We start from the raw sequence: 72,089 nt of genomic DNA on the forward strand, positions 1-72,089 counted from the left end.
TTCTAACTTACAAACGTCCAGGTGACGAGAAAGAACATGAGAGGAATGTTTATGACTTTTGACAGAAGCTGTAGGCAATTCACACTTTTCAATTTGTACTATTCTTCTTTTTGGATAACGATGCTTTAACTTGTAAGCGAAAATACATCACTGGCGTCACGAGCAGCATCAATACTAAAAACTTCTTTTAATATTAACGGCTGCCAAACCCGTGCTCCTGGTTACAAATAAATGCTATGTCCCAATCACCTGTCCTCTGGACTGTTTTTCAAGTAAGTTGTTTTAGTGCCAAATTGTGTACAGCATAATTATTTAGCCTCTTGATCTTAATCCTTCCAACGTAAGTATCTTGTGATAAAATTTGTTGTTTGCCTTACACTGTCACAATGTTTTACCATTTATATATATATATAGTTTTAACATTTGAAAGAAAAAGTTTGGAGGGGAAAAAATCAATTTTTTCTTTTATGAATTAATGAAAGTGATACAAAAAAGAAATATAGTAAATAATTGATAGTAAATTTATCAAAAACATCATCCTTAGAGAGTATGTTCTGGGCATGATCGTTTAGAAGCTTTGCAATACTTCCAACTCTTTCAAACGCGCATCAGCCCGAGATTAGACCCTGTTTACAAAATGGCGACTGGAAGTAGCAAGGCGGATTAAATTGGAACTTCAATTGTGAATATTTCGGCAAGTAAACATTGTTCACAAAGCCCATGTGGTCTGTTCATCTAATTTAGTCAAGATGTACTCAGATCAGTCGTTGTTTAGTCGCTAGGGTCATTCACAAAAAAAATAGTATTATTATATAAACTTATTGTAATTATTGTAATTTAAATATCATAATACATAAAGCTAAACGATGCATGTTTGTACTTATTATACATTCATTGGTAATCACAATTCATCGCTTTTATTTTCATTCGACAATTGCTAAAATACGATTACCGCTAAAATAAGTATGTTTGCAGAATGTTTTGTCGACATTTCAGCCATTGCAATTCAAAAATGATTTTGTTAGTTTTGCCTCGTCTAATATAACATCAGGCTTTTCTTTTAGTTTTGGATTTTACATAAATCATTCGTAGTATGTTTGACTTTTAACATAAACGTACTTAAAAGAAGTTGATTAATATGCAGATCTTCAGAGAACCTTCATATTAAAAAAATTGAATACACTATGACTTAAAAGCAACTGTTGTGTGTGTTTTCTTCCTTAAAGCCATTCCAGCTATAACTTAACGGAAACATACTATTAAAATACCCTTTAGCGATGTATTAACGTATGCCCGTGTTAGCTAGCTGTGTTTTGTGAAAGGTATCAACCAAATTGTGAAAGGACGTTTTAAATTGAATTGTAATGATAATATGATGGATATAATGACCGATTAAGATACAATACAGAATTCGATCATGAAAATGAACACCACATCTTATTGTCCATTTCAATCATAAGTCCCTTGCAAATTGTATATAAAGATGTGAAATGGTCATGTAAATACGTATAATGTAACTACCTAAATGAAAAGTAAACTTTTTTTTCTGCTTAAATTCAATGCTTTCCCACACCTTTCAGTGCATATGTGTGTATTCATCGAGCCGTGTTAAGGACGTGATTAATTGCTTGCCGTATATTGACAACGTTGATATACATTTCACATTAACTTTGTTTTCAGGTAATGTTTGGTATATTTACGTGGTTCCCTGTTAAGATTTTGGAATACATGTATAAAGTCAAAAGAAATTACAAGGAATACATGTTTAGTCGCATTTTTCAGTCGGAAGACCTGTTTGTGTGGATCGTTGATATGATGTCATTCAAAACAAGTTGATGACTTTTATTGTATTCGTAGAGGTGCTATGGACACGGAATATTTACATTTAATTGTGATACTCAGCAAGACATCTTCAAAACAAATCCGTGTGTTAAGATACTTTGATTTCTGCATGTGTACATTTCGACAATTCTTTTGACTAAAATTTCAGCATGCATGATTATAAGATATGACAAAAATCAGTGCAGTTTTATTTGTTTCGCTTTGTTTTTATCAACAATAACAATCAGAATTTAAAGGAGCTTTAACAATATTTATGATTTTATCACATGAAAAACAAATGAACACTTATATTTTTACTAAATGCCTACTATAATCTAGTTGCAATCGATACAGTATATCTGTTGCCAGCTATTTTCTGTAATCACAATATTTCTTCAGATTTGATGTCGAAAAACTCACGAATACTCATAATACAGAAATAATTAAAACTGACTTAACGGGTCGTGTCAGTTTGTAGTATGGTTAAGCTTAATATCTATGTACACCATAAAGTCGCTCATTGTGTCGATTCTGGTTGATGAGAAGGGAATCGCACATATGTCGATAATTGTCCAGCTACAAGGTAGAAGACGAAAGTGCAGAAAATATCGCAGAATGTCGTAGCAGGCCAGGGCTTAATCAAAAGTAAGGCTGTGAACCAGGTTAATAAAATAGAAAACTAGTGCGCGTTCATTAATGGAGCGAGTTCGAAAAGTGGATAAACTAATATAGACCAGGTAGCGTTCAAACCGCAGTGGAAAATTCCTCAAAATATGTCAAGTTGACAGTTGTCGAAACAGCCATGCGAATACCAGCCGATGACACGAAACGAGTTTCCACCGTTGTCATTGCAACATTTCGTCGCACAAAGTTAGCAGAGGCCCTCGTAAATACTTGAGAAAGTGTTGCTTGCTTTTCGATCCCCCACATCAATCCAAACTGACATGAGTCCGTAGAGTTATCCGAATTGTTTGCGATAGTACCGACAATATATATAAATATTAACAGGGAGACTACTCTGTTTAATAACAAAATAACGAAGAGGTCAACACCAGTATCTATATAATCAAGCGTGCACGCATAACGCAAGTATACCATCGATCATCACATGTACACGGGCTATCAATATGTTATATTTAGAAGCATGAAGGGGAAACAGCGATGGGTGCTGTATGGAGCTGGACCTTTTAAACCGGGTGTGCCTATACCAGACAAACATCCGTATCTCCCCTCAGTAATCATTATAATACTTTAGGGTTCCTGTCCCACTGCACTCTGGTTCACAGTTATTGATGATTTTCTTAGATTATCCAGGAACATATGTGAATTATAAAAGCTAAAGTCATGCCGAAAAAGAGCGGTTTCCAATGTTCAGTTACAATTTTGGCAGTGGTACAAGGATCCTGAATATGTTAACCCGAAACGCTTTGAAAATAGAAGGATTATGATATATGTATATGTATCTTCATTGACCATATACGTGCTACGATATCATACCTCTGTTATCCTATTTATGCACAGGAAGTGCTTGACGCATGCGCCTTTAAGATATAAAACTAGCTTGCCGGAAGTGTCGTCCAAGCTCTACCATTACCCGAAAGCAACAGACAGATATAAGGTAAGTGTCAATGCTGCAATGATCTGAAACTGTCATTAAATGAACCGTGCCTGGGCTACATCTGGTGAACCACCCGACGGTGGAAATTAGGATTGATGAAGGTTATTGCTGTTATTCTGCTTATTGAGTAGATTCACTGCAGGAAAAACAAAACACAGAGGGAGTACGAAAATAAGGAAATATTTATCGAAAGCCCGGTAATTATACAAGTAAAGGCCGCAATGTACTTTGTTGAAAACATCTCAAAACGGAGGAGGTTAGGACATTGTAGGTTTGCCTGGTATTATGAGTACCAGCTATGTTCATGTCCTTTTTGTTAAAGGATGTTCTCTATCATTAAAGCACACCTACATGGACTACAAGTTGTATAATAATGCTGATCTAGTTCTGCGTTTCTGCTCTCGATATTTACCTGAATGAGGTGGGGACTTTACGTCTAGAAACAAGGTCAACACTATAAACCATAAGCTAACAGTTGTGTACGTGCCATGATCATATCATATGTCATGCTCTATATGTTTTTTACAAATGAAATATGAAGTACGGATTTTGAGGTGTTTAGTTTATTGAATATTTAAAACTAATAGATGACTTTTACTTTTTACTTTTTACTTAATAGACTGTTGAAAATGGACTCAAATAAATTGAACTGTTTTTATACAGCAAACGACACAAGGAGAAAGTATACCTGTCAGCCTCAAGGCTTGTATAATGCAACTAGAACCTCTTTGAAAATAGAAACTACATCTGTTTAAGATAAAACCTAAACCTACTTGCCTTTTATTTACCCACATACCTGCTATTTCTATAGCAAGTCAATCGACATGCAGAAGAAAACACCTTTTATACACTCAGGAAAATGAACACATATTACTTCTAAGTCGTTCCTTCTGTCTGTCCGCTTGTAATGTTTTCATTATTTCTTATAAACTGACCGAGTTTCCGACAATGATCAAAAGATCATGGTCAAGTGGAACTTTGTAACCTCTTTGAAACGAAATACACTGAAACATCTTTTGGTCAATGTGCCAGCCGCTGATCCCAAAGCTTGTGTGGTACGAATTCTTATCACTCGACTGATTCCCGGTATCGATTGTCATTCAGCCCTCCAAATTCAATAGTGTTCACAACCCAAACCAAAGTTACTATGAGTGCCTCTCATAGGGTTCCAGCGATAACCGGAAGAAGGTTATCCGATAAACCGCAAGTACCGTGTATGTTTTTGCAAGGTAATATGAGTATCAAATGTCGTAAATACAATGTAGTTATATTACAGATATATTGATTACCATAAATACCTGGTACTTTCTGAGAAGTGATGACAAGTCAACGCGATCATTTGGGATCAGTGTACAATGGGGAGGAGTGTTACTCGTCTGCGATGGAGAACAGTAGAAAAGTTCTGAGGACATTCACAGAGAACTTGCTTCAGTGTGTTGGTAGGAAACATTTTAATGCACACTACCCCAATACGGTGACTAATGCGATAGCAAAATGGTACTCATGTAATCTATGTGGAAAAAAGGAACATGCCTTCTTGAACATTGCATGTATATATATAAATATAATTTGTTATCAATGTTTACGTGTGGGCTTCTTATGCGTTAATTGTCTTATTAAGCAATGCATAACACATTCCTTAAACAAATACGTTCACCACGAAAGTGGCAATATAATCAAACTGACGACAAACGACACAAACCGAGAAAAGAAAAGGAGAACTATTTTAAAATACACATTTTTTTTTTTTAATTTTGAAGATAATCTGTTAAAACAAGAGGATAAGAATTCCAGGACGAGATGTATAGCTGAGTTTGGAGCTGCTGACGGAGGCGTGTCGTTAGAGCTCATGGACACGGTAATAGGTACGTGTAGCCGGTGTTGGTTAACACAGCGACAAGATCATTTTGTATTCAACATTACATCTGGTATATATTTTATTGTCATCAATATTCCTGTCGACAAATAAGACTTTATGTTATATTACAGAATGCGGCAACGTGTATAATTATTCTCAAACAATCATATATGTATTATGAAGACCATTTCATTTCGACATTACGAAATATGTGTAAGGTTTTAAAATACTCAAACATTTCCAGTAGATTTTAAAAGATATCAAACCAAATTCTACGATATACAATAGAAAAAATGAAATCATTTTCAAATTACACTATTAAGTTATATTAAGGGTTGTACAAAAACGTACAATATATGCAGGTCATCACCGCTAAGTGCCTCAGAGTAAATTCTTCATGATCAAGTACTGCGCTATATAAAAGATAATTCTGTCACACATGCCATCGTTGTGATTATGATATTAATTCTCCATGTAAACGACTTTTGAAAGACTACATAATGATTTGAAGAAGTTTTTTTTAAGTCTTTGCAGTTTCTTTTTACATCTTACATATGTTCATAAATAACGTGTTTATTGTCATCAATGCAATAGCCAATAAAGGTTCTACATCACTAGAAAGATTCCCGTAATAAAAGATGGTATACATCGGGGAAAATGGAAAGCCATGTGACTCTCATGACTAGGATAATGGAAACAGATGGTTAAGGAATTAAGTTGATGGGCCGCTATTCATCTCTTTTACTTAAAAATGTCTATTACGCGTAGAAATAACTGTTTTCATTTGTCTAAATAATTACACTGCCTTACTACATGATGTCACGAATTTGTACGAAGTCTTCTAATGCCGTTTTTCTTCAGATAATTTTGATATTTCAGCAAGAATACTGTAAATGGAATGATTTGAAAATAAAATCTCTTTTGAACAATGACAGGTTTAATACAGAACACATTTTACGCAAAGTGACCATATGTGTTGCATTAATTTAAACACATTTAAACCAAAATCATGTTTTCAATCTCTTTGTTGATGACCAATTTGTTTCGTGAAGTCATTTTTATAAAAACACAATACCTTCTGCTTATATATGTTTCTTGTATCGGCAGCCAAAGATTCGAACATATCTACTAAATTATCCACAAGAGATAAAGTGCACGTTCTGGCAAGTGCGACCACCATGTTCCGGAAATGCCTTCCAACAGGTTTTGTCGATCTGGCTTTCTCGTCAATGGCAAATCACTGGCTCAGTCAAAGGTTAGGGGTCTAAATGGTTAACAAATAACAAGAGAATTAATAATAAAAAATATATTGTATAACACGAAATTATTCCATAAAATGCACTCAAAGTACAGTGTGCAGTTCAGTAATAAAATAGATACATTTAATTACGATCAATGTATCTACCAGCAGTTGTCATACGAGAACGTTTACGTCTGATATGTAATAATAATAACTCGAGGTTCTTATACACCGCTTTATCACAACCTGGGTCGTAGGTCGTCTCAAAGCGATTCACACTTTACTATCCGTAGTTATTGGGTTGTTGCTTCGTTATAAATGATATCTGATTTATAGACCCTGCCCTATCCGGGGCGGATAATTCCAGAGTGACTGTGACATGGAGGAACTTGAAGCATTTCGACACCAGTGGCAGACTGATTGGATACAGTTCCTATCTTGTCGGTCTCAGGAACTCCGACCGGGTAAAACTATTATTCATTTGCTACAGTATGGTCAATATAGGCGATTGTCTATAACTTTGACTTTAATCAGTCAATAAAAACCGTTACAGACCGGGAAAAAATCATTTTATTGTCCCTACCAGACAGGTAGTCTTCGACCTCCTTTCAGTGATATTTAATAACTGTTCGCCTTCTGCACATTCTGTAATTGTTTATTATTATCCAATAATTCACTAAAGTCATTTGCTATGAAACTCTCTGTATAATCAAATTTCAAAACAACGGAATTGGTGCACAAGTGAATTTGAACATCGAACACCTTTGTTACTCGTATACTTAAAAGACAATCAAATGGAAGTTTTGTAAATAATTTTAGGTAAACAGTTATCAACTTGCTTTTCTTTATTCTTTGTTTTGTTTGGGATTCTGTTCCAGTAAAAGAAATACCATCGGCGTGTTTGGTTTACCCGCTGAACATTTCCCTTCGGACATGGCAAATAGTTTATCGGTTGATCCTAAAATGCTTTTCAGGAAAACGCAAGTGCGTCGAAATTGCTGAACTATCCTCTTCCGTGGTATTTAATTCAGTTTATTTCAATATTCGTATCATATCGTTATTATTCCATTTGCAGGAGGGTACATGATGGTGATTTCTTTCGTAATTAATGACAATGGGCAGGAAAAGGCCGTTGAGGAGGACTTGCATGATGTCTACACTAAAACCTGGAAAGAGTTTTGGCAAAATGGAAAAATCACTGAGGTAATTATGTAAAAATATTAAAATAATATCCATGCAATAATAGAAAAACACCCACCGTCACCGTAGTGACGTTGGGTGATATGCAGGTCACGACCTGCAAATTTTAGTCACGTGAAACAATGGTCCCTTAATGTATTATGATTGTTAATTGTGAGTATCTCTTGTAGGTTCATCTCTTGATTGTAAACATTCAAATTTAAAAAACAACTAACACTAACGTGATAGCAAACCACGAATCATTGTAGAACTTTAAATGTCTATATAGTCCCAGTATAGTAACTTAACTGCTGAGTTGTAATGCAAATCTTTATCTTTTCGTCGGACGGTTGACGGATTTTTCCACTTTTGAAAACTTGTTTAAAAAAATCAATTTACAAATAATAGTGCAACCATTGCGGTATTTATTTAGACAATTATCTAGGACAATCACGAATGTATAACAAAACTACAATTAGGTTGTTCCCCTCTTCACACAAGAAATTATAAAAAAATGTAAAAAATAAATACTGTTTATCTAAACCTATCATATGAGAGGCAGAGTGTTTTATCATCATTGAAGGTTTTGTGAAACACTGAAAACAGTTCTAAGTAGCTTATTTTATACCATTGTCACCAGGAAGAGTTTGTGAGCAGCTCGAGTTTTACCTACAAACCAACCATGGCCGAGCTCTTGCAACCATTCAACACTGACATGAAAGGTTCTCTGTCTTTAGTTGAATTTACCGAGAAAGATGTGGAAGTAATACCAGGAGTAGAAAGAGGCACAGGTACTATCACTTAATTTTCACACAGTCGCGGTAAATTCACCTTTAGGTTACAAAGAGGTTATTAAGGTTACTGAGTACTAAAACAGCAAAGTGAGATCAGCCTTAAACTTCCACGACAAGCTCTTTTACAGCGGAATAAAATGGTCTCACGTAGTATTTTATTTTGAGCTCCACAGAGGTTTAACTAAACCCTTAAATCTTTAAATATGTATTCTTTTTCAAAACCTGAAATATACATATACTGAGTGAATTTTTCTTGCAAAATATCTGGCGGTTATCAACTGAAAATTGAAAGATAAATGCGTAACAATTTTTTAACGTCTATATTGTTTTGAATCCACATATTTACAGTGGAACTATATAAATCGGTTTGTCATAAAATCGTTAAACATTTTCCATCCAAATGATTCATTTTATGATTATAAAATCCTGCCACTTCTAGTTAATTGACCTGTCTACGAAGTGTTCTGATCATGTTCTGATTGACCACACAGGGGCCGACGACCTAGACGTATTTGTGGAAAAAAACCTGAGGTATACGAAGCCTTGGCTATATAATATCCTCAAGGCAGGACTGTCCCCAGGGCGAAAGGAGGCTGAAAAATGCAGAATTCTTGATGACTATTTCCAGACACTTCGCGGTATCCTCCTACAGAAGACCACATTTTGTCCCTTAGTTTACAAAATAGCTTGCGTGATAGCCAAACGTACCAGTTTGTAAGAAGTCGCATAGCTGATCATGTAGTGATCAATATAAAACCATTATGGTTTACTTCAACACTAAACAAAATCATCGAATCATTGCTTAATAAGATCAATATCAAGACGATAACCTGTTTAGTCAGACAGGAGCCTCTACCATCATGATTGTATTGGTTTAAAATGTTTAAATAATCATTTTTCTGTTTTAACCGGACAAGAGTTACATTTTCTTCCTTAACAATGACTTTGCGCTAGTTAAATGTTTTTCATACTATTTAAAAATTGAAATTAATATTACTCAGTGCTAACAAAATTGTAAATCTCAAAATATATAACATTATGACTAAATATGAACAAAGAATATTACCTATAAACTTTTGATAACGATACAAAAGTAATTAGACCAGGTACTCCGGAAGGTTAATCGTCTTCTGCTTCACCGACGACACCCGCCAAGTAAATCCAACTTTGATAAAAATCGAATTAGAAATTACAGATTCACCCCCTATTAATAACAATTGTATGACGTCACGTCAACAGTCCATCAACGTCACGTCAACCCTGAATTTAGCCTGTAACGTTAACATAACAGTATGCATATGATACACAATGGGTGAACAAGGTAAGAAAAAACAGAATCAAAGATAGGGGAATATCAACCCTCGGGAAAGATTCTTTAATTGTTAAAAACTCGATACAGCACTGTACATTCATTTTTGAAAGAAGAAATGATTTTATGCCAGAAAAGAAATTATTTTACGCAATAAAAGGAAATATTTTAGAAAGCATTTATTTCCTGCATTCCATGGTAACATTTTCACACAATCATCAGAAATAACAAATAGAAATTACCGGTTCCAACAATGTCAAAAAGTGATCAAAGAAATTCAAATCTGTCGAAATTCAATTTTATAAAGCAAAGATATACTGAAAACAAAATGCCACACATTTACTTATTCAAGTGATTTTGATTAATTAGCATAAATGAAACACGAATTATATCCGTATTCATTTTACATATTTGCTGGTATAATATATACTGTATATCATGTGGCGGTGGTTGAAATTAATTAAAACATCAAGAAATTAAATAGTAGTGGTGTTATAAATGTACAATATGTGTCCACAACCATATAGCTACTTCTTAATTTAGACAGTCCACTTCTTTACCACGTTTAACTGTTGTTTACGTGGCATTGTACAGTGACTTTTTATCACGTTTTACCATTGTTTATGTGACATTATACAGTGACATTTTATCACGTTTTACCTTTGTTAACGTGACATTATACAGTGACATTTTATCACATTTTATATTTCTTAACGTGATATGATGCAGTGACATTTTAGGACGTTTACCATTGTTTACGTGACATTATACAGTGATATTTTCCCCCATTTTACCGTTGTTTACGTGACTTTATACAGGGATATAATATCACGTTTTACCGTTGTTTACGTTATATTATACAGTGACATTTTATCACATTTTACCATTATTTACGTGACATTATACAGTGACATTTTATCACGTTTTACCGTTGTTTACATTATATTATACAGTGACATTTTATCACATTTTACCATTATTTACGTGACATTATGCGATGACATTTTATCACGTTTTATAGTTGTTTACGTGATATCATACAGTGACATTTTATCACGTTTTACCGTTGTTTACGTGATATTATACGGTAACATTTGATAGCAATATACGGTGACATTTTATCACGTTTTACCGTTGCTTACGTGACTTTATACAGTGACATTTTAAAACATTTTACCGTTGTTTACGTGATATTATACAGTGACATTTTATCACGGTTTACCCTTGTTTGCGTGACTTTTTACAGTGACATTTTATCACGTTTTACCGTTGTTTATGTGACATGGTACAATGAGATTTTATCACGTTTTACCGTTGTTTACCTGATATTATACCGTGACATTTTATCACGTTTTACCGTTGTTTACGTGATATTCTACAGTGATATTTGATCACATTTTATTGTTGTTTACGTGTATTATACAGTGTAATTTGATCACGTTTTACCGTTGTTAACGTAAAATTATACAGTAACATTTGATAGCATTTCACCGTTGTTTAATTGGCATTATACAGTGACATTTTATCATGTTTTACCGTTGTTTACTTGACTTTATACAGTGACATTCTATCACGTTTTACCGTTGTTTACGTGACATTATACAGTGACATTTTATCACGTTTTACCGTTGTTTCATTACATTATACAGTGACATTTTATCACGTTTTACCGTTGTTTACGTGACATTATACAGTGACCTTTAACAGACCCTGGACCCAATCTGATTAAAATCATATGTTACATGGCTTCGTTAACGTCGTACTACGCCTGAACATCTGAGTGTGCCGCGGTCAGGGTCACGTTCAGGTGACCTTTATATTTAAAAATACTCATTAAATTTTGACCAATCAAAGACCCTCTTTCAAAAGGGCGCTCGGAGTTGTAACAAATATGGCGGACATTGATGAGAATGATGCAAAAGTTATTTGAGATTGAACAATCTGAAACCCGAACAGAAAAAGACATTCGAAGCTTTATTAAAGAAGAAAGACTGTATGGCGGTGTTGCCTACGCAATTATTACCCAATTGGTAGGTTTTCCTTGGCGTCGTAGAAACGTCAGTTCCCGCCGCCATATTTGTTTTGAAAAACTAATCTGTTCGATACCCCTCGCTATTTATCAATCAACCATGATATTCCGATTCGATGGCAAACTTTTGCCAGCGCGCCTCTGATTGGTTCATATAAAGGTCACTTAAACGTGACCCTGACCGCGACACATTCAGATGTTCAGGCGGAGCCATGTAACAGATGATTTTAATCAGATTGACCCTGGACCGTTTTTCTTGTTCGTTTAAACGCAAACGAAACGCAAACGGAACGGAAACGCAACGGAAACGAAACAAAACCCCAACGCAAACGCACACAAACCGTTTGGTTTTAGCACGCTCCTAAACCGCAGTTCATAGTAGACCAATAACGGACTTTAATTTATAACTAGATGTACACTGTACTTGCTCACGGAAGCGTGTCGGTCTCTGACCCTAACTCTGACCAGTATTTACCTGTAAAGTGCTCGCGTGCTATTTGCACAGCGGCAAATGCAGATGCACTCAATGGCAACATTTTCTCCGTTAGCACCAAAACAAAAAAAATGGAATATTGATTTTTTAAATATTGGTTTCAATAGCGTTAATCCAACGTAGTATCCAAATTTCATTTTGTCACTTGTTAATTCTTTGATACAAATAAAACGCAAAAGTACGACATTTCGCCATTCCCTGTTTATGAACATCTTTCGTAAGTAGACTAGCATGAAATCAGTAAAAAAGAATTTACGATAAAGCTTAGAACTGTAAAGTTTACGGACTGTCAAAACCATGCTATTCATAATAAAAAACAAACTGCATCAATGTTGATCAACAGTAATCTGTACTTACTGCGAGTCGGTTTAACGATTTGTACACCTAAAAAGACGACAGTGCAAACCGGAAAATTGGTCACAAAGCGTGGTCTTGCATAAAAGAGTTCCACAGTTAAAATCACAACCTAGGACAGGAGCCAGTATGGCTTTGAATGTCGATCGAGAGATTTAAGAACAAAACGATAATTGCTGTTGATTACATCGAGTTGAGGAGGTGTCAGGTGTCATATTTGGCTTAATGAATCAATGTGTCACATGTACGATATAATTTTTTTGTGTGCTTTCATTTACAGAAGCAACTATGCATACGTTCCATTACAGTGATTTGTTTTAGACTTGCGCACTTTCATTTCCGCATTGTAAACTACGAGATCAGAGACAGCGGGATAGTTCGGTTTGAAATGTAACACTTCAGAAGTAAAACTTGACGGACTTACAAATACAAATGCAGACCTGGAAAGATTTGCCAAGATCTGTACTAGCCAAAAACAACATTTAATAACGAATTCACAAAATGGTCCAACCGTTTTGATCGCGTTTAAAAACGAAAGTACGTTTTTCTGAAATAACTTACTCTATTTTTGTAAGCGTGTTTATTGTAAAATTACATAGCTGTATTTGTTATATTTATTACGTATATCATTTATCGATTGATTAAAAGCATTAACTATTAATAAAACCAACAACTGCTAGTGCTATGGCCCAACAGCAAATTTCATACCAAATCTATGAACCAGCATAACTCGAATACTCGGATAACTCTAAGTTTTCCCACGACCCCGTGGACTTCAAGATAACGAGGTTCGACTGTTATTCGTTTTCAAATGGAATTAAACTTCTAATGACATGCGTTTAGAACTCAGCAGTACATTTAACATCTAATCAGTAATCTATACGACGCCGAAACACATTCCTTTATATGAATTCATAAGATTTCATACACTCAGGACATTGAACACATATAACTTCAAAGTCGTTCTTCTGTCTGTCCGCTTGTAATGTTTTCATTATTTCTTATAAACTGACCGAATTTCTGACAATGATCAACAGATCATGGTCAAATTGCACTTTGTAACGTCTTTGAAACTTGATGCCGAAATACACTGAAACATATTTTGCTCAATGTGCCAGCCGCTGATCCCAAAACTTGTGTAATACAAATTCTTATCAGACGTCTCATTCCCGGTATCGATTGTCATTCAGCCCTCCAAACTCAATAGTGTATCCAACCCAAACCAAAGTTACTATGAGTACCTCTCTTATGGTTCCAGCGAAAACCGGAAGAAGGTTATGCTATATACCGTAATTACTGTGTACGTGTATAGGAGTATCAAATGTCGTAAATAGTGATATTGCAGATATATTGATTACCATAAATACACGTACTTGGTTCTTTTTGAGAAGTGATGACAATGGTAGAGTCACGTCTAGACACAAGGTTACACCATAAGCCTACACACGTTTACGGTTCGTGTTTGTTTATGCAATAGGTCATGCTATTTAAGTTATTTACAGATATAACATGATTTATGAATTTTGAGGTGTTTTGTTTATTGTATATTTAAAAGCTTTATCATTTATCATGTTACTCGGTAAATATAGGTGATTAACTTAATAAACTGTTGATAATTGACACAAATTCATTGTACTTTTTTTACCGCAAACGACACAAGACTAAATTACATCCGTCAGCCTCAAGGCTTGTATAAGGCAAGTATAAACTTGTTGAAAATTGAAACTGAAGCTGCATCTGTTTAAAATGAAACCTAAACTTACTTGCCTTTTTTAACCGACCTACATGCTCAAATTAATTTCTGTAGGCAATCGTGCACTCATGACATTGAACACATATTATGTCTACGTCGTTCTTCTGTCTGCCCGCTTGTTCTTATAAACTGACGGCATTTCCGACAATGATTGAAGGGTCATGGTTAAGTGGCAATTTTGTAGCCTCTTAAAAACTTGATACTGAAATACATTGAAACATCTTTAACGTACAACCTAAAATACTGAATTGAACAGTTGTGGCAGCCGCTGATTCCAACGCTTGTGTAGTACGATATCTAATAAGACTGATTTCCGGTTTCGATTGTCCTTCAACCCTAACTCTTTGATAGTGTGTGTACAAACCAAAGCAAAGATTCTACGAGTACTTCTATTTGGGTTCCATCGAGAACCGTAAGTACCGTGTATGTGTTTGCGAGCCAAAAGAAATAACAAAGATCCTTAACGTTCATATTACAGATAACCTGATTACCATAAATACCTGGTACTTCTGAGAAATGATGACAAGTCAACGAGACTATTTGGGATCACTTTACAATGGTGAGGAGTGTTACTATTCTGCGATGGAGCACAGTAGAAACGTTCTGAAGACATTCACCGAGAAATGGCTCCAACGTGTCAGTAGGAAACATTGTTAATGCAAACTACCTGAATACGGTGACAAATGCGATAGCAAAATGGTACGCATGTCATCTTTGTGGAAAAAAGTAACATGTCCTTTACTTACAATGCCATTTCCTGAACATTTCATGAATATATATGAATATATCAATCCGCCTGAAGAAGCCCTAGAAGGCAGAAAGGCCTAGCGGACGATCTGAAAAATTTGTTTTTATTCTCTGAATTCTTAGAATTTGATAATAATGTTTACCTGTAGGCTTCTTATACAATATATAATAATTCCTTATATAAATACGTTCGCCAAGTAAGTAGCAATATAATCATACTGATGACAAAGGCCACAAATCGAGAAGAGGAGCACTATTTTAAAATACACATTTTTTTTTTAAATTTTAAAGATAATCTGTTAAAACAAGAGAATGGGAATTCCAGGACGATATATATAGGTGAGTTTGGAGCTGCCGACGGAGGGGTGTCATTGGAGCTCATGGGCACGGTAATAGGTACGTGTAACCGGTGTTTGTCACTATAGCGACAAGATGTTATCGATTACTGTCTTATTATGTGTATGCATTCAACGTAACATATTAAGTCCTTGTTTATCAAATATCTGTTGAATCTTGTAATACAAGCAATTTTCAGACCATGAAATAAACGTTCTGTATTGCACATGTGCAATACGGAATGTTGTATTTACCTTCTAGCCGGAACTACTTTTTATGGGAATCCCCTTGTCATGGGAAACGTCACATATCCATGTATTGCATTGGTTTATGTTTGGAAAGTTTTTAAAGCTTGACATTTATAAATTATGAAGTACAAAAGATATTTTTCAACTTAAATACAAAGTTATGGACGTTAATGCTGTCTAAATAAATTTGAAAAAAGTTGGCAGTAAATAAAAACAAGTTGTCGTCTGCTTACACTAGTTATTGAAGCCTAAGTGGGCTTTGTTTATAATGGAATTTGCTGGCAATTTTGACATCTTGCATGATCTACTGATGGATCCAGAGACAGATGACGAATCCAGTATTCATGAAGCTGAAGGTAATCAAGTGGCAATGTCTGGGAATGAAATTAATTCACATTCCTCAACCACCGCATCGTGCGCTCCCCCTCCCTCTGACCCCATCCCTGAATCCTATGTTTCATCTGAAATAGACGACGCGGACGTGATTCCATCCCGTACTTATACTTCCGGTGTCTCTGATCTGCAAAATTACATTATGTGTAAAAAAAATGAAAATACTGTTAAAAACACTGAGGGATGTTTTAAAAGATTCCAAGAGTGGATTCAGGCTCCTCCTAGGTACGACACCAGGGGCGTTCTTCAGATTCTGCCATTTGAACTAGATACATACATTGGTGGGTTTTTTTGCTGTCTCGTCAGAAGAATGATGGTTCTAATTATGAACCCGACACTCTACCAGCTTTCATAGGGGTATTGACCGCTATCTGAGGGAAAATGGTTATAATTTCAACATTCTAACCTCAGATTTATTCAGCACAAGTCTTCAGGTACTTTAGTCTCGGCGAAAAGAGTTAAAACAGAAAATGGCTTGGGAACCGCCCAAATAAAGCTCAACCTGTCACTGAAAACGAGGAAGAAATGTTGTGGGAATGCGGTCAGCTGGGTCACGAAAACCCACATGCTTATTGCTGAACACAGTCTGGTTCAATAACACAAAACTTTTGGCGTTCAGGTGATGTGATGAGAAAAACAATTGAAATGGGGAGACATAGAATTAAAAAAGGACGAAAATGGATCAGAATACCTAGAGCTTAACGAAAGAACAACAAAAACAAGAGGTGGAAACAGTACTCACGTGAGATCATTTAATCCGAAACAGTTTGATAATCCTGAAAATAAGTCGCGATATCTAATCGAAGCATACAAATTGTACGCCAAGCATCTTCCTCAAGCAATGGTAACGCCAGAATCACCATATTATATTGCCGTCAATCAGAACAGCATTGATGAAAAGTGGTTCAAAAACCAACCAGTTGGAAGAAACAAACTCGATGTAATAATGGAAACAATGGCAAGTAATGCCGATCTTACTGGTAAAAACCCCCCACCAATCCCTGAGAAAAACTCCTCCATTCCGGTGTTGCTTCTACGACAAAAATGCAATTATCTGGTCACAAAAACGTAAATAGTGTAAATAACTATACCGTAGCTTCCTTTAAGCAACAACTTGAAACGTGCGAAAATCTTCAAAATGTAAGAAAGTCCGCTGTATCTTCCAGTGTAACGTCCACAGTATCACGTAGGCCAATGACGGAAACATCAAAGTATCAAAACTTACCAGCTGTCACCACTTCTAATGATGGACCTCGTGAGAAAGACGTACAAAATCTTGCGACGGGAATGTTTCTGGTGTTTTCAAATAGTATTGACGGAACTTTCAATATCTCTTTTTTAAATATCATCTCAGTCACAAAATACGAAATTTCACAGCATTTCACTTCCTCGTAAGTACAGACGCATAGTACAATTGCCTGGAACCGATTCTGATGTCTGAAGTAAGACATTGGGAAAATTTGAGTTTGTGGCCAGTGTCAGTGACGTCAGGCAGCGATATCGCAAGTTGGGAGAATGTACTTCCTTATTGTGAACGGTTCTTATTTTGCAAGTATTTGTTACCAATTATTTAAAAAAGAAATTGTAACCATATAAATATTTGAAATCTGTGTTGTTCTTGTGGAGTATTTGTTTTACCAGTTAAATACCATGGAGAAAGTCTATGACAAAAATCTGCACTTTGTTTTCTCTCTCTCTCTGACGTGCAGGAGAGTACCTGTGGCTGGTGTCGCCGAAACTATTTCAAACCGGTTTCTAAAAGACGAGGTGAACTGAAAAGTTCCCGGTATTTGCAAAAAATACCAAAGTTTATAAAACCTTTGTATCGATCTCTACCAAATACGGAAGGTATGTGATTTTCTAACGAATCAGAAAGCACTCATTTATTGCGAAGACGTATATATTCACTCGTGCGCTCCGTGAATATCTTCGTCTGCGCAAAAAACTCGTGTATGGCCTTGCATATTTATATGTCATTGTCATTAATATTGATGTAATATCAACGTGTTTAGAGTGCTTGATACTGGACATGGTATAATCGAGAATAAAGCAATACATACAAATATTCTCAAATGACCTGGTATTACCATAATTTAAACAGCAAGATGTATGTATTATGGAAACCTGTTTCATTGCGTATTGCTTATACGGCTGTATATGTTAATTGTATTGATTAATAAGTTTACTTAGGAAGGAAGGTTCTGTGACTGGCATAACATCTCTTTGTTTTCCTTCCAGCTAAAGTGAACCAGATGTTCAGTGATCGACGGGAAATTATTATTGTTTATGAAGATCTGTTATTAAACGACTACAATGTTCTATTTAGGACGGTCCATGGTCTGTTAAAAGTTACATTTTTGCGTTGTTAGCTTCGGTTACGTTTTCACATCCGATAGGGGATGTGGCACCGGCTATCTTGATGAAGGACGAGTGCGCCATTTACTGCGTCATCCGGCATTCCGGCATTACAATTTGTTTCTTCTCCTTCTTCTTCTTCTTCTTCTTCTTCTTCTTGGTGCATTATGCCGTAACGAATAGTGCTTTGAATTCCGTAAGCATAATCTAAGACTGCAGGGATAATTTTAATTCTTTCGAACAAAAGTGAAATCATAGAGCAAAGAAAAATGGGACAGAATATCCTTTTAAGAAAAGCAACTTTCTTTGTTTCAACATTTTAAATTCAGTATACCTATTGCCATATATAGCGCTTCGTTTAATTGTGAATGTTGTTTCATGAAATACGTTTGTACCAACTCAACAATTTTCGTACGTGCTGGCCAGTGTCACTTCAATGTACCGGAAGTGCCTTCCCACAGGTTTCGTCGATCTGGCTTTCTTGTCAATGTCAAATCACTGGCTCAGTCAAAGGTCAGATTTTATATTGATTAAGTAACAGAAAACTAACCTAAATCTTATATTGTCTTATATAAACTGATCACATACAGCGTATACACGGTCGGATGGCGCAGTGTGGAGCAAATTCGCCTATTCCCGAGACAGCCAGGTAACGATTCCCATTTAGGACCTAAAAAGGTAATAAATCACTTGCACGACCACTTGGGGTTCACCCGGGTTTTCCGGTATCTTCCATCATCAAACCAATAATGATTAACATAAGTTTGTTTTATCTATTTCATATTTGTTGTATAATAAAAAAAATCATTTTATGTCAAGCGTACAGTTTGGATTATTTATTTCATTCAGTGAATATTACAGCACTTCCCGTTCGACGAACGTTTTCGACTTTCTGTAATGAGTCGTTTTAATTGATTGTATGATTTAAAGACCGTGCCATATCCGGGGCGGGATATTCCAGATGGACAGTGACAAAGAAGAACTGAAAGCATTTCGACATCAATGGCAGACTGACTGGAAACAGTTCCTATCTTGTCGAGCCAAGGAACTCCGACAAGGTAAAATGAAACACTCCCTCTAATAATTGAAATAAATAACACAAAAATAAAAAATAATTACATGACATCAATTCAGCTTATAAACGGATAGCGAATAAAAGTGAGTGAGGTGTATGAAAGCCCTCCTACGAGAGGACACTATTTGTTTAAGAGAATAGATCCCGGGGCCCCACCCAGTGTAGTTTACATTTATCAACATGCTGGAGAAATCAAATAATTAAAAGAAATGATATTCCTTAGCTGCAAGACATAATGGGTTTTTTTGGAAGCGGATATTTAAATACAAAATATGACGTTTGACAGACAAATACTTTGCCAATAACTCTGATGATATATTAAGGAATTCGAATACACAGAATCCATGAAACATTACTGTTTTAAATGCTTTACGTGTATGTGACGGCAAACCAACGCATTTTATCAACATCGCAACTAATTTGATAGGGAACATGCTTTATATTATATAAGTGTCACCAAACCATGTACAGCCAGTTCCAATGATCATGTAAAACGTCAGAAGAATTATTAAATGCTATTAGACATTTTACACTTGTATTAACCATTATAAATATGAACCATTGCTTTCGGCTAACCTGTTGCTTTACATGGCACGTCCATCGTGTATGTTATCAGTCCAGTTTAATTAGCTGCATTCGGCAGATTGTTTGAGGTCGAAGTTGGATTATTGACATGTCCCAATAGGTAACGTCACCAATGCAATAATATTATACAATTGTGGACTTTTGTGCTGGCTTTACCAGCACAAAAGCCCAAAAATGTCTTGTTATATGCTTCAACAATAAAATAAAACAAAAAAACACCTCATGGCTCTGATTTTTGTACGCAAGCCTCCGTGTAAAATTTAGCCATGTTTGAATTCAGCAATTCAGTATCGTAGCTTTCGAAGAAATCGTCTAGGTTCTTTTTCTTAAGATAAGTATGGTTGACATGCACTGCGTGTTCAATGGCCTTTTATACGTTAACAGCATTTTTATCCTCGAATAGTTTTGGTCATTTTCTGATGTAACGGAGGAAAAACGTTCGCCAGAAGCCATCTTCTAATGTCGCTTGCCAGATCGCGTTCCGGTCTAACTGCGCATGCGCTACGACAGGTTCATGGGAATTTGCATATAGGCTATATTTAGAAATCGATATTCACCGGATAACCAGTCTACATGCGTTTTTGAGGACTGGTCACGTGTATATGATCCGACCAACGTGATTGCGAGAAATTTTCATGCATATAATAGACATATATGAACAATGGATAGGGAAAACCAGTATCTGATAAGACATAAGTTCAAGTCACATTAGCAGTTTTCAACAACCTAAAACCGTCTCTTCCTTCAACTTAATGATGTACGTTGTCCAAACGTCCAAATTATATCTTATGTAATATAAGACCAATGTTTCTTTCCATAAATTCTATATGATCGCATATCTGAATCCGATAGAATGGACGCAGAAGATACACGAAGTGCAATAGCAGAGTTTCTCATAATTTACAGACGAAACTTATTGAACTTTTTATTTTGTAGATAGGATTTTTTTTATACAAAACCCAAACATTGTAAATACTGAGTGGAACTCAACTCCCTGAAATCTAGTAGTTATGAACGGAAAAAACCATAAGATAAATTTGAGGTTATGATAAAGTTATTTGAAAATGAAAAAGTTCAGTACACAATTGAGTTTGACTTTAGAATATAGTAAAATATTTTCGTCTAAAGCTGCCATTTCTGAATTTTAAAACTGTGCTTTTCTCAGCTTTACTGACAAGTCTACATTGTTATCACCTAAACTTTTCCGAATGGCCATGCAGGTGCTGAAGACAGAAAAACGTGTGTGGACAAATCTTTGAAGGGTACTAAGGCTTGTCTGAATAATGTCCTCATGTCAGGACTATCTCCAGGACGAACCGAAGCTGAAAAGAGCAAAATACTTGACGATTATTTCCAGACGCTTCACAATCTTCTCATGCAGAAGACCTCGTTCTGTCCTTTATTTTACAAAACTGCTTGCGTGATAGCAAAACGTTTAGAGCGTTAAAATATATGCATTACCCCATCTTCGTCGTGAAATTAGTATAACGACAATCTTTATATTCCGAAAATAGAAATGAAACTTTCTGACACTCATACTAACAGTGGAATATCGCTTGTTTACGAAAGTTCTAATAACGTAATGGTCTTGAATATTTATATAATATCAATAAATATTTAATTTATGTGTTTATAATAAACTATCCGGGTTTTATGCAAATAGTGTGGTTTATTTAAATTATATATTGTAATTAAATAAAAAAAAAAATGAATACCATCTACCTGTGAACCTAATCTGACTTTCACGGAAACCTTTTGAACCACAATATATTGCAACTGGAATATTATCCTAGAACATAGAGATTTATGTATTGTTAATTTCAAATCAAACCTGCCCACTAAATGTTAGGCTTTTAAAACGTGGCATGATTGTTTGTCATTTTTGTTTTCCGATGGTGTCAGTACATTGTATGTTTAAAATGGGAAAATGTGATTTCGAGTATTTTTGAATTATTTGCAGGCTTGCCTAGGTATACGTTTCCTTACCCAGTATAATAATACATAAAGCTATACCATGCATGTCTCTAGTTATTATACATTCATTGGTTATCACATTTCATCGCTTTTGTTTTCATTCAACAATTGCTAAAATACGATTACCGCTAAAATAAGTATGTTTGCAGTATGTTTTGTCGACATTTCATTCAAGGAAACTGAAAAACGATTTTGTTAGTTTTGTCTCGTCTAATATATCATAATGCTTTGCTTACATTTTTGGATTTTACATAAATCATTCATAGTAATGTTTGACACAAACGTACCTTAGAGAAGGAAAAGAAATTAAAACAGTGATAGACGCGGATAAAACACGTTGATATGACGTCATTCAAAACAAGTTGATGACTTTATTCTTAGGTAGCAGTGTACAGTAGCGTACGGTGGCCACATGTGATATTTTTGTACAATGAATAACCCCTGCAATATTACATGTATCAAAATTTAAAAACAAATCACAACTAAAATTTGCATATACATGATGAAATGGAGTATTTGGGCTTCATAATTTATGGGATATACCCCCAAGATATACATATTATGAAGTTGTGTTGTGAATGATGCAGGATGAATCCGCTATCCATGTTTACATGTATCTGAGACATGTCCTTTACTGTTAGGATTAGGTCATTTCTACTGTACTGCGAGATATCTTCTAAACAAACCGTGTGTTTCGCTCCTTTAATTTCAGTATGTGTTAATTTCGAATTTATGCCTATAAAACATAAGTGCTTAAACAATATTTATGATAGTATCAAATGAAAAACATACGAACAGTTATATACTTACTTCTTTCCTACTATTACCTAGCTGCAATTAATACAGTTTACCTGTTGCCAGCCATTTTTTATTGTTGCTCCTTGTGAGCTAACCATATGCTGATAATTGTCCAGCTAAGAGGTAGAGGACAAAAGTGCAGAAAAATAACGCAGAGAGTCGTGGTAAAGCAAAGGCTTAAACCAAAAGTGCGGCTGTAAGCCATGTCATTGAGAACTAGTGATAGTTAATTGAACCAATATAGACCAGGTAGCGTTCGAATCGCAGTCGAAAATTACTCAAACTATAATAAGTTGCCATATGTCGAAACTGCCATGCGAATTCGAACCGATGACCCGAAACGAGTTTCAAACGTTGCCATTTCACTATTTCTCCGCAGGTACGTTGCACTGGGTTAGAGAACTAAATAAGCAAAGAAGACCTCGTAAATACTTAAGACATTGTTTCTTACTCTCAGGTCCCTCAATCCAAACTGACATGAACCAACAGTTTCTTAGGCTTTCTATCCAAATTGTTTGCGATAGTACCGACGATATATATTTCTACACAGGAACATCATTCTGTTACGGTCACAAACAAACAATGATATAAACGCAGGTAGGGCGCCGATCATGGAAAATCAACCTCCATACATCGAGATAAAGTTATCCTTAATGTTGACGAAGACAGATCAACGTTTCATTGTTGCTTATTATCACATGTACATGAGCCATCAGCGGATATATTTAGAAGCATGAAGAAAAACTTCAATGATGACTGGTGTTGTGTGGAATTTTACCTTCAAACCCGGTGAGCCTATACAAACCACACACCCGTATCTCGCATCAGTAAGCATTATGATACTTTAGGATCCCTGTCCCATTCAACTCTGGTTTTTTGTTCATGCTGTAACCCCGCTTTAATTTCGCTTTGGATATAACTGTAGCACAGTTTGGGCAGGATACTTCGTTGATCATATTGCTCAGTCGGTTAGAGCGGCAGTATAAGAATCTGAGCACCAGAAGTCGAATTCCGGCAGGTCCGCTGTTTTCAAGCAGAGCACTGCTGTTGCATTTGTTCTTTTTTCTTGAATTTTCCGGAATTTATGTGATTTATAAGTCAGTCTGGCAAAAATCAGCTTCCATTGTTTACTCACAATTTTTGGCAGTGGTACAAGGACCCTTAACATGTAAACCTGAAACGCTTTGAAAATGGAAGGATTGAGATACACAACAAGCATGTCTTACTTTTATGGACGATACATGTGCTACGGTTTACTACCTCTGCTTTCCCGACTACGCACAGGAAGAGTTTAGCGCATGCGCCTTAAAGTTCTTTGGGATTAACTAGCTTGCCGGTAGTGTCGTCTAGGCTCTTTCACCACATATATGCAACAGACAGGTATAAGGTAAGTGTGATTGCTGCACTGCTCTGCCACTGTCTTTAAATGAACCGTGCTTATGGAGTGGTTCATTGCAGGGAAATGAACCACTGTTGTATAAGATTTTTAGAAGCCATGTGGAAATATGTCTGTATCTCGAAAGCCCGGTAATTATACAGGTAAAGGCCTCAATATACTTAAAAAAAACCTCTCCAAACCGGGAAGTTAATGATATTTTAGGTGTACCTGGCATTATAAGTAGCAGATATGCTCATGTCCATGCTTTTCGATAAAGGATGATCTCTATCCTTCAATCACATCTACATCCTTGTTATCGCATTTGACCTTTCGTGTAAATGATCACCTGAAATTAAAGCTGTTTCATCGTTGGTTCTCAAAACTTAAAACTATTAGGCCGAATTAAAAAGTACAAATTTCACAATAATGCTGATCTAGTTATGCGGTTCTGCTTTCGAGATTTACCTGAAAGATGGGGTGACGTAAAGTCTAGACACAAGGTCAATACTATAAACCATAAGCTTACAGTTGTGTACGTTTCTAGATCATATCATATGTCATGCTCTATATGTATTTACAAATGAAAAATGATGTACGGATTTTGCCTTTTATTTACCCACATACCTGTTATTTCTGTAGGAAGTCAATCGACATGCAGTATAAAACAGTTTTTATACACTCAGGACATTGAACACATATTACTTCTAAGTCGTTCTTCTGTCTGTTCGCTGGTAATGTTTTCATTATTTCTTATAAATTGACCAAGTTTCCGACAATGATCAAACGATCATGGTCAAGTGGCACTTTGTAACCTCTTTGAAACGAAATACACTGAAACATCTTTTGCTCAATGTATCAGCCGCTGATCCCAAAGCTTGTGTGGTACGAATTCTTATCACTCGACTGATTCCCGGTATCGATTGTCATTCAGCCCTCCAAACTCAATAGTGTGTACAACCCAAACCAAAGTTACTATGAGTACCTCTCTTAGGGTTCCAGCGAAAACCGGAAGAAGGTTATCCGATACACAGTAAGTACCGTGTATGTTTTTGCAAGGTAATATGAGTATCAAATGTCGTAAATACAATGTAGTTATATTACAGATATATTGATTACCATAAATACCTGGTACTTTCTGAGAGGTGATGACAAGTCAACGCGATCATTTGGGATCAGTGTACAATGGGGAGGAGTGTTACTCGTCTGCGATGGATAACAGTAGAAAAGTTCTGAGGACATTCACAGAGAACTTGCTTCAGTGTGTTGGTAGGAAACATTTTAATGCACACACTACCCCAATACGGTGACTAATGCGATAGCAAAATGGTACTAATGTCATCTATGTGTAAAAAAGGAACATGTCTTTTATATATATATATCAACGCCTTTTCTTGAACATTGCATGTATATATTTATAAAGAATTTGTTATCAATGTTTACGTGTGGGCTTCTTATGCGTTAATTGTCTTATTAAGCAATACATAACACATTCCTTAAACAGATACGTTCACCACGAAAGTGGCAATACAATCAAACTGGTAACAAAGGACACAAACCGAGAAGAGGAGATATATTTTAAAATACATATTTTGTTTTTAATTTTGAAGATAATCTGTTAAAACAAGAGGATAAGAATTCCAGGACGATATGTATAGCTGAGTTTGGAGCTGCTGACGGAGGCGTGTCATTGGAGCTCATGGACACGGTAATAGGTACGTGTAGCCGGTGTTTGTTAACACAGCGACAAGATCATTTTGTATTCAACATTACGTCTGGTATATATCTTACTGTCATCAATATTCCTGTCAACAAATAACACTTAATATGTTATATGTTATATTACAGAATGCAGAAACGTGTATAATTATTCTCAAACAATCATATGTATTGTGAAGACCATTTCATTTCGACATTATGAAATATGTGTAAGGTTGTAAAATACACAAACATTTCCAGTAGATTTTAAAAGAAAACAAACCAAATTCTACGATATACAATAGAAAACAAAAAATCATTTTCAAATTACACTATTTATTGAGTCTGTTTGTTACAATAATATCTAACTTATAATTCCAATATCGAATACACATGTAAAGAAATTATAAAATGTGAAACGCAACACTAAAAACAACAAGTCTGATATAGACATTCCACCACTGAAAAGAGTCCTGAAGGACATGAGATAAAGATGACTCTCCTACGTGAACACTATAATATACAAGAGTTGCTTGCCCTTTAGTGAATCCAGTCCTGCTTGAATGACAGATGCAGAAAATCTCGCTATGTTGTTAAAATGCTAAGATATTAAGGGTTGTACAAAAACGTATAATATATACATTTCGTCACTGCTCAGTGCCTCAGAGTATTTTCTTCATGATCAAGTAAAAGATAATTCTGTCACAAATGCCATCGTTGTGGTTATGATATTAATTCTCCATGTAAAAGACTTTTGAAAGACTACATAATGAGTTGATGAAGATTTTTTAAGTCTTTGCAGTTTGTTTTTACATCTTACATTTGTTCATAAATGATTCCTTCGCTTGTAATAACAGATGATATAGAGCGGGGAAAATGGAAAGCCATGTGACTCTCATGACAAGGATAACGGAAACAGGTGGTCAAGGAATTAAGTTGATGGGCCGTTATTCATCTTTTTTACTTAAAAATGTCTATTACGCGTAGAAATAACTGTTTTCATTTGTCTAAATAACTGCACTGCCTTACTACATGATGTCACGAATTTGTACGAAGTCTTCTAATGCCGTTTTTCTTCAGATAATATCCACCAGATGTCCAGTGATCAACGGGAAGTTATCCTTGTTTATGAAGATCAGTTGTTAAACGACTACAATGTTCTATTCCAGACGGTCCATGGTAGGTCACTTAAAATCGGTGCTGTGATAGTACGTCGGGTTTCTATTTTAAGGAGACATGTCCTAACAGGTTGCAATCTCTTTTTTTTACTTAATTATGTGCTATTCCAAATATGATCTCATGGATAACATTTTTGATATTTCAGCAAGAATACTCTAAATGGAATGATTTGAAAATAAAATCTCTTTTGAACAATGACAGGTTTAATACAGAACACATTTTACGCAAAGTGACCATATGTGTTGCATTAATTTAAACACAGTTAAACCAAAATCATGTTTTCAATCTCTTTGTTGATGACCAATTTGTTTCACGAAGTCATTTTTATAAAAACACAATACTTTCTGCTTATATATGTTTCTTGTATCGTCAGCCAAGGATTCGAACATATCTACTAAATTATCCACAAGAGATCAAGTGCACGTTCTGGCAAGTGCGACCACCATGTACCGGAAATGCCTTCCAACAGGTTTTGTCGATCTGGCTTTCTCGTCAATGGCAAATCACTGGCTCAGTCAAAGGTTAGGGGTCTAATTGGTTGACAAAGAACAAGAGAATTAATAACAAAAAAATATATATTGTATAACACGAAATTATTCCATAAATTGCACTCAAAGTACAGTGTGCAGGTCAGTAATAAAATAGATAAATTTAATTACGATCAATGTATCTACCAACAGTTTTCATACGAGAACGTTTTCGTCTTATATGTAATAATAACTCGAGGTTCTTATACACCGCTTTATCACAACCTAGGTCGTAGGTCGTCTCAAAGCGGTTCACACTTTACTATCCGTGGTTATTGGGTTGTTGCTTCGTTATAAATGATATCTGATTTATAGACCCTGCCCTATCCGGGGCGGGTTATTCCAGAGTGACTGTGACATGGAGGAACTTGAAGCATTTCGACACCAGTGGCAGACTGATTGGATACAGTTCCTATCCTGTCGGTCTCTGGAACTCCGACCGGGTAAAACTATTATTCATTTGCTACAGTACGGTCAATATAAGGCGATTGTCTGTAACTTTGACTTTAATCAGTCAATTAAAACCGTTACAGACCGGGAAATACTCATTTTATTGTCCCCACCAGACAGGTAGTCTTCGACCTCCTTTCAGTGATATTCAATAACTGTTTACCTTCTGCACATTCTGTAACTCTATATAATCAAATTTCAAAACAACGGAATTGGTGCACAAGTGAATTTGAACATCGAACACCTTTGTTACTCGTATACTTAAAAGACAATCAAATGGAAGTTTTGTAAATAATTTTAATGTAAACAGTTATCAACTTGCTTTTCTTTATTCTTTGTTTTGTTTGGGATTCTGTTCCAGTAAAAGAAATACCATCGGCGTTCTTGGTTTACCCGCTGAACATTTCCCTTCGATAATGGCAAATAGTTTATCGGTTGATCCTAACATGCTTTTCAAGAAAACGCATGAAATTACTGTTTATTATTCCTTAGCTGAACAAGAATGGAATTATTTTGGTGTCTTTTCAAAGTAAAATATCGCATCTAAAAATAACCAAAGGAAGATGATAGTTTCTCCTGCGTCGAAATTGCTGAACTATCCTCTTCCGTGGTATTTAATTCATTTTATTTCAATATTCGTATCATATCGTTATTATTCCATTTGCAGGAGGGTACATGATGGTGATTTCATTCGTATTTAATGACAATGGGCAGAAAAAGGCCGTTGAGGAGGACTTGCATGATGTCTACACTAAAACCTGGAAAGAGTTTTGGCAAAATGGAAAAATCACTGAGGTAACAATGTAAAAATGTGAATTAAAGTAATATCCATGCAACAATAGAAAAAATAACCACCGTCACCACAGTGACGTTTGGTTATGCAGATCACGACCTGACTCTGCAATTTGACCACACAAGAAATGCAACATCACAATGCATTGCAACGTCCAACTAAATGTAGTTATTGAAATATGTTTTTCTCCGACTGCAAATTTTGGTCATGTGAATAAACTTATTATGATTATTAGTTATGGGTATCTGTTGTAGGTTCGTCTCTTGATTGTAAACATTCAAATTAAAAAAAAAAACCCAAAAAAACAACAACAACAAAATACTGTTAATCTAAACCTATCATATGAAGGGCAGTGTGTTTTATCATTATTGAAGGTTTTGTGAAACTCTGAAAACAGTTCTAAGTAGCTTATTTTATACCATTGTCACCAGGAAGAGTTTGTGAGCAGCTCGAGTTTTACCTACAAACCAACCATGGCCGAGCTCTTGCAACCATTCAACACTGACATGAAAGGTTCTCTGTCTTTAGTTGAGTTTACCCAGAAAGATGTGGAAGTAATACCAGGAGTAGAAAGAGGCGCAGGTACTGTCACTTAATTTTTATACAGACGCGGTAAATTAACCTTTAAGTTACATAGAGGCTATTAAGGTCACTGAATATTAAAACAGCAAAGTGAGATCAGCCTTAAACGTCCACGACAAGCTCATTTACAGCGGAATCAAATGGTCTCACGTAGTAATTTGTTCTTGAGCTCCACAGAGGTTTAACTAGACCCTCAAATCTTTTTCGAAACCTGTTATCTACTGAGTGAAATTTTACCTGCGAGATATCTGGCGGTTATTAACTGAAAAGTAAAAGATAAATATGTAACAATTATTTAACGTCTTTATTGTTTTGAATCCACATATTTACAGTGGAACTATATAAATCGGGTTGTCATAAAATGGTTAAACATTGTCCATCCAAAGGGGTCGTTTTATAATTATAAAATCCTGCCACTTGTAGTTATTTGACCTGTCTACCAAGTGATCTGATCATGTTCTGATTGACCACACAGGGTCCGACGACCTAGAAGTATTTGTGGACAAAACCCTGAGGTATGCGAAGCCTTGGCTATATAATATCCTCAAGGCAGGACTGTCCCCAGGGCGAAAGGAGGCTGAAAAATGCAGAATTTTTGATGACTATTTCCAGACACTTCGCGGTATCCTCCTGCAGAGGACCACATTTTGTCCCTTAGTTTACAAAATAGCTTGCGTGATAGCCAAACGTACCTGTTTGTAAGAAGTCGCATAGCCGATCATGTACTGATCACTATAAAACCATTATGGTTTAGTTCATCACTAAACAAAATCATTGAATCATTGCTTAAAAAGATCAATATCAAGAGAATAACTTGTTTAGTCAGACAGGAGCCTCTACCATCATGATTGTATTGGTTTAATATCTTAGAATATCCATGTTTCTTTTTTAACCGGACAAGAGTTGCATTTTCCCCCTTAACAATGACTTTGCGCTAGTTAAATGTTTTTCATACTATTTAAAAATTGAAATTAATATTACTCAGTGCTAACAAAATTGTAAATCTTAAAATATATAAAATTATGGCTAAATATGACAAAGAATATTACCTATCAACTCTTGATAAAGATACAAAGGTAATTAGACCAGGTACTCCGGAAGGTTAATCGTCTTCTGCTTCACCGACGACACCCGCCAAGTAAATCCAAACTTGATAAAAATCTAATTAGAAATTACAGATTCACCCCCTATTAATAACAATTGTATGACGTCACGTCAACAATCCATCAACGTCACGTCAACCCGGAATTTAGCCTGTAACGTTAACATAACAGTATGCATATGATACACATCGGGTGAACATGTTAAGAAAAAGCAGAATCAAAGATAGGGGGATATCAACCCCGGGAAAGATTCTTTAATTGCTAAACACTCGACAAAGCCTCATGTTTGACAAATTAAGCATCTTCCCCCTCGGGTTGAGATTCCCATATCTCATCCCCAAGAGGATGAGAGATTATATCAACATTACATTGTGATGATGGTAATGAAGATGCATGTCATTTTTTTTGTCTGTTCAATTATTTCAAGTCCGCGAATAGGATTATAGAATGCTCTTGTAACCACTGGTATTCAGCCATTCCCTATTTCAATACTATTGTATGTTTGAGGTGCCATTTTTTTTTTTATTCCTTAAAGATATCAATATCGTACCTGCTGTATATTTATTAATAAAATCGACAAAAATGTTTGAAACCAATAAGCGGATAGCCAAAACAACAAAAACAGCTCTCTTTTTCATTTCTTAATTCATCTTCTTTCCTTTCTGTTTGCAGGTTTATATATAACTTACAATGAGTATTTGTTCAAACTATTTGTCAGCACGTGTTGTCAATAGTTATTGTAAATTGTATTGTCGAGAGTGGGCAAAATTGTTTTAGAGAACATCTGCCATGTTCATTTCCCAGTCCTGGTTACACAAAGAAAAGTCTGTAGACCATCTCTTAACTCTTTCCATACCGTTGTCGTGTGTTCACGACAACAATATGTCATCCTGGTCCTCGTTGTCGTGTTCAGACGACAAAATAAAGGGCCGTCTCATCCCCGTTGTCGTGTACACACGACAAGAGACTTGGATGTAACCTGCCTGATGTTTAGGTGGTTATCGGATGAGACTGTCGCGAAAAAACAATTAATTGTCGCTAAAATCAGAACCCATCAGTTTGGAAGAAATAATTTTATTTGTGCAGTGTACACTTTTTATTATTCGACTTAATATTTTCGTAAATTCATCATCAGATATTTGTTGAGACTTATTCTAATATAAGTCTTGATGAAATCTACTTGTATTTAGAAAAAAACTCAACGACTCCACATTCGTAACCATAATCAATCCCCATTGGAAACCTGCATTACAACGCTGTGTTAAATACAAGGAATCGTATCGTTTATTGCCAGACAAATGTCGATTTCTCAGTCATAATCAGCTGCCAGTTTCTCATTATGCTGCGAAAATGAAGAAGTGTTTGTCTATGAACCAGAACATGAAACAATAACATGGTTACCTGTTTAATTCTTGCGGCAGTTACACCTAGTCTAAAAAGTACATCAAAAATCCGCCATTTTGTTATATGCGCAGGGGCGAGTCTAAGTACATCCGCTACGGAATCCGGACCGGAGTAGCGGTACGGAAAGAGTTAAATCTGTTTATTTTAATTGATAATATAAAGAATTTTAATTCGATATAAATATATTATATAAATACATAAAAGGTGATTTTGTAAGTAGTTTCTTATTCCATTTATTTGTACATGTACATTCATTTTTGATATAAAAACTTACCAATGTATACAAAACCATTAGTAATATTATAACTTCATAAAAAGAAGGAGAAATGATTTTATGCCAGAAAAGAAATTATTTTACGCAAAAAAAGAAATATTTTAGAATGCATTTATTTCCTGCATTCCATGGTAACATTCTCACACAATCATCGGAAATAACAAATAGAAGTTACCGGTTCCATTAATGTCAAAAAAGTTATTCTGAAAACAAAATGCCACACATTTACTTATCCAAGTGATTTTGATTAATTAGCATAAATAAAACACGAATTATATACGTATTCATTTTACATATTTGCTGGTATAATATATACTGTATATCATGTGGCGGTGGTTGAAATTAATTACAAATTAAAAAAAAAATAGTAGTGGTGTTATAAATGTACAACATGTGTCTACAACCATATAGCTATTTCTTAATTTAGACAGTCCACTTCTTTACCACGTTTAACCGTTGTTTGCGTGGCATTATACAGTGATATTTTATCACGTTTTACCATTGTTTATGTGACATTATACAGTGACATTTTATCACGTTTTATATTTCTTAACGTGATATTATAGCTACTACTTAGTTTAGACAGTCCACTTCTTTACCACGTTTTACCGTTGTTTACGTGACATTATACAGTGACATTTGATAACATTTTACCGTTGTTTATGTGAAATTATACAGTGACATTTTATCACGTTTCACCGTTGTTTATGTGACATTATACATTGACATTTTACGACGTTTACCGTTGTTTACGTGATATTATACAGTCACTTTTTATCACGTTTTACCGTTGTTTACGTGATATTATACAGTGACATTTTATCACGTTTTACCGTTGTTTAAGTGACATTATACAGTGACATTTATAACATTTTACGGTTGTTTAAGTGACATTATATAGTGACATTTTATCGTGTTTTACCGTTGTTTACGTGACTTTATACAGTGACATTTGATAACATTTTACCGTTGTTTACGTAACATTATACAGTGACATTTTATCACGTTGTACCGTTGTTTAAGGATGTACACCTCTGAGAAGTCAAAAAATTCCTGTATTAAACTTTTTTTCTTATATCGATTTTTGGAAAAAGGAGATAATGGCATAGTAGAAAATGCAAAAAAGAATATATATGTCCGTGTCTTGTACACCTCTGAGAAGTCAAAAAATTCCTGTATTAAACTTTTTTTCTTATATCGAGGTGAATTTTCGGGTTTTGACTATTTGCAGAACAAATTCATACAATTTCTTCCAAGTGTGTTATCAGATATGTATGAATGTTTGTAGAATTGATAAAAATATTATTTTCTTTTAAATTATAGAAATATTTTTTTTTAATCTTATTCATTTTACTCAGAAATGCGATTTTAGTTACCCCTACCCCTTATTTTTTAATGAAAAATGCACATTTTTTCAGCATTTTTTGCAGATTAAACGCTTGATATAAAAAAAATCCTGTATTAAACTTTTTTTGGTATTCAATGAATCAAAAGAAAAAGTGTTTCTCTTTCTAAAACAGCCACAAAAATGGGGGGTCGGTGTGCTTCTTTTTTTATCCCATTATTATTTGTGTTATTTTTCACCTTTTTCGGAGTCAAAAATCAAAAGTGCTTCAGTTACCCTACTATGTAAAAAAAAAAATACCAATAATATATAACTTTCCACTTTTTTGCATATTATTTTAATCATATTGAACATTATAAAGTTGTACAGCAAAATTGAACCTGCTACATTTAAAAATGGCGACACAATGACAATTTAAGTGATTAATCTAGTGTCAAAAAAGGTGAAATTTTGCCCTTTGTGAAGCGCAAGATATTCACATAAATACACTTTTTCAAAATGACCGCCAAATTGGTCATTTTTTTTCAAATTCTTGTAAAAAAAAATTCTACACACAACAGACATCTAGTTTTTTGACATGTTTTTCAGATGTGTGTTTGCTATTAAACCTATCATAATTTGATAAATATTACAAAAACCCGTTACACCAGATCAAAACGTGACTGAAACCTCAGAAGAGTACATCCTTAAGTGACATTATACAGTGAAATTTTATCACATTTTACCGTTGTTTACGTGATATTATACAGTGACTTTTTATCACGTTTTACCGTTGTTTACGTGACGTTATAGAGTGACATTTTATCGTGTTTTACCGTTGTTTATGTGACATTATACAGTGACTTTTTATCACGTTTTACCGTTGTTTACGTGACATTATACAGTGACATTTCATCGTGTTTTACCGTTGTTTATGTGACATTATACAGTGACATTTTATCACGTTTTACCGTTGTTTACGTGACATTATACAGTGACATTTTAGCGTTGTTTATGAGACATTATATTATGACGTTTTATCACGTTTTATCGTTGTTAACGTGACATTATACCGTGACATTTTATCACCTTTAACCATGGTAAAAGATGGCTTCTCAGCCGTTTCACTAACTTATCATTTTGTTCACAAAATGTATCCTCACGTTCATTATTTCATCATCACGATCCAATATGTTATCATCACGTACCAAGATTTTGTGATCACGTACACATATTTTACATGTATAAGACAAAAGTAGCACTCCTGTGCAGTGTTACAATACGTTAACTCACTTTACGCTTACCAGAGAAAGGTAAGTAAAGCAGTAGATCTTTACGATTCTAGTGTACAGAATACGTCCAAATACAGTTTTGAAAGAATACATCTGAGATCAATAGCCGTTTTGAAAAAAAAACTGAAAACATAATTTTAATACTTGTCTTATTTTTTACTCACTATACAAAGCCTATTGAATAAGTTACCGCTCCATTTATTTTTTGAACGGATGGTGTTCGTGATTAACGTCAAAAGACAACCTAAACGATAGCCAGAGTTTCCTCTGGCCCTAACAACAAACGGTGTCGGAGAATTCCACATTTTCATAGAGCAGTGCACTCTGACCCCACACCAGACATATTCATGTCAAAAAGTCTAAGTCTGGTGTTAGGGCCAGAGGAAACTCGGGCTAACTAAACGACAAAAGTTTCCTAATGTCGATCATAAATGACGTGTACAATAAGCCTTCAGAAAGTATTGAGGACACTGCAGCCTCATGCTGAAATTGTCTTCATTATCAAAGACAACTAAAACAGTCGAAATCAGTCCAAAACAACTAAGTACAGGCTATTGTTCACAGTTCCGCCTACAGGACAACGTGTTTGAAATATTCCATAACATCACCACCATTCATGTATGATCTTGAGTGGTTTTGCAAACGTAAAACACAAATGACCGTCTATAGGTTTTGAAATGCAACATAAACAGTGCAAGCTCGAAGATATTTGATGTCAGCCTGACATGGGTATTCGTCGTTTTCTCTAATGAAACATTTTGAAGACTGTCACCTGGTGCTGTTCCAGTACGATGAGAACTTAGCTCACGCCCACATGTTTGGGAATGGAGCTCTACGGGCCTTTGTTCTCTGACTGCTATGTGACAAACCAGGTCCATATGTAATCGCGAATTACACATCCTCTTTTGTGGGGGTCAAATTCAGCCCATAATCCAGAAACAAACATTTAGTTCCGTTGGGGAATTATAATGGTCAAACAAGTACTTGCAAAAGTGATGTGATTAGCATTATGGTAAAGAATCTGGTATGCAACCGCGAAATGACCTGCGACATATCAAACTTCATTTCCGAACTATTTCAACATGTTGCTTGGGTAGAGGTATTCGGCTTTTCGAGTTGTCAGGAGATACTCAGCATGCCACGCTCTAACTCAATATGTTCTTCATGACGTGAGCAAGTAGACCAATGAATGTGGTCAATGTCAGGGACAGCTGGGCCATTCCTGCTGCACACGTGACCGGGCTGGCACTGAAATAAAAAAATAAAAAAAAATGCTATCACACTTAGACATGTGTTATCTAAAATGAAGTCTATTGGTGAGTTTGTCTGTTTTGGATATCTTCGCGACAGCTTAGGCCACATGACGATGGACGAATTAGGTAACTGTCATCCATTTGTAAATAATACGTTTTGCTTCTATCATTATTTAATATCATAATTGTTCAATTGTATTTACAAGTGGAAAATCTGACTCGTTTAATTCTGACGGACATCTACATACATTTTTTAGGATGTTATTTTTAATTATTTTGGTAAAACCTAACACTTGTAGCGTTGGATGTCATGTGAAGATGACCCCACCACCACCACCACCGCCGTCAAGAACAGGGGAGACAACACCGTTAGTCCTACATATGACATCTGAGACGAATATGCCGTATACTGTAAAAGTGGATTTTTTATATCCTCATGCAAATATTGAAATTTTGTTAGATTAACAACAAAAAGATATTTCAATATTCCGGGAAGTATAAATAAGCCTACATTGAAAATATTAAAACCACTTCTGCCGTTCAGTGTATTGTGTATGGATGTGAAACTTTAAAACATTTGTTTGTTTAACGTCCTTCACAATAGCTAAGTTACATGAAGACGGGTGCAAAAAACATATAGATCCTGAGTGTATCAATGGTGGCAGCCTATTAACTTCGGCTTCTTCTGTCCCAAAAGCGGAAGACAAGGGGAAAACCCCGATCCTGCAGAGGGTACAGCACCAGTCGCCCTCTGGCGAGACGAGAGCAGACCGGCTTATTCCCCCACCCCCACCCCATGAACCTGCAGTGCTGACTCTTGAAGGGTTGTTATGGAACTAGTATAACGTAAAGCACACAAGATTACCACAACCAACCTACCTCTTCGGCATTAATTTAAGAACTGCTGAGGAGGGGCCGCTCGCTCCAAATGTCGTGGTCATCACATAGAGCTCTCCTGTGGAAAATACACAAAAGTTTCACAAAATAACTGATTAAATTCTTAAAATGGTAACATCATTTTAATATTCGTAATATGTCTAAATCGATTTTTGATATCAAACAAACACATTTGTCAGTAGCTGAATATTTTATTCAGAGTTCAGGAGCAAATGCTGTCATTCCAAGTTGAATGATATTTATTTACTAAATAACACATCGTTTTCCTTTTGTTCCGTGATTGGAGATGATGTTCTGAATTAAATATATTACCATTGTTATCTTGACTAAGCGTGCGCAAGAAATTGCCGTATTCAGCGCGTGCGTCACAAGGACATGAGCCCTCTGGGCAAATTGAGATGTTGTGTCGTACTAGCTGGCCTGTAGTGTTGTCGAGACTCATCAACCCCCTGTAGGAAAATGAAAATGTAAATATTAGTTTCTATATACATGTATATAACAGTATATATATTTTTTCGCTCATGGTACATTCATGCACGATCAAAATCAGCCTGTACAAAACCACAGGGACCCGAAAATTTGCTACAGCTATATTTGGACGTAAACAAATGTGTTTAGAGTATACGTAATTTTACGCGTTTTAGGGGTTTAGATCAAGTTTCGGTAAAAAAATGCCAACCCAATGATGATATAGGTACGTCTAAAGCGAGTAGAATTACTCTAAACACCTTTGTTTACGTCCAAATATAGCTGTAACAAATTCTCAGTCCCTGTGTACAAAGCCTACGTATTCTAACTTTAATATAGAACCTACCACAAATGATGAACATGTCTATACATGTGTGGTATTATATTCTTCCAATGTCTCTTCGTTGCTACCATTCTGAACATTTACATTACACAGTATAAAATGACCCAGAAATATTATAATACTGACCCTGCAACGTCCCCGAACAGGTAATGTCCTTTAAAGGCTGGGAATGCTGATCCGCGATACACGTACCCCCCTATAACAGCATGGTGCGTCTCCGAGTTGTTGAACGTGTATATAGGAGGTACTTCGTTCTCTGTGGATAGATTGTCACTCGTAAAAAACCCACACACAAAATCAAAATAAATCGGGCACTGTCGGCACTTTCATAAACGAGAAAATATTGTCTCGATTACGGAAAGTGCCGACGGTTAATTCCCGATTGACAAAAACAACAACATGAGTAGATCATCAACACCAAAGAAGCCAGTAAGAACCTTTGAGATCGGACAGTGGTGTGGCTTGACCTGACCCGTGTACACGACTCCATAACTATACCAGTTGATCAGTAAATGGGATTAAGTTTACATCAATATCGTGTTGTAGGAATTTGGAGTCATTTTATTTTTACTCGAGTGATGATGAATGTACCCAGTATCTTTAATGACATCAGTTGTAGGTTAAACCGTATGCTTCATAGAGTGAAAGTTTATCAAGCAGATCCTATTTTTTTTAAGTAAATGTACCTAAATGACAATTTCCCGGTGATAAACAGACGTTTCCCTCCTTTTTGTTCCAGCCATAGTTACCGCCTTCCTTTATGATATTGATTTCCTCCTGGTCGTGATTTCCGTTATCTCCGCAGTACATCTCCTTTCCTGGACTTCCTACAGAGGGGTTAAAGGTCATAGTACCAATTATTATATGTAAAATGACAAAAATACATCGGTTCTAAGAAGGGATCAGCATTATATATAAACAAACAAAACGGAATATGTTCGAAAATCACATTGATCTTACATTTAGTCTTGTGTATCAGGCTGTCGGGGCACGACCATTTGATTTTGGAAGTAGTTTTGATAGGTTTATTTCCGCATGTAGATGTGTCTCTACAGGGTATGACATGATCAGTGAGAGTTAAGGAAAACTGAAACATATTTTGACAGAATTGGAGAGCAAGTCTGCATACATGTATATCATGATCAGTTATATTTCATTGCTACAGCATACTTTTACTGTCTGATAATGAACAGTTTGGTTTTTCCCAGACGGTAAATGAATAACCTGACTTGATACTAATACTTGAAATATCAGTACTTTGCCTCTTGATATTTTCTTTCTATGTATTTTCTGCAGCTGCTTTAGTTCCAATATTCCTATTTCCTGCCGTTTTGTACGCAGGGACCTGAGAATATGTTACAGCTATATTTTAACCTAAATTGAAGTGGCAAAGTAATTTAATACGTTTTAGGGTTTTAAGACAATCTTCGGTAAAATGCCAACCCAAAATTGAAGTGTTCCGAGTAATTTAACAACGAGATGGCATTTTTACCCAAAATTGTCCTAAAATCCTAAAACATGTATAATTACTCTGAACACCTCAATTCTATGCGGATACCTTCATCAAAACTGCACCGGAACATGTTTCTGCAGCCGTACGCATACACCTCTGGCCGGAAGCTCTGGTTGCCAATGAAAGGGTTTTCGGGCGGAATCCGGAAGTAGCGCAAAATGTCATCTTTAACCTCCCAATTGTCCACGTCTATCCTCAATATTTTGCCAAGAAAACTATGTCTGCAGGAAAACAAATATTGTTCGACCCATTTCAACATCGCATAAATTTGATACAGTATGTACAAAGATCACGTTTCAATACGCGAAATAAACCCCTTCCCTTTACCATTTTATGTTATAAACGACTTTAGTTGACGACTTAGGTTGACTCACAATCAGACTACGTACCCGTCCTGAGCCTGACCTGCCATCTGCTCGTTGCCCGTGTTTCCTGGCACCCCTCCATCCCCTACACTGATGTACAGGTAACCATCCGGTCCAAACAATACCTAGGGATCGAAACGTCACATACATACCGCAAGTAAGACAACAACCATTTTGGATGTACCCTATCTTTTTTGTCCATCTGACATAGCCAATTAATTTTAACAATGAGAGAACCCGGAACTTACAGGCCGTTTGCCAGAAACCAACACCATACCACCAGACCTTACTGTTGTCACAACGGTCAATCCGTTTAAAGAGCGATGATCGACAGCAGGCTAGCAATAGGGTTTGGTTTAATTTTGATTAACGTATTATTAACAGCTAAGGTCATTTAAGGACGTGCCTTCATGTGTGTAGTATATGCGTGCTTGCGTGTGTGCATGCAGGATACAGGATATGTTGATGTGCTTGCCTCCTTGTGATAGCGCGGATCAGATGCCGACTTTATAGTGCTATCTCACTGAAATACCATGCCGAAGGCACCCAGCACAGCATTCCGTCCGGTCACATTATATTGACAACTGGTGAACCAGTTGTTGCCGTTACCTTAAATGCTGAACGTTAAGCAGGGAATAACAACTACCATTTTAAGGACTTTGGTATGTCCCGGCCTGGGGACAGAACCCATTGCCTTCCTTAACATGGGCGAACGCTCAACATTAAGACAAAAAGTGAGGTTGTTGTCAAGCAAGGTGCTAGGAAATAAAAGGTAGTTAGAAGTAGAAAGAAAGATAAGCAATATGGAGTAACGAAATAAAACTTCATTTAAGCATTGAACTGTTACCAGATGCAGTATACAGTCGATATGAGGGCGTAAACCATACGCACATAACACAAACTTAACTTTATTATTTATTTCATATGAGTGTGTATATGTTGAAAAACTGGTAATAATTGCATAATTTCTGCTTGTTTAAAATTAAAGCTGTTTTTCGGGCATTGATAGATTACATGTATTTGCTAAATGCCAACGAATTCAGAAAGTTTTGATACCGAAAGCATCTGGTGACCATGTGTGTTTGACTAGGACACCTGGAGCTGTATTCCTACACTGACCGAATCACTGTAACTTGCAGTATACAGTCTCATATACTGGAATTTGGTTTACTAACAACATATGATATAGGCAAATGCAACACAGAATGTAAATATACCAAAATGGCGAGCATTACGCCAAAATCTGTATGTAATAACGAGCCCCATGTAAATACATGTACCAACATATAATTTGTTCAGAAACCTAAATTTGATCAATTGCATTTAATAAGCAATTTGGAAATTTGACTGGTGGAGTATTTAATTCATTTTTGGAATCATATTCCTAGAGATACATAATAATATCCACACATACGATAGAAAAAAATGCGTTGACATTGTACATATTCGTTTGAAGCGTAATGAATTCGTATCAAATTCAGATCAGTTATTTCAGCCGATATAGTCGGCCTAAAACTTTATAATATATATCATCGTCCATGTAATATTCTTGATATGAAGTACACTGTGAAAGATGATATTACAATGATTAAGCGATTTTCAAGTTCTTTTTCATGTTTACACGTGTACATGCCTTTTAGATGCATGGAGCATCTAAACTCGACGTAATATTTGCAACGTGATTTCGAGTTTTTCAGACAATTTCGCAAAACTGTACTAAACGAAAAAGATCCGGTACAACAACAAAGGAAAATGAAAACAGTGGCATGATTGAATTATTTTTCAGACAAACTTCACAACGCCATGGACTTACCGTTCCACCGTTCCGTTTGGCAGATGGCTGCTGGATGGCCAGTAAAATTTTCTCCGTGGATAAGTCTCCTCGTCCGTCCGTCTCCTTTATCTCAGACACCACGATGTAGTCTTGTCCGTCATACGTCCGAGTAGAGTACGTATAAAACTTCCCGTTTTCACGGTACGCCGGGTGTAACACGAACGATAAAAGCCCTCTCTCGTCCGTCGGGTCTTGATTGTCAAATGCCACAATGTCACTCAAGTCCAGAAACAACTCTTCGTGTTTCTTCCATGCGGAAGTGTAAGCGTGTATCTTGCCATTCTGCTCGGCCACCAGATATCCGCCCCATTTGTCGGTGTTTTCGAGAAGGAGGATCGGACTGTCAAGTGATCCGGACTTTACAGGTTCTGTTAGACAGACACATGGCATGGTGTACTCCGTTAAACCGGAAGCTGCTCGAGCAATCCATTGGGCGACGCCTATCGAAATCCAAAAGTTACAAGCAATTGTTAAATGACTGCGGGTTCGATCCATGATGGTAGTCAACTATGTAAGCAACGTTAACGCTAGTTATATTCACAGGTTACTGTCCAGTGTCGTCTTATGTCGATTTCTCGTGCAGCTTTGTAACGCTAAGATAGCTTTTGCCACCAGTTCACCTGTGGTGTTCACTCACTGTGACGGACCGGTACATATCCAATATACACATACATCGTCTGTATAACTCACATGTTTAGCAGTACCTGAACATGGACGTCTGAAGCCAGCACATTCAGTATCTGCATTATCTACCTGTATAACAGGTAACACATAGTAAACACGTGTGTAGGTAGGGTTTCCATACTCGATACCCGAAACCCTAACTAGCAATCAGCTGAATACCGCTCCGCGTGTGTAGATAAGGACGGGTTACCTTATGGTAATGTCCCATTAGTGTCTATGGATGAGAGACAGACGCCAATTTTCTCACATCACCTGGTGATTTCCATCACCGCTCTACTTAGTAGCTACATGTAATTACCTTATCCCGGATCTGTATGTTGAAAGCGGCTTTAAATTGTGTAAAATGGCAGCCGATAGGAACATATCATGTGAACAATGTGAACGGTGCCATACAAGCAGAGAGATATAAGGTTATATACGTCTCGTGCAAAATGTCCACAAAACTGTTGCATGAATATTGAGCATTTTAATATAACGATCTCGCGACAAAGAAGACGACACTGGCAATGCAATGCGGACAAGATATTGGTCAAATATCTTTTTGGCAAAATCTTCCTTTTCCACGTCAAATCGAATTAGATAAATATTCCTTGTGGAACATTATTATATAAATCGAGGTAGCTGGTGGTATTCTGTATGTGCAACTGAAAACATATATGAAAATTTCGTATGGAAATGTAATTTGTGCACAAGTGGCGAAACACTAAGTATGTCCGAATCTATTCGTTCATTACTTTGTGTCTGAGTATGGATAAAGAAAGTGGGAATTAAACCGATTCTTTTAACAAATGCAAATTATGAAACTTTTAAAATTGTGTTTAAGAAGAGATTCTGATATATACGGGAAAACACATCATTGATATCCATGTAATTGATGGCGTTAGACCGATATTTAATGTTTCATTTACCGTTATCTACTTCTTGACCAGGTTCGATCTTTGTGTAAAGCTGCAGTTACTTTACTTATGTCAACATAATTTAGATAAACATAACAAAGTATTCTCCATAACAAGCTACTAGCCAATATGACGCTAAGCATACTTGTTCTTAATGAGAAGTTGTTTGAATGAACAAAAATCGATGAACGGACGCCAGACAATCAGCGGAATGACGATTAAAGGACGTCGAGCAATGACAAAGCCTTTCAGACACTACGTCAAAGATGAATTTGATACATTCATATGTGAATATTTAAACTATAGCTGATTGATATCTGATAACGTATACGTATGTGTGATCTTCATAATATATAGTCCAACACAAATTTCCGTGGTTAATATATAGTCCAACATAAATTTCCGTCGATAATATATAGTCGCAACACAAATTTCCGTCGATAATATATAGTCTAACACATATTTCCGTCGATAATATATAAGTCCAACATAAATTTCCGTCTATAATATGTAGTCCAACATAAATTTCCGTCGATAATATATAGTCAAACATAAATTTCCGCGGATAATATATAGTCTAACACATATTTCCGTCGATAATATATAGTCCTACACAAATTTCCGTGGTTAATATATAGTCCAACATAAATTTCCGTCGATAATATATAGTCCAACATAAATTTCCCTGGATAATATGTAGTCCAACACAAATTTCCGTGGTTAATATATAGTCCAACACAAATTTCCGTGGTTAATATATAGTCCAACATAAATTTCCGTCGATAATATATAGTCCAACATAAATTTCCATGGTTTATATAGTCTAACACATATTTCCGTCGATAATATATTGTCCAACATAAATTTCCGTCGATAATATATAGTCTAACACATATTTTCGTCGATAATATATAGTCCAACATAAATTTCCGTCGTTTTCTCTTGATTGAAAAAAACCCCATTTTAGTTGAAGAAAAACGGACAACTCCTGTTTATTTATCTTACTAATAGACATTTTATTGAAAAATGTTTTTATTGAACAAGGCTTACAGTTTTAACACTAAGAGTGAACAATGGTATGACGCTTTGTGGCTGAAGTCAATTCCTAAGCGTCAGAGTTTGATGTTTCGATACGTGAAACAGTCCACACATACAATGGACAGCATGGATATATCGAAAAGGTCACGATTTTTTCACGATTCATTAAAGATGAAGTAAAGGAATTTGTCGACAAATCTTCTATAATGCAATCCACCTCGGCCATTACGTTGAAAGTTTGTGCTGATGTGTTTTGTTTGAGAAAACAATTCTCATCGGCCGAATGTATTTACTCTATACCACATAGATACAGAAGATGTAGATCCAACTACATCTTTACAATATTTAACACATGTGACCTTAATAGCGAGTCTGAAGGCCATCTATATGAACAAATCTCACGACGCTTAACCCCAGAGTTACTGCATACGGGATAAACAACACCCCATGGTTTTATAGATGACTTTTGGAAGTCTGAACGTGATTAAATGGGGTTCAAATTTTAACAATCTACTTTTGCCTTTCCAAAGCATTTGTCCGACTCTACAGGAGGTGACCTAAACACAAAAAAACTACAAAACGATGACGTCATACACATTGATTAACATTATTGTAAATTGGTTTTCGAAAGTGAACAAATAAAAAGTGAATGTATAAAACAGTGTCGGTCTTTCAAATGAAAATATAAGGAATGCCAAAGTAATGTTTGTTACGCTCTATAAACAAAGTACTAAGGAAACGCGTCTGCTTTCCTTTTTAGCACAAGTTACTTGGCGAAAGTGTGAAAATTACACGCATCGTATTATTTGGCATCGTCAAAACTCTTGACTTTTCCTAAACTGATGCGAATGAATCTGATAGACATCTTCAACAGCAAGATGCAGGACAAATATCACCGGTCTAGGTGATATCATGGGTGCCCTCGTCTCGAAACTTTCAGGGGGAGGTGAAAATTCCTTTGATAAGGAGGGTTCACATGAATTGATGAACACACATATTACAGCTATCCACCTCAACAAACCAAATCTATTACGATGGTTCAAAACATATGCTCAATTATTTAGAAATAGTTGAATAGAATATCTTCTCAATTTACAATCGGGAAGCGTCGACACTTTCCATAAACGTATTTCTCGTTTACGGAATGTGCCGACTGTACCCGATTGCTAACAACCATGAAAACACGCGGTTTTTACAATCATGCATACGTCGAATTCTGTGTTATTCTCATAGGAACAAGTGTGAGAAATTCAAGTAAACACAATTATGCGCAAGTCACTGTTGCGTAGTTATCATTGGGACAGACATGAGGACCCCATCCAAGATGTCCACAGTGGAAAATATCCAGCTCGTCTCCATAGCAACGGACATTTGTCATCCATGCTGGTTGGTTAGTGTAGCTGTACGCTTCCGGTCTGTTCCGGTACCCTCCGTTGTCACTGTAGACAAAAAAAAAAAACCACACAAAAAAACGTATTACATTTTTCAAGTAAGGTTATTTAATACTAATTCATTGGGCTTTGCCTGACCAGATACAGTGTACGTGATCTAGACTAAGATGTTTAGGTAAGCCATATTAGTGCCACACTTTATAACGTTTAACTTCGAATTCTAAAAGTCAACTAACTGCGCATCCATGCACGTAGGATTCATACGTAACTTCGTCAAAAACATCACCATGTCACATGACATACTGGACAATTAGTAACGACTAAAAATGTCCGTGGCCTTTGATACTTACAAACCCAGCATCCGGCACACGACTGTTGCGTCCCTGTCGTCCCATCCTTCGTCACAGAGGGCGCCCCATACACCTAGTCGGTTGAACTCCACTCGACCTTCACCGGGTAGCCGTCCACCAGATAACCGCAACCCTCCAGCTAAAACGCAACATTTGATATTTCCGTCATTTGCATTCAATAGATGTAACGTTAGCAGATTCAACATTAACATTTAATGTGTTAATATAACACATATATACGACATTTGTTTCTCCCAACACAAACGTGACACGTTCAGTTGGCGCGAAAAGGTCGTTCGGCAATAAAATGATTCAAATATGAACATGTTACAAGGAATTTGTCAAATTCAAAGACGGAATAAATTCAACTGTATTTAACCACAGATATAATTAGAAAAGCAAACGAGTTGGACATGCATGTAAAGAGATACAAGTGTTTTGGAAAATTCAGGTAAAATGACGTAAATATACAACAGGGACCTGATAATTTCCCGTCATCCGTTTCTTCTCTGAAATAATCAGCCAATCACACTAAATGTTTACTGTACCATCGACAAACAGGTGTACCTACAGAATGAGGGATCGACGTAGCACATGACTCCAGCGTCCTCCTGATGGTAACAAGAGTGATCTCCCCATGGGTTGGAGGGGCAGTCGTCCAAAGTGTCTTCCGTCCCATTACAATTTACGTCATCCAGCCATATGGTGCCACTTCCGGTTCCGAAATAGGCCTTGGACTTGGCTACACCGCCCAACCTGTAAAAATCACATTATATAAATGTACACGTAAGATGTAGAATGTCCTTGCCAACTGTTCAAAGGCAAGAGACACTAGTGGCTGTTTGGAAATACCTAAATTGACAGGTTATAATTTATACATGTGTCTTTTTGACACAATGTGATTCTCGTGTTTTCCTGACACAAGAATGAGAGTCAAATGGTTGTATATGAACAGGATTAATTGAACTGTATTTGTTTATTTTTTATTTTTTACTGATTTCATCTGACTTTGATAAAATATTTCAATTTTACGTGTAGCCTGCCATGCGACACACCACGCCTGCATCAGTGTTGTCCCAGCCGTCGTCACAAACTGTCCCCCAGCGGTTCCGGTACAGAACCTCCACGCGGCCCTCGAAAGGTCCCGTGCCTCCTACGAACCTCACGCGCACCATCACCTCTGAAATGTATATATTGGTACTCGTGAGTGGATTTGTTTTACGCTAGTATCAAATCAAACTCAATTCACGACAGACTATAGGCTATGCAATCAGGAACCATCGGCACTTTCCCTAAACGAATATTCCAGATTGGACATGTTCTTCATTATTTTCACCCATCTCCTAGTCGCTGTATGAAATTGGAACTAGAGAAAGTGAGAAAGAATTTATCCACGCTTTTTCCTGTATCCAAGGTGATATTCTATTTTAGTAACAGTGGCCTTGACTTCTGACGATAACGTTATTATTCCAACGTGTCCAAGCTATCTTACATGTACCTGTGGAATTCTATCATTGTATTTAACCGAAAATTTCGGTCACTTGGGTGATGACAATGAATGTGACGGTAAATTTCTACTTTAATTTAAACTTTCTAACCTTTGACCTTTAACCTATTACTTATATTATATCTATACGTTTTACTATTCGCAACAATTTCATATTTCGTCTGTTACTTTGATATACATATATAAAACATCATTTAGCAATTATGCGATGATGTGTTAAGGGTCAACATATTCCTATGCCAATGCTTGTATTATTACGACATTACTTTGCCAATGCTTGTACTTGTATTATTACGACATTACTTTGCAAATGCTTGTATTATTACGACATTACCTTGCCAATACTTGTATTATTACGACATTACTTTGCCAATGCTTGTATTATTACGACATTACTTTGCCAATGCTTGTTTTATTACGACATTACTTTGCCAATTCTTGTATTATTACAACATTACTATGACAATGCTTGTATAATTACGACATTACTTTGCCAATGCTGGTATTATAACGTCATTACTTTGCCAATGCTTGTACTTGTATTATTACGACATTACTTTGCCAATGCTTGTATTATTACGACATTACTATGACAATGCTTGTATAATTACGACATTACTTTGCCAATGCTTGTACTTGTATTATTACGACATTACTTTGCAAATGCTTGTACATATATTATTACGACATTACCTTGCCAATACTTGTATCATTACGACATTACTTTGCCAATGCCTGTATTATTACGACATTACTTTGACAATACTTGTATTATTACGACATTACTTTGCCAATGCTTGTATTATTACGACATTACTATGACAATGCTTGTATAATTACGACATTACTTTGCCAATGCTTGTACTTGTATTATTACGACATTACTTTGCAAATGCTTGTACATATATTATTACGACATTACCTTGCCAATACTTGTATCATTACGACATTACTTTGCCAATGCCTGTATTATTACGACATTACTTTGACAATGCTTGTATAATTACGACATTACTTTGCCAATGCTTGTATTATTACGACATTACTATGACAAGCTTGTATAATTACGACATTACTTTGCCAATGCTGGTATTATTACGACATTACTTTGCCAATGCTTGTATAATTACGACATTACTTTGCCAACGCTGGTATTATTACGACATTACTATGACAATGCTTGTATAATTACGACATTACTTTGCCAAATTATTAAAACTGTAATTGTATATCATGTAAAAGTCACTGAAGTGGGAACTGGTATGTCAATAATATATATTTCAATCTATGTATATAAATGTTATTTTTATGTATAAATATTATCGTATATAAAATATGCTGCCCATTGCATTGTTGATGCCATTATGTAATTGTTAATGGAAAAGGACGTTTTAAAGTTGTAATAACTTGTGTCCAATTCCTTTTAAATTATTTAAATAAAATATGTTTAAACTAAAACATATCACACCGGTTCTCAAATTTGTCCGAAGTATTTCCAAGACTTTTGAAGTTTAACCGAAATATGATAGAGATGATTAAACTCTTCTTTCATAAGGAACAGTAACTTGAACTTTGACCGATCAGGCGTTCAAGACTAATGCAATTTTATTAACATTTACAGTGATGGCAAGGCCATATGGGTATAACGAACAGACGGGATAAAACGTAATATCGCACTTAGCGTAGAAGGTTGTATACAACACGTAAGTCTACAGACAACAGTTATCCCCCAAAATAATAAATCGAATCAAATTATAAAGATAGAGTGCATAAGATCCATTTTGACGCAAACCCACTTCACCAGATAACGATTATATATAAAGATGTGTCACTCATATTTTGTTTACAATATATCAAATAATTAGCAAATATCTGTCAAACGATTTTACATTGATGTGCTCATAGAAAATGAAATAGTAAGTGAATGACCTTTCTTCACCTCGAGTCTGATCACGCCCGGGTTAACAACGACTTCCGTTATGTTGACGTCACAAACATACGTTCCAGTATCCCTCACTACCACATCATCGATCATCAAGCGTCCATCTGAAATGATGGACTGGACCGGAAGAACCTACAACACAGCCAACGACAATGAAGCGGTTTTATTTAGAGTACACTCCGTTTTTTTGTGTTATACCTCCATAACATGAAAAATATATTCAAGTTAATCCTTAAATGTTTGCGTCAATCACCTGTTCAAAATTATCGTAAAATTACAAAATACAAGATACAAGAATTTTTACAATCGACAATCAACAATCGAAAATCGATTAATTAATCCATTTCTCTCTTTTGGAATACTCTCTTAATTTGAACGTCGCGTGACGTCACCACGGTACTTACGCCATTAGACCGAGTCCAGTATATGGGGGCAGTGACGGTAACGTCCCCAGTGATGACACACTCTAAGATGGCCTTACTTCCCCGGTATACCGCTACATTGTCTCGCTTGGCCTTCATGGTCAGGGTTGGGACTTTATGAAAAAACATTACAAGGCGTGAAAATCGGAACTTCACAAGGTCTGAGCAAAAGGTGTATTGTACAAGTGTTAGCTTACCAGGTTATAATAAAACGATCGGTACAGTTAGTAAATGATATTGAAGAATTCAACATAACAAATGGTCCAAGCCTACATCAATATTTACATTATAACAATTTCTCCATTATTTTTATTTAAATTTTGCGAATGAAAACGTCGTATCGTTACGTGGCATGAGGTTAACGTCTTGTCGGCTACTATAAACATGCTTACTCTATTTTTTCTACTTCTTTAGTTGTTATTATTTGCTTGGACAGTGCACACATGATTAAAATAGCGGCAACCTTACCTTTTACGACGAGTTGCACAGTGGTCGATGTGACGTCATCATCGATTTCGCTATGACGACACAAGTACGTGCCATCATCACTGTAATCTACATCACGTATGATCAAACTACCGCTCTCTGTAACACTCTCCGGTGGCAGCACCTGTCGTCATAGATTACATTTAAATATAATTAGCGTAAAAAACCCCACAAAATACTCTCTCCCCTACGGTAAGTGCCGACTGTTCCCGATTACAAATCACATCTATATTGACTGGAAATACTAGCGACCCGACCATCACACACACTTTTGATGCTGCAATGATCAAAAGCACGGCATCCTTAGAATAAAAAAAAACCTTACAGCATATTGCAAACTGTAACGCAATGAAAGTTTTTGTCTAAAACGTTTGGATGATGTAATGATACTACTAATAATAATTCGAGGTTCTTAAATACCACTTTTTCACAACCCAGTTCGTAGGTCGTCTCAAAGCGATTCACAAATTTGTATCCGTGGTTATAGGACCTTTTCTCAACTCCCTGGGGAGCATACAGCCGGTGCTGCCATTTTGGCGGTCACAGCTAGCATTCTACAATTCTAGCACTACACAACCACCTACTCTTTTACAGCTGAGTAGACTGGAACAAGCGGAGTAAAGTATCTTGCTTAAGGGTACAACAACAGTGCCGTGACGTGACTCAAATCCGCAACCCTTCGGTTACGAAGCCCCGCGCCCTACCACTAGACTACCGTGATGTCTGCGTGTATAAAAGTATTTTTCCGACATAATCATTAGTTCTGACACCCCTGCAGGTGGGGAATCGGGAAAAGAATACACCTGCTGTTAACCACTGCATGTATTTTAGGAGGCGAATAATGTGGGAACCCCTTGCAGAATTGGGGATTTGCTTTGGTGTCCTCTATTTGGGGACACAAAAGCGACCAAAATAAATCTGCTGCGCCCATTGCAATATTTGGTATCTTCATCTTTCTTTCTACTTCTTACTACCTTTTATTTCCTAGTGCCTAGCTTGGCAACATCTTACTTTTGGCTTAAATGTTGAACGTTCGACCAGGTAAGGAAGGCAATGGGTTCTGTCCCCAGGCCGGGACACACAAAAGTCCTTATAACGTTCAGCATTAAGGGGAATGGCAACAACTTGTTCACCCGTTGACAGTATAATGTGACCGGGCTGAATGCTGTGCTTGGTAGTGAGATAGCACTATAAAGTCGGCATCAGATCCGCGCTATCACAAGGAGGCAAGCATACACACACGCGAGCACGCATACACCACACACATGGAGGCACGTCCTTAAATGACCTGAGACGTTAAACAAAAGTAAACCAAACCAAACCATTAGTCATGATATAATACTCGTGTTCAAATCGTGCGACAGCGTAGTAAAATTGTATTCATGCTTTTGCATTCTTGATAATATCTTGTGTAAATATAAACGAGAGATAATTCTCGTTCTCAAAATTAAAGGGTTCTGTTGTCATAAAATATCTTCTCTGCACGATCCCTTGGTTTTCGAGGATGTTGAGAGATGGACATTGAGTTTCACTTACCCCGTCTATTTTTGACCATGAAACAGAAATGTTCGGCTGGTCAAATCCAGACACGGTCCAAACACAGCCCAGCACGGCCGTCCGTCCTCGGACCGTGGTAACTAATGGACTGATCGCTCGCATCAACATGATTGGCTCTGAAGAAAGAGACAGATACTTGTACTAGACTTTTAATATAAAAAATGACTCGATGCTAACTCGGAATCTTGACTAACGTCTGATCTATAATGTAGCATGACCATGCCATGGCGCGGCCTCTGTCCTCCGTCCATCAGTCATTCGTCCGTCGTCAATTGTTTTCTTTAAACGATCTCTTCTAAACTATAACGATATAAGGTAATGATAAGTAAATGGCTATCAATATCGCGCAAATAGATTGAAAGAACCTTGGCCCGCTTTAAAGTTGACAGAGGTCAAAATGTTGAAAATTGCAAATTTCTTTTAATAAATTGTTATGCCTATAAGCACTGATATTTGGTCTGTATTTTGCCAGGTTACATATCTATGACGCCTGTCCAAATCTTCATGCGACTCATATTTATGAATAATGAAACATATTGTACGTTTATAATGATTGTTGGCCTGTTTACTTGCTGTCCGAGAACCTTTCGTTGACCCATTCCATATTCAGATCCATGGAAGTCAAACGTGAGGGAAAACTTCTAATGTTCGTTCTGTAGCATATCTACCGTATTAAGCAAAAGGGCCTTCAGAAGCAGTCTCGTTGGTTCCTAGCTTACAGTGCCTACCCGACAGTTGATGTCTCGATTAAGCGTACACCATTTATGATTCAACATGTTTTTAACTTAGAGAAGGAAACACGACCCAACCGTAATTTAACCTTCTGGACGAAATATGCTTCAACCATAAGTTTACCTACGAACGGAGGCAAGAAACGTAACTAAATTAACAAGTACTGTAACGTGTTACAACCATGATTTAACATACATGGTAAAACATACTTCAAGCGCTATTTAACCTTCATGAGGAAACATTTTTCTTCCTAGGAAAACATATACTTCAAAACTGAACTTATATACAAAACAATGCTTTAACCTCATTTTGACTTACAAGAGAAACATGATTTGACGGGAACTTTACTTTCGGAAAAAAATATGCTCCAAACCGCAATTCTATTTACATGATGACACATGCTTCAATTGTTCCATAACTTACAAGGAGAGAAAAGAAACCACGCTTCGATTGCGTGAAGAAATACGCTTCAATTGTATTTAACAGAGCACACATTCCTCCATGTTCGTTATTACTCGTAAATACCAGCGACATGATAAAAAGCGAAAATATTTATTTATGATCATAGAATGTTCACAGTTTAGTAAAACCGACTTTAACATTACAATAAAAGTGAAATAACAACTATCCATTTAGTAGAATTCAACAAGCTATTTTAACATTTGTTTTAAATCAGAGATAATATATACTGACATTACACATAGTTTACCTGTCGTTGGTACCGGAATACCAGCCTTCCGCATACCGTCCTCCAAAGCACCAACACGTGACGTCATTGCTTCCATGGCTCCTGATATATTGGACATCGAACCTAGGACGCCCTCGAACCTCCCGCCTAAGCTAGTTTTAGTGTTGTTAAGTGAGAGTTCGAATCCCTTCCTCATGTACATAGTCTGGTAATGAAGCTGCCGGATGTCCAGACTGAGTGTGCGCAAGTGGGTCATGATCTGGCGGAGCTGCCTCCGGGTGGCCCTGGTCCTTCCGTGTCCCTCCTTGTGTAGGTGCTCGTGGCTCTTGTTAAGAATGTTGACCACCTCCTCGCGGAGGTGCTGTTTGTTCCGCAAGACCTGGACCTTGAGAGCATTAAGTTCTGATACAACATCCTCAAGTGTCATATTGGTATCCATGGATACGTGAACTGTTTCCATGGAGATATCCATGATGTCAGTTGTATTCGTGGCTGAATAACTTGCAACAAGAACAAGTATAGTAAACACCTCTGGAATTGCTGTGACGTGCATTGTGATCATTTCCCCGCTTTGTGTTTGACTATTTTGTACGCTCGACCGTTCGTTCTTACATGTTACTGCAAAAAGTCCCGGCTAAATATGTTCCCATCTCTGGAAAATTCTGTTCGGAATATAATTAAATTATTGTAAGGTTCCAATCACATCGGAGATTCTAATCCTGTTACCTGTTTACCATGTATTAAATCACACACCTCACTCGACGGGCAACATCAATATTTCAGGAACGTCTGGCCAGACACATCGTTTTTTTCCGGTTCAAAATTAAAATCGACAATCTTATTTTCTTACGTTGGTCTTTCTGAATGACATCTGAAAGCGATTTCGGCCATGAACTATGTCCGATGCGTTATCATCTCCGGAAACACTCGCCGGAAAGTGCGGTGTGAATGTCCAGTGTCTGACGGGAAAGTGACCGAGCCAGACCCCTTATTACTCATGTACTGCTCCACCCATCCACTTTTCCTGACCTCTGCTCAATCGCCACAGTATGAAAACCGGTACCCGCCAGAAATCACTGCCGATATTTCAGACAACACTATCGGAGGGCATGGCCCGGCGTTCTTTCTTACTATTAACAACAATCGGAGGTCAGTGGAATGTGGCCTATCTGAAACACCTCGATCGACTTCGACAGATGAAAAAAATCGTTATACAAAAACAATCTTCTTAAAATTAGACTTGTAATTTCGCTCCACAACAAATGTACTCGTTTTGAGTACAATTTTATTTCGGGAAAACATTTGACATTAATTAATATGGTTTCTCTCCACTTATTTTCTTTTTAAAACGAGTCCATTTGATTTCAGCGTTTTTCCCCAAAATCATTTTAAGTCCAAGTTACCCGAATTGACCAGCCCGAGTTTCCTCTGGCCCTGACACCAGGCTTAGACATTTTGACAGATAGATGTCCCACACCAGACATCTATTTGTCAAAATGTTAAAATCTTGTGTCAGGGCCAGAGGAAACTAGGGCTACGAATTGACATTTTTTTTTATAAATATTTTTTTAATTTCATCAAAATGGAGTCTTTGAACATCCAAAACGAAATAGTTTTGGGCAAAAGTTGTTCTATTTAACGCTATATTCCTATTTTCGATGTTTATATGAATTATGAAATATATACACTTTAAATCTAACTCAAGTTCCTCACCTGAAACATCTACAATGTACACCCTACAAGGGCTAGTGTGCTTCCCATATCTAGAATAGCATTCACTCAAAAGGTTAGCTAGTTATTAAATCTTATTAATCGAAACTGCGTCCTATATATATATATTAACAACAGGACACACTTGTTTATATACCGAAAGTCGCCATCAATAGTTTGATGATACTTACTGCGAACTCACGCTTATCACGACGCCCTTATATTTAGTAGCCTGCAGTCAATCATGACATTTTAGGCACCTCCGACGAGGCTCGAAATTAAACGTTTGAAGCAATTTGTTCCCGACGAGCTTCCATACAATGTTTTGGTGATGCACGCGGTTTCTAACGCCTATCGTCCGATAAGTCTTCCCATCAATTTGATAGGCTGAAGTTTGATTGAAATATCGTATAAATTATGTTACGAGTCGGGAGGTTCTGGATCTACCTGATTGCCATTTACCCAGCTGGTCAGTTCCCCCACTAGCCTTCCCGAGAGACCACTGGTCATTACGTCCGATCTCCAGTGGTCACGCGCCATTTACTCTCGATTTATTTATCAGGATCAGTAGTGTATTTGATTTAATTTATCGTACATCAAAAGGGCAGTAACCACGGGGCATTTAGAGGGAGGCGTATATATCCGTCATACACCTCCCCACCCCCTAAATTTTGCCGAGTGACATTTTAAAGCAGGATATATGAGGGTGAGTACTGTAATGTATACATGCTCGTCCCCGAATAGTGACAAACTTTGACATATTATTGAAAAACCAGACATATTTCATAATTAAGTGTGTAGGAATACTACTTCTATCACAGTGTACCGAAAAAGCGACATTTTGTTTCGCCCCCATAAAAAGGCACCGCGATCCATAGCCCGAGTTCCTCTGACCCTAACACTTTTTTCGCGGCCACAAACATCAATATCTTTTCTGAAAATCTATATTATTTAACCTTAAAAAAAAATAAAAAAAATGACGACCTCCACTCCGTGTAATGCAAATGGACAGCAAGATATATTCTGCAATCATGATCATGATATTTAAAATCATGATTACTTGACGTTCCCTACATATTTAAACTGGACTTGCCCAGGTTTTAATTTGGTAAGGTTCAAATGTGATTTTAGGGGTGAGTGGGTTAACTAATGCTAAATTCAGGCAAATCAAGCTAACCAATCTCACGTATTGTCACCTCATCAGACTCAATTTTCGCAAAACTACAAGTAGTTTTGTATAATACAGTATACCCATGTGAATTCCTTATAAAGGTGAACCATACAAAGTACAAAGTACAAAGTCACTTGTTACAATTAATGCAATTTTACAAAAGTAGATTATTCACAAATCACTTTTTATTTTATTATCTACAGAGTTGTCAAAAACATGAAGCTGGCAGTTATTGTTTGGACCCCTTCCATCAGCTATATTGTTCAAAATGGAATTCCTCTGAGTTTTGGTATCATGTTTTTGTTGTAATACAGTTTAACGGATATATATTTAGCTTACTTACAGGGCTATAATATTATATTAGGTAATCTCATTGCCTTTTGAAAAACTAAAAACATATGGTGACAATATGTGGAGTTTGATTTGTCTGAAGTTAGCATGATCGCTTTTGTACAAAGAGTAGATGGTGCGCAGACAGCAGCTTCTAGAACACCCTTACTCCATTCCCCAGTCTATCAATTTTCGTTACAGGAAAAAAATCATTATTTTTATCATTTGTTCATGTCTTCTGCATTATGGTGAACACATCTGTATCAGTCCCATTTTCGTTATAACAGTCACCTACCTTTAAGCATACCAAACTAATTAGTTGTAAAGAGGGCATAGCCTATGGTCAGTTTTAGCACTTTTTATTTCAGAATTGATAAAAATACAATAAATCAAATATTTTAAATATTCCAAACTAGAATCGGTTAAAACTTTTCCAAAAAATGCTTAACAGTACGGTAACTAGAAAACAAACCCCTGAAAATATTTCAATATTTTTGTACACAAATTCCATACTGCATCAAATACAGTATAAAATATAGATAAAAAGATGCAACAGAATATTCATCTACTGATCACAAGTGTATCAATGAAATCCTCTTATATTGGGTAGTCTGGCAGTGTCATTGAACCAATCCAAGTTTTCTAGAGTGCGAGGTAGACAAAATGGAAGTCAATGGCTACAGGGATTAGAAAATGTTTTTTGGGCGAGTACACAAATTATTCCACAGGCCCAAAATGAATATTGGTAGCCAAAATATTTCACTAAGATTATTTTCAGTATTGAGCAATAAAAAATGCCAATAAAACAATATAAATAGATGTTTTTAATGACATCCCCAACTAACTGAGTAGCTGTCATTCAATTCAATTATTACCAAGCATTTTGTAAACAAACCAATGTACTCGCCCAAAGATTTATTTTTGGGCCAGTAACATCCATCTTTTGACAATTTCTAGTCGCCCAATCAAGGTTTTGGCCGCCTTTGGCGACCAGGCGACCGGCTGTGTCCAGCGCTGCTCAGTACACATGTCTAGTGATCTAGGCTTGACAATGGCAGAGTGACCATCAGACAATTTAGACACTTATGACATACCTCAGTAATACATGTACACAGACCACTAATTTTGATCTTCTTTGTTTCCAATGTTATAAACTCATTCACCCCTACACTTCTAAACTGGATTTGCACAGTCATTGATTTGGTGGGTTCAAATGTGACTTTAGGTTGAATGAGTTAACTAAGAGTTCGTTCTCAGTCTTCCTATGTGCTGGTAGTCTTAATCATCATCTGAAATATAAAGAATCAAAAAGAAATAACACATAAATGTACTGAAAAGAAAAAACACAAGTCTATTCAAGTTATGAGAAAATCAACAACGTAAAATTACTTTTTTTTAACTCATTCACCCCTGAAGACACATTTGAACTCTTCCAATTCAAAGGTTGGAATAGTCCATTACGAAATTCAGGGCTGAATGAGTTAAATTTCTCAAGGTTCATCAAAATTTGTGGTCTTAAGATATAACATACATTTATTTACAAATATGAAACCCATCCAATGAAGTCATTATCACATCATAAAATTCAATTACGTCAGCAATAATTTTAAGAAGAGCTATCCTGAGATAAACAGTAGTTATGTAATATTTTCAATACTCTGTTTGCAGGTTCAACATATACTATGTATGTATCTTGCCCCTTACACTGAGATTCAAACAAGTGCAAACTAACACACCGGGGTTCAACATGGCTGACAGGGGCTGCTGAAAGAATGAAAATGTTCAAAACATAACTTGGGTTTAAACCTCTAAAACTCCTCAGTATACACTATATGATTTTAATCCCGACAGAAAACCATGATCATTTGTATACAGTAAAACCTTGTTATACTGCCACTATTTGTCCAAAGAAATGTTGGTGATATAAGGTGGTTTGGCAGTTAATTAAGGGAATTATACAGTATAAGTTTTTTCTTCAGAAAATGAGTAAAAGGGAAATTGAAAAATATTGGTGGTAAACAAGGTGGAAATTGTAACGAGGGGCATTATATAGAGGTTTTACCACATATACAATGGTAGATACATGTAGTTTAAGAAATACATGTAATACATTTGAATTATTAAAATCACATCTATGTACCATTGAATTCCGTTTATCTTGGACCTTTAGTCTCAAAGCATTGTGGATAATTCTTCCCCATTTCTTTTCTACAATTATATAAGACACTCCAGTAGTAGAAATAGGAAGGGAGGAAAGCTGCTCCCAGTGGCAGAAGTGCTCGGTTCTTGCTCTTGAGGAATTTCTTGGTTTTGTACATATATGCCCCTTGTGCTAGATATGCAACACCAAATGCTGGAAGAGAAAAAAATATAATGAGCATTTAAAAATATATATCGGTCATTTGCATATTTATTTATAAGAGTACAGCATTCACCAGATTTATTTGTTTACAGCTCTCGTATGATATCTTCCCTGAAATTTAAAACCTGGTACTAGTGCTCCTGTTTGACTGCTAAAAAAAGGAATTTGGACATTGAATGATACATCAAAATGAGGTAAAAAAATGTATTTGAAATTCAGCAAGATTTTTAGCTACACATTTCAAAGAGATAAGCAAATATAAGGCAATTATTTCACTGTTTAAAAAGCGAAATTTGTGTCGGTTACAAAACCATTTCAATCGGACATTTAAATTTTGCCACTTCCTGGTTTTGACAGCTGAAAAGGTCAGACAAAGATATTTCCTTTTAATGTCACATTTCAGTTACTATCATATTTTTTCTCTGCCAAATGAGAAGTGCCATTAAGCAACATCTACTGTACCAAATCTGGTGTATATATTGTTTTATAGATAGGTTTATCAACACATCAAACAAGCTTGTCAAATACATTGCTTACAACATCCTAAATAAATCTATCTGGTCATATCTATCAGAACACTGTGAGTCCTGTTATACAAACTTTTTCTTCACAAAAAATGACATCAAACTAAATGCCATTTATGAACTTAGGATATGTCGTAATATTTTCTCAAGTGCTTGTTATATCAAAGCTGAATAAGAAACAGAAGACTAGTACAATTGTATTACTTTTATGATATACTTGAAATAAAACCTATTTTTATTCTTTTGGTATGAAAAATCTGCTTACAATCATATTTCTTGAATTGTAAAATATATCAGAAGCAGAGCTGTTACATTGGGGTAATAAGGAAGGGTCTGATCCCAGGTGGAAGCACACTAAGTCTTTTCCTGTTACAATGATAACAATGAAGTGTAAGTCCTGAAGTATGTACACCTTACAGAAATGTAAGTATTATGTAAATCACATGTAGCAGCTCACTACGGTAATTAGAAAATTACTTACTTGCAGCAAACAATACCATGGTGTTGATATTTCCAGTCTTTCCACAGGCAATAAAGGCGTCAGCCTGCAATAAATAGCATGTGACCAGAATTTAGACTGTAGCCTTTTTTGGATTATCAATTAAAACATATAAATCTAATCAGATTGATACAGATTGTTATATATTAAATAATCATTCGAAATGAAACTATTGCCATCTTATGATAAAAAAAAATAATATCAAAGAAAATATTAATATAAATGATAGTTGAAGAGCTCTATGAATATGAGAAAACAGCAATACATTTTTTTTGTTACATGATTTTATTGTAAGTGCAATATATGTCTGAAGTTGGCAATGTTATAGAACTTTTCAAACCATTGGTACAAGGGAGACTACTCTTACTATATTTTTCCTCAAAATGAGGGTCGCATTCGCGTATCCCGGTTGAAACACATGAACATGAGTAATTGTTACTTTTAATTTTGCAAAATGAAATGTTCATATAATCATTTCACACATTACTCTGAACACCTTAATTAATATACAAAATTATCAGGTTCCTTCGATCCACATCGGCGCATGTCAGTTCGGCTCTGTTCAGGGTTTTAGTAGATTCAGTAAAACTCGACCTCTAAATACCTTGGTCTCGTTTCGAACAACTTTATATATCCTCGATATGATATGAGTTACAGCATTACATATACTCAGTGGTTAATTGATACGATTAAGTTAAACGATATACTCACTGCCTCTTTGCTGATCTCCGGTTTTTTATCCATTTCATATGTTGATCCGTGGTGGTAAAATGAATGTAACTAAAAATTCACTGGATCACAAATGCGTTTGGTTCTTATATGATTATCACACATCTCAACTTAGGCATATTATTAACACGGATTTGGAGAAGCATGGTCGACGTGAGGATAGCAGGTGCTCGCTCATCAACGAAACCTAATGTTTCTGCCGAAATCAGTAATCTAGTAACACCAGGAGATGTGATAACTGCAGACACCGGTTTCATGCGGTAAGTTTGCTGTGATAAAAGAATATCTTATAATCTGATGTCGTTTGGGTCCATAATATCACAACGCAAAGTTCCTGCTGGAGTTCAGGACCGACATTAACAACGTATTAAAAGACTTTTTTTTCTGTTTTCTGATGTGCTACTTTTGAGGCACGTCAATTGTATGCTTGTGTGTATTGAGATGTTGCAGTTGGTTACTGCGGGAACACTTTCATCCCAGATGACGCATTAATGTGTAGCGGGGCATGTTGGTTCGATCGTCGGTGACCTGATCATAGAACTCTCAATTAGTAGAGCATCTGTGTATAGTTCGAAGGGTCCGGGGTTCGAACCCTGGTATGGCAGTGCAATTTTCCTCTCCTGTTACAAATGCATCAACACTTCTACCATTTGATGACCTACTTCAGCATGGTGAAGATCATGTCACATCTAGGTGTAATGACAGTAATGACAGTAATTTTAGTGCCTCCAAAAGATTCTGGTCATATATGAAGCATAGGAAGACCGACTATAACGGTAAATCATCTCTAAAATCACATGGTAAACTTGAAACTGACCCTGTAGGTAAGGCTGAGACCCTTAACACTCAATTCCAGTCTATTTTTATCCCAGGTGGTAAATTATCCTCTGATGAATTCTTTAAAAAATGTAATATCCCATCTTCCACCCAGTACTCCATCATGCCAGAATTTGATATCACTCCGAATGGCGTACAAAAACTACTGCAAAATTTAAACCCTAGTAAAGCAGCTAGACCTGACGAGTTGAAGCCCAAGATCTTGAAAGAACTTTCTTCTGAAATTGCCCCTGTCCTCTCTATCATCTTTAACGAATCTCTTCATTCTGGCACAGTTCCCTCTGATTGGAAGTTAGTGCATGTCTCTCCTGTCTATAAAAAGGGCTCTAAATTAAATCCAGAAAATTACAGGCCAATCTCTCTCACATGTATTTGTAGCAAACTTCTAGAACACATAGTTGTCAGTAACATCATAAACCACGCTGACAAACATAACATCCTTTACCCACTCCAACACGGTTTCGAAGGTCAGTATCATGTGAGAGTCAGCTCATTGAATTTGTTGATGATGTCAGCGCCAACATTGACAAGGGGAAACAAACCGACATCTTAATTATGGATTTTTCCAAAGCTTTTTACAAGGTTTGTCATTCGCTTCGATTCTTTGTCATAAGCTTCGTCATTATGGTGTAAATGAGAAGGTTAACACCTGGATAGAAAACTTCCTGGATAATAGGAAGCAGGCTGTCATCGTTGAAGAGGGAAAATCTAGCATTGTCGATGTCAAGTCAGGTGTCCCTCAAGGCTCGGTTATTGGTCCATCCCTCTTTCTATTCTATATAAACGTCATTCCTGTTGGCCTCCATTCCACTGTACGTCTATTTGCAGATGACACCATTGTCTATCGCACTATCAAATCACCATCTGATGCCCAGCTATTGCAACAAGATTTAGACAAACTAGCTCTATGGGAGATAGCATGGGAAATGTCCTTCCATCCTGACAAATGTAACGTCCTTTCCATCACCAACAACAAACAACCACAACATCACAAATACATGCTGCACGGAAAGGAACTAAAACATGTAGACAAAGCAAAATATTTAGGTGTCACTATACAGTCAAATCTGAAGTGGGAATGTCACATAAACAACATCTGTGGGAAAGCCAACTCCACCTTAGGCTTTCTCAGACGAAATCTAAAGATAAACTCTACATCTGTCAAGGAGCAGGCATATAAAACACTTGTCAGACCATCCCTAGAATATGCCTGCTCAGTTTGGGACCCTTATACTAAAACAGACATAAACAAAATAGAAATGGTGCAGCATAGAGCAGCCAGATTAGTCACCAACAAATGTCCCTAAACAAAAAACAATTCTAACTCCAATACTTTATAAATATTCCCTTTCACTATCTTTTATCTTTTCTTCTCTTGGCCTAGAGCAACCACTATCACATGACATGATCTTCAAATAGATGAAGGTGGTCATTACTATGTAGATGTAGGTGTAGCAATATGAAAGGAAAGGAACAGAACTTAACATTGATGAGCAGAGATAGATGATTTGAAGGACAGTATTGAATCAGAAGAAATAATTTGAGAAGAGAGTTTGTTCCAATCTTTGATAGTCAGAGGAAAGAATGTTTCCTTCCTTACAGACGTCCTGCATGAGATAGTTTGAAATGAGGTTTGATGACTATGCCTTGTTTGTCTGGTTATAGGGGTGGGATATTTAGTAGTAATGGCAACTTTATTATGATGGATTTTATAGAGCATGGTCAGCCACGCGTCTTTCCTGCGATCTGCAAGACTACGCCATTTTAGGTGTTCTAACCTGTTGCCAACGCTGGAGGTGTTACGATAGCGGTTGGCAACGAAACCGGCAGTGCGCTGTACCATCTCTAGCTTGTCGATATCTTTTTTTAAGTAAGGGTCCCATACTGGGCTAGCGTATTCAAACTGAGGGCGGACCAGGGACTTATAGGCCTTTTGTTTGATGTTAGAGGATGAAATTTTGAGATTGCGCCTCAGGAAGCCCAGAGTGGAATTGGCCTTTTTTGTGATGTTATCGATATGAGTACCGGTACTCCACTTTAGATCAGAAGTAATATGGTGACCCCAAGATATTTAGCCTCTGTCACATGCTCCAACTCGTGACCATGTAGTATCCTACGGGAAGACAGATGGGATGTCTGTTCCACTGGCTCGGGTCGGATAATAATATCAAGGCCAGTTTATGAAATTCAATTTTGCTCAAAAGTCTTATGTAAATTTTAATAGTTGATGCCTTGATCGATCCAACGTATTTGATAAGGAATGCTGGAAAGGTAATATATAAATTACTTACTCTTCAGCAAATGTGGTGTAATTTACTTGATCTGTAGGGAATGCTGGAAGGTAGGATTTACTTGATCTGTAGGAATTGCTGGGTAATTTACTCGATTTGTAAGAGATGCTAGAACAGATTTACTTGATCTGTAGGGAATGCTGGAATGCAGAGTAATTTTCTTAATCTGTAGGGAATGCCGAAGGGATACTAATTTGATCTACATGTATGGTGAATCTAAGAATATTACATACTGTACATGTATAGTACAGTAGTGTACTTATAACAATTAAGCCTCAACACAATTGTTATCCTTTAGAGAAGCTGTTATCCATATGTTAATAACTTTCCATTAAACTGCAGCCTGTGGTTATATATATTTGCAGCTGATCAAGTTTTAAGTTCAGTTTGTAGAAAGTCCATGTTGAGTTATTTGGTCTCAGACTCAAATAGGTATTGAAGTCTGACGAGATGTTTTTTACCCACCCAGCCACAGCCTTACACTGCTTACCATTATGTTGTTGATGTTTCAGTGGACATGGAACTTACATGGAAGATGAGAAACTGTACGCTTCAGTGGCGGGAGTAGTGGAGAGAGTCAATAAACTCATTTGTGTCAAACCTTTAAAAACAAGGTACTGTCAGTCACATGTTTGTATGAGGTATATATATAGTGTAGCATAGATTCACTCAAAAGGATCAGTTTTGAATATGAAGCCAATACAAAATTTTGAACAAAGTTTGAATCCTGACAGTATGATCTGTTCAGGATATGTTAGAGAGTTACTCTCAATAGTAATTTGATGTTCTATATGCTTGAGTCTTGACCTTTGAGGAAAATGTAAAATTGCTATTAAGAGGGTACTAGCAGGTTAAGCGTTATTACAATGTATTACCTTTGTCACTATTAGGAAATATTCGTAAACGTTCTTTCAAAAATAATACATGCATTCCTTACAAATCACACATGGCCATGCATTTTTCAGAATTAAATTTGTCCAAAGTTTGAATGTTTGAAAAAAAATGAAAAAAAAAAAAAGAAAAATGTAGGGGGTCGAACTCAGGACCTGTGCGTTGCAAAGCATATACTTTAACAAAGCCGCCATTCAAGAATTATATTAGCACTGCATCAAACTGAGTGTTCAATTAATCAAAATGGACTTTAATTTCTTTTCGATTTTGTGTTACATCTATGATATAATTCATCATTTACAACACAGCACCAAAATAGATGAAGGTTACATAATATCACAATAGACATTGAAAGCACACATAAACACTTCACTGGTTATGCTATATGAACCTCTATACAGTCCATACTTACCAACCTGATGTAAATGTTTAGAAAAAGAGGAAGAAAAAAAGTCTGAAAAACAAGGAATTTATTCTTTTTCAGACCTGTCTACACCACATCCTTAAAATTATGTAATATGCTATCACAATTACATTTTAACTTTTACACATCTTAAAAAGCAGGTAGGATATGGATTGCACTTGGTGGATCCATGTCATTTGAACCTCTTGACAGATAATAATGTTAAATCATATTGGTCATCAATAGTAATGCTTTGAAAGCCATTACAATACTGTGTTCCTCTACCATGCAGGTACAATGGTGAAATTGGAGATGTGGTAATTGGTCGGATTCTGGAAGTCGGGACTCGTCGTTGGAAGGTGGACACTCATGCCAAATTGGACTCTGTCCTGATGTTGTCCTCTGTTAATCTTCCAGGGGGTGAATTGGTAGGTAATCATGGTAAACTCTGTTAATCTTCCCGGGGATGAATTGGTAGGTAATCATGGTAAACTTTGTTAATCTTCCCGGGGATGAATTGGTAGATAATCATGGTAAACTCTGTTAATCTACCCGGGGATGAATTGGTAGGTAATCATGGTAATCTCTGTTAATCTTCCCGGGAGTGAATTGGTAGGGAATCATGGTAAGCTCTGTTAATCTTCCCGGGAGTGAATTGGTAGGTAATCATGATAAACTCTGTTAATCTTCCCGGGGATGAATTGGTAGGTAATCATGGTAAGCTCTGTTAATCTTCCCGGGGATAAATTGGTAGGTAATCATGGTAAACTCTGTTAATCTTCCCGGGGATGAATTGATAGGTAATCATGGTAAGCTCTGTTAATCTTCCCGGGGGTGAATTGGTAGGTAATCATGGTAAGCTCTGTTAATCTTCCCGGGAGTGAATTGGTAGGTAATCTTGGTAAACTCTGTTAATCTTCCTGGGAGTGAATTGGTAGGTAATCGAAGAATGGTTGTTTTACCAAACTTGGTGAGAATTATTCTCTTAAATACTTTCTCATTGTTGTTAATTTTGGGGGGGGGGGGGTTATTTCAAAGTCAAATACGGTCACTATTTGGCACATAGTAATCATTTTGAACTTCTCATGAAAAGCTGAAACCGTTTTAGTTAGAATAATATACAGTTGTATATCAGGTGAATGTTACATTTACAGCATAAGGCCAAATATTTGTATCATGTAGACTTCGTCATCACTTTCAGAGAAGGCGATCAGAAGAAGACGAAAAGATGATGAGACATTACCTCAAAGAAGGAGATTTAATCAGTGTATCCTTTCTTTGTGTCATTTCTTAGAAAAAGAGGGTTCATTTCAGTAAAATTTGAAATATGTAGAAATGTTACTGCAAGTCCTTCTTGGAAATCAAATCAAGAACTCAGCTGTTCCCCACAATGCATCCAAAGGCTTGGCCCTACATTAACAGGTTTGTGTATCGTTTTCATATGAACCTTGGTAAAGATAACATTCAGATTGTTAGTCCCCCACCGGTTTCTGGGGAGGGGGGGGACTATAGGTTTACAGTCAGTCTGTCTGTTTTTCCGTCCTTCCGTCCGAGAAGTTTGTCTGGAACATATCTTCTGTACTATTTCCCTTGGAGTAACCAGATTTGGTGTACAAGGACATCTTGGGATGGCTGAGTGCAAGGAGTACATTTTGTATGTATCGGGATACTTTCCTAACAGTAGGTACATCCTGACATAAGTGTACTGTTTGTTAAATATAGAAATCATTACTGGTGGGGGACTATGGATTGCCTTGCAATACTTGTTTATATTCAATTATTTCTATTTTTAATAATGTGAATGTTACTTTTGTGAACAAGTTGCCCATTCTCATTATATATGCTGTGTTTTAATTACATGTTAATGTGTTTCATCCTCTTTGTCTAGTGGAATTTCCTTGTAGAATATTCTACAGTAAGGATCATCATAGTGATGTGTTAGCAGATTTGTATGGTTTGTGTTGACCTTAACAAGATATCAGGCAGAGGTGCAGTCACTGTTCTCTGATGGGGCATTGTCTCTTCACACAAGGAGTCTCAAGTATGGAAAGGTAAGGCATGAAGGGCTTGGCTGAACACATTGACATTTGGTCTGTGTGCATTGAGAGGTGTGGACCGACAGTCAGTGATAGGTGAATGATTGATTTGGGGGGTGGGGTGGGGGGTATATAAAGCTGCACCATAAAGCTGGATATGATGTTTATAATTATACTACAAGCGTAAAAATGAGCCACGATAATAAACATCATAACGGTAATGTCTTCAGGAAATAACAAGTATGTCATAATGTGATGTAACAATTTATATCTACATCAAGAGTAATACAAGATGTTTGGAAAAAGATTGTATCGGACATCTGATGGTTTTGTTGAAGATTTCTTTAACAGAATACACTTACGTGTTGTTACTCGTTATGTAATAATATAAGCCTATTAATTTGATTAGTTGACACTTTATACACTGAGTATCCCGTCTTGGTGCTAAAACATCACGAAAATTGTGTTCCTTCACATATTGTCTAGATCGCAAAATTATTGTCTCTGTAAGTTTCTCATTCTGGGTCGAAATAGCGAAAATTTCAGCCAGCATAAATAACCCGCTATACGGTAGCTATAGGCAGTATGTCTGTCACAATATTTTGGAAAACTGGTATATCGCAATACACAGGCTTATTGTATCGTATGTATCTTAACGGAATACAGAAATGACAGATTGCTATAATGCAATATTTTCAAAAGCTTTTTCTTATGTTCATGCTAGGTGTTTTAACTTTGCAGATTACTACATATTCTAACAGATATACCAATGTCCATACACATGCTATATAAGTGGTGGGAATCAGTTTAAATTTCATATTCTCTGGTTCAGCGTAAATCATCTATTTGTGTGATCCATTTGATGTACTCATGATTCAGTTTGATAACATTCTGACAACAATTTCTTTTTAAGCTGAACACTTTTTTTCCTATGACAATATATCCGGATATGTACCATAATACACTGTCCATACTTGATGTATTACAATATATCGTGATACACTCCAGGCGTATTGTGACATCCCTTATACACAGGTAGTGACTGCAGGGGATTTATATAAGACTGTACCAAGTTAATTTATGAGGAGAGATCAATTGTGAATATGAAATACATCATGAATATTTAAATCAACACATTTTTAAAACCTATAAATACTTGTTTTTGTTCACTTTGCAGAATCAGTGTCTGAAGTATGTCACAAAATAGGTATTTGGTTTACAGCTTTATTAACTCAAGGTAATAGTGCTATCCTTTCATTCAGTTATCACAAGGTCAGTTGGTTTCAATATCGCCGTCACTGATCAAGCGACGAAAGACCCACTTCCACAATCTGCCGTGTGGAGCCAGTATAATTCTGGGTAACAACGGGTACGTTTGGATCTGTCCTACCATCAACGAGGAAGTAGAGCAGACAGGCGGATACGAACAGAACCTTGAAGTGAGCAGGAATACTTATACCTAGAAATTGTGTTGGCAAAGTATATATATTTGACTATTACTTTGTCAAAATCTAAAGGAAAATATTCTTTGATTTCTAATATCAGTCAACAAATAAAATGTTCTTCAGTTGTAATCATGAGTTATCCCCCCTGTTTTCACTATATACATATATTTATCGGTATATATTTTCCTGCAGCCGATTCAGAAGTCTGATAGAGAAGTAATAGCCAGGCTACGGAACTGTGTACTGGCGTTGGCGGAACACAAGATGATGTTGTACGATACTAGTGTCCTCTACACATTCGAGGCCTCTCTCCGATACTCGGTAAGTTACTATCAACATGAAAATTGAAACATGCTAGATAAAAAATACTGACAAAAATCTTCCTCTAGTACTCCTGAGTCAGTATGAGCAGCTACAGTGCTTGGTAGTCCTTTTTGGAATATGTAGCTTATAATGTTAACATTGGATGTTAATTTTTTTAGATTTTACTTTGAACACCTTTGAAATTATTCTGCTTTCCATAACCTCTGAAACAGTAAACTTTAGGTGTTTGGGAAAATTGACAAGAAAATTATGCAGAAACATGAGTAACATGCTCAAAATGACAATTTCCCTTGCATGAAAATTTCCTCTTTTTTTACACATATTTCCCTCTGATCCGTGACTGTCCTGAAGTTGAAAAGCCCTGTGTTGGGCACTATCCAAGCATAAAAGTCATCTTCACACACATTGACCTTGTGATAGACTGATTTAAACAATCCTAAGTGCTTCATGAATCTGTGTATGTCCCTCTGTTAAATATTCTATACTGTATACCTGGGAATTGTTTGCCTTTTTTGTCCTCCGTAATAATGGCAAATATATCATTATAGTGAAAATTTGTAAACAACTTAATGTACATAGGAATTAAATGCGGAAAGCGAATTTAATATTTTGTGAAAATGGATTTTACCGTCGTAGGCCAAAACTTTCCCCGATTAGTTTCCGTCTTTAGGATTTCTCCAATAATCATATTTGTCTCGAGTGTTTAGTCATGATGTCCGTGTTTCAGGTGAAAGAGACTGTGAAGCCGGAAGTAATGGCAGATATCATAGAGGTGGCCCAGCAGCGACTAGAGAGGGAGGGCACATGACCCCAGTCATACAATCACCAACCGCCGCCATGTAAACACACCTGTGCAGTATCTATTGTTGGCTGCATAAGGACCTTAACTTATGTGGTTTGGTTGTATTGTTGTGAGCCTTAATAGGGTACAAAATATTGGCAACCCATATGATCAGTTCCAACAAGTGTCATAGGATAGCAGGAGGTCATATATACTGTAAACCACTTTGTTTCCACAGTTACTGCAAGAATCTGTATGTGTTCCAAAAAATTTGGATGAGAAACTCAAATTGTTTCACATTAACTGATGAGCAAGAATCTGAATGTGCTTCACATAACTGGTAAACAAAAATCTGAATGTGCTTCACATAAGAGGTAAACAAGAATCTGAATGTGCTTCACATAACAGGTAAACAAGAATCTGAATGTGCTTCACATAACTGGTAAACAAGAACCTGAATGTGAAGTGTACTTCACATAGCTTGTGTATGAAAATCTACCATGAATGTTCTTCACATGACTGGTGTGCAAGAATATGTTATGCTCTCCACAAAATTGATGTGTGGGGACCTGAATTTGCTTCACATAAACTGATGTGCAATAATCTGACTGGGATTCACATATTGGTTACTTATATGTGAGAATCTGACCGTGTTTCACAAACCGGTAACTTATGTCTGAGAATCTGAATCCATGTCAGAATCTGTGTACTTCACATTAACTGATGTCCGAGAATCCAAATTTGCAACTCTTCTCTATCAACTTGGCCATGTAGAAGGAAATTGGAATGATTTATCGTTTTCTCTTAGGAGGAATGTCAGTAATCTTGAAATTACCAAGATGAATTTACTTTCTAATCATTGAGGACCTATTTATCCATTTACATTACTGTTGTGCTTTTATTTGACATTTCTATTTTGACTTGCATTTACCGTGTCAAGCTGACAGTGTACGTCAGTAATTCAACTACACATTACATGTATATAAAATTACATATAGAAGAAATACCATAATAAACAAGAGGCCCATGGGCCTCAAAGGTCACCCAAGTTCTGATACAGAGAGTTGATTTTTGTTTTTAAAACATGAACAGAAGTATTATTCAAAGTGACAAAAAACAATAAAACAGCCTTATTTAATATCTAGCATACAAATTTAAGACTAAAAAGTATTTGAATTTAGCACCTCTGATTCTAAACAAGGAAAATGAAGAAATTTTAGCACACTGACTCCTTTGAGCGCCCTTGGGGGTAGAGCTGGCTCAAAATGTTCAAAGTGTCAAACTGTCAACTCAGGGTTATAATTCCAATCAAGTTATCAACATGTAATATACATAGTATCATTTGCCACAATAAATTTTGACCCCCTCCCTTCCCCAGGGGTGAACGTGAGACCATAGGGTCATAAAATTCACAATTTTGATAGAGCACCTTAAAACCCTTCCATCTATGAAGAGTATTTGATTCTACCATATCTGGGTCTTGAGAAGAATTTTGAAATATCAGTCAATTCGACCCTTTTTGGCCCCACCCATCAGCCCCTGGGGGTCATTCAGGGCTGATATGTGCATACCATCAAACTGCTATCCAATACTGATAATGCTAACCCAAATTGAATTACTTCCAATTGAAATTAAACAAATGTTGGTCCAAAATGTGATTACCCAATATATAGTAAAGTTTACCCCCTCTCCAGGGGTAAACATGAGACTCAAGGGTCATACAATTCAAAGCTTTGTCTCTGGTGACCTAAAAACACATTTGTATATTTTACCACCTTTATTAAAAAGCAGTATGGTTAATGTGGAACTAAGCCCTTAAATACAAGTTTGCCCCAAGAGTGAATATTAAATGCATTACTGTACTGGACTCAGTTTGAGGGCTGTACGGAATACAGTTAGAGGACTGTACACTGAAAGTTTGAGGGGTGTACACTGAAAGTTTGAGGTGGGATGACTGTGCTGAATACAGGTGGGAGGACTGTGCTGAATACAGGGGGATGACTGTGCTGAATACAGGTGGGATGACTGTGCTGAATACAGGCGGGATGACTGTGCTGAATACAGGTCGGATGACTGTGCTGAATACAGGTGGGATGACTGTCCGGAATACAGGTGGGATGACTGTGCTGAATACAGGTGGGAGGACTGTACTGAATACAGGTGGGATGACTGAGAATACAGGTGGGAGGACTGCTGAATACAGGGGGGATGACTGAGAATACAGGTGGGAGGACTGCTGAATACAGGGGGGATGACTGAGAATACAGGTGGGAGGACTGTGCTGAATACAGGTGGAATGACTGTGCTGAATACAGGTGGGATGAATATGAGAATACAGGTGGGATGACTGAGAATACAGGTGGGAGGACTGTGCTGAATACAGGTGGGATGACTATGCTGAATGCAGGTGGGAGGACTGTGCTGAATACA

General features: G+C 36.4%; 4 protein-coding genes and 2 long non-coding RNA genes across 7 annotated transcripts; 3 read left to right on the forward strand and 3 right to left on the reverse strand.

Moving 5' to 3' along the window:
• The first annotated feature begins 4,708 nt into the window (after nucleotides 1-4,708).
• On the forward strand, nucleotides 4,709-30,630 carry LOC110442505 (gibberellic acid methyltransferase 1-like). 2 transcript variants are annotated; one of them, XM_021486152.1, is made up of 9 exons: nucleotides 24,265-24,346; nucleotides 25,441-25,603; nucleotides 25,945-26,049; nucleotides 27,113-27,211; nucleotides 27,585-27,732; nucleotides 28,054-28,181; nucleotides 28,856-28,983; nucleotides 29,413-29,563; nucleotides 30,039-30,630. In XM_021486152.1, exons 2-9 carry the CDS (start codon nucleotides 25,483-25,485, stop codon nucleotides 30,263-30,265), a joined length of 1,107 nt encoding a protein of 368 aa, XP_021341827.1. In that variant the 5' UTR covers nucleotides 24,265-24,346; nucleotides 25,441-25,482; the 3' UTR covers nucleotides 30,266-30,630. The 2 variants fall into 2 exon arrangements, with proteins under 2 accessions (XP_021341835.1, XP_021341827.1); XM_021486160.1 differs by lacking the exons at nucleotides 24,265-24,346; nucleotides 25,441-25,603; nucleotides 25,945-26,049 and adding exons at nucleotides 4,709-4,878; nucleotides 5,200-5,304.
• Nucleotides 6,917-8,449, forward strand: LOC110442521. The gene is made up of 3 exons (XR_002462025.1): nucleotides 6,917-7,001; nucleotides 7,613-7,740; nucleotides 8,357-8,449. It is a non-coding gene; the product is annotated as an uncharacterized LOC110442521 (long non-coding RNA).
• A 3,708-nt stretch (nucleotides 30,631-34,338) lies between the features above and the next one.
• LOC110442528 (HHIP-like protein 1) lies at nucleotides 34,339-42,571 on the reverse strand. Its single transcript, XM_021486178.1, has 8 exons — nucleotides 41,613-42,571; nucleotides 39,824-39,924; nucleotides 39,480-39,655; nucleotides 38,608-38,748; nucleotides 38,048-38,177; nucleotides 37,423-37,559; nucleotides 37,093-37,168; nucleotides 34,339-36,208 (listed from the first exon to the last, which is right to left on the reverse strand). The coding sequence occupies exons 1-8, from the start codon at nucleotides 42,126-42,128 to the stop codon at nucleotides 36,106-36,108; spliced, it is 1,380 nt and encodes a 459-aa protein (XP_021341853.1). The 5' UTR covers nucleotides 42,129-42,571; the 3' UTR covers nucleotides 34,339-36,105.
• Nucleotides 42,572-45,500: 2,929 nt separating this feature from the next.
• On the reverse strand, nucleotides 45,501-54,330 carry LOC110441726. The gene is made up of 9 exons (XM_021484965.1): nucleotides 53,348-54,330; nucleotides 51,886-52,022; nucleotides 50,332-50,473; nucleotides 49,846-49,976; nucleotides 49,429-49,573; nucleotides 47,025-47,172; nucleotides 46,564-46,748; nucleotides 45,993-46,131; nucleotides 45,501-45,690 (listed from the first exon to the last, which is right to left on the reverse strand). Exons 1-9 carry the CDS (start codon nucleotides 53,886-53,888, stop codon nucleotides 45,516-45,518), a joined length of 1,743 nt encoding a protein of 580 aa, XP_021340640.1. The 5' UTR covers nucleotides 53,889-54,330; the 3' UTR covers nucleotides 45,501-45,515.
• Nucleotides 54,331-56,590: 2,260 nt separating this feature from the next.
• LOC110442545 lies at nucleotides 56,591-60,716 on the reverse strand. The gene is made up of 4 exons (XR_002462028.1): nucleotides 60,634-60,716; nucleotides 59,905-59,968; nucleotides 58,678-58,890; nucleotides 56,591-57,826 (listed from the first exon to the last, which is right to left on the reverse strand). It is a non-coding gene; the product is annotated as an uncharacterized LOC110442545 (long non-coding RNA).
• A 7-nt stretch (nucleotides 60,717-60,723) lies between these two features.
• On the forward strand, nucleotides 60,724-70,727 carry LOC110442534 (exosome complex component RRP4-like). Its single transcript, XM_021486191.1, has 8 exons — nucleotides 60,724-60,911; nucleotides 64,292-64,393; nucleotides 65,366-65,501; nucleotides 66,275-66,340; nucleotides 67,056-67,124; nucleotides 68,372-68,548; nucleotides 68,747-68,875; nucleotides 69,606-70,727. Exons 1-8 carry the CDS (start codon nucleotides 60,742-60,744, stop codon nucleotides 69,684-69,686), a joined length of 930 nt encoding a protein of 309 aa, XP_021341866.1. The 5' UTR covers nucleotides 60,724-60,741; the 3' UTR covers nucleotides 69,687-70,727.
• The last annotated feature ends 1,362 nt before the right edge of the window (nucleotides 70,728-72,089 follow it).

Source organism: Mizuhopecten yessoensis, unplaced genomic scaffold (genome assembly GCF_002113885.1).
Source record: "Mizuhopecten yessoensis strain PY_sf001 unplaced genomic scaffold, ASM211388v2 scaffold1883, whole genome shotgun sequence".
NCBI classification, from domain to species: Eukaryota; Metazoa; Mollusca; class Bivalvia; order Pectinida; family Pectinidae; genus Mizuhopecten; species Mizuhopecten yessoensis.

Bases quoted from the DNA above. Each gene is read 5' to 3' on its own strand.
- LOC110442528 (XM_021486178.1), bottom strand. From the start codon at position 42,128: ATGGATCGAACCCGCAGTCATTTAACAATTGCTTGTAACTTTTGGATT. The intron at 39,656-39,823 runs GTACGTAGTCTG...GTTTTCCTGCAG, and splicing joins GCAGGTCAGGCTCAGGACGG to ACATAGTTTTCTTGGCAAAA. The intron at 38,178-38,607 runs GTACATTTACTT...ATCTATCCACAG, and splicing joins ACCGGGAAATTGTCATTTAG to AGAACGAAGTACCTCCTATA.
- LOC110442534 (XM_021486191.1), top strand. From the start codon at position 60,742: ATGATTATCACACATCTCAACTTAGGCATATTATTAACACGGATTTGG. The intron at 64,394-65,365 runs GTACTGTCAGTC...TCTACCATGCAG, and splicing joins GTCAAACCTTTAAAAACAAG to GTACAATGGTGAAATTGGAG. The intron at 66,341-67,055 runs GTATCCTTTCTT...ACAAGATATCAG, and splicing joins AAGAAGGAGATTTAATCAGT to GCAGAGGTGCAGTCACTGTT.
- LOC110442505 (XM_021486160.1), top strand. From the start codon at position 4,758: ATGACAAGTCAACGCGATCATTTGGGATCAGTGTACAATGGGGAGGAG. The intron at 5,305-27,112 runs GTACGTGTAGCC...GTTTTTCTTCAG, and splicing joins GCTCATGGACACGGTAATAG to ATAATATCCACCAGATGTCC. The intron at 28,984-29,412 runs GTAACAATGTAA...CATTGTCACCAG, and splicing joins AAAATGGAAAAATCACTGAG to GAAGAGTTTGTGAGCAGCTC.
- LOC110441726 (XM_021484965.1), bottom strand. From the start codon at position 53,888: ATGATCACAATGCACGTCACAGCAATTCCAGAGGTGTTTACTATACTT. The intron at 49,574-49,845 runs GTAAGTACCGTG...GCTGTGTTGTAG, and splicing joins ACTGGACTCGGTCTAATGGC to GTTCTTCCGGTCCAGTCCAT. The intron at 45,691-45,992 runs GTAAGTATCAAA...TTTTGTCTACAG, and splicing joins GTGTGCCGGATGCTGGGTTT to TGACAACGGAGGGTACCGGA.